At 34.9% G+C, this 65,308-nt stretch overlaps 16 protein-coding genes, 1 long non-coding RNA gene and 1 other non-coding gene across 21 annotated transcripts in view; 7 read left to right on the forward strand and 11 right to left on the reverse strand.

The window, feature by feature from the left end:
* The first annotated feature begins 1,238 nt into the window (after positions 1 to 1,238).
* Positions 1,239 to 1,323, forward strand: TRNAM-CAU. The gene is given in 2 exon segments: positions 1,239 to 1,276; positions 1,288 to 1,323. It is a non-coding gene; the product is annotated as a tRNA-Met (tRNA).
* Positions 1,324 to 1,689: 366 nt separating this feature from the next.
* Positions 1,690 to 3,705, forward strand: LOC18992713 (methyl-CpG-binding domain-containing protein 8). Its single transcript, XM_006416147.2, has 2 exons — positions 1,690 to 2,846; positions 3,170 to 3,705. The coding sequence occupies exons 1-2, from the start codon at positions 1,780 to 1,782 to the stop codon at positions 3,573 to 3,575; spliced, it is 1,473 nt and encodes a 490-aa protein (XP_006416210.2). The 5' UTR covers positions 1,690 to 1,779; the 3' UTR covers positions 3,576 to 3,705.
* A 394-nt stretch (positions 3,706 to 4,099) lies between these two features.
* LOC18992714 (14-3-3-like protein GF14 epsilon) lies at positions 4,100 to 6,700 on the forward strand. Its single transcript, XM_006416148.2, has 7 exons — positions 4,100 to 4,249; positions 4,956 to 5,262; positions 5,512 to 5,599; positions 5,715 to 5,824; positions 5,914 to 6,062; positions 6,236 to 6,270; positions 6,374 to 6,700. The coding sequence occupies exons 1-7, from the start codon at positions 4,183 to 4,185 to the stop codon at positions 6,377 to 6,379; spliced, it is 762 nt and encodes a 253-aa protein (XP_006416211.1). The 5' UTR covers positions 4,100 to 4,182; the 3' UTR covers positions 6,380 to 6,700.
* A 225-nt stretch (positions 6,701 to 6,925) lies between these two features.
* Positions 6,926 to 9,180, reverse strand: LOC18992715 (probable protein phosphatase 2C 9). Its single transcript, XM_006416149.2, has 6 exons — positions 9,057 to 9,180; positions 8,849 to 8,955; positions 8,128 to 8,367; positions 7,760 to 8,036; positions 7,511 to 7,665; positions 6,926 to 7,423 (listed from the first exon to the last, which is right to left on the reverse strand). The coding sequence occupies exons 2-6, from the start codon at positions 8,882 to 8,884 to the stop codon at positions 7,286 to 7,288; spliced, it is 846 nt and encodes a 281-aa protein (XP_006416212.1). The 5' UTR covers positions 8,885 to 8,955; positions 9,057 to 9,180; the 3' UTR covers positions 6,926 to 7,285.
* A 1,709-nt stretch (positions 9,181 to 10,889) lies between these two features.
* Positions 10,890 to 11,551, forward strand: LOC18992716 (multifunctional methyltransferase subunit TRM112 homolog A). The gene has a single exon (XM_006416150.2). The coding sequence runs from the start codon at positions 10,964 to 10,966 to the stop codon at positions 11,339 to 11,341; it is 378 nt and encodes a 125-aa protein (XP_006416213.1). The 5' UTR covers positions 10,890 to 10,963; the 3' UTR covers positions 11,342 to 11,551.
* Positions 11,552 to 12,067: 516 nt separating this feature from the next.
* Positions 12,068 to 14,239, reverse strand: LOC18992717 (receptor-like kinase TMK2). Its single transcript, XM_024152277.1, has 3 exons — positions 14,118 to 14,239; positions 12,601 to 13,946; positions 12,068 to 12,504 (listed from the first exon to the last, which is right to left on the reverse strand). Exons 1-3 carry the CDS (start codon positions 14,237 to 14,239, stop codon positions 12,068 to 12,070), a joined length of 1,905 nt encoding a protein of 634 aa, XP_024008045.1.
* Positions 14,240 to 19,026: 4,787 nt separating this feature from the next.
* Positions 19,027 to 19,557, forward strand: LOC18992718. Its single transcript, XR_002898145.1, has 2 exons — positions 19,027 to 19,164; positions 19,323 to 19,557. It is a non-coding gene; the product is annotated as an uncharacterized LOC18992718 (long non-coding RNA).
* A 3,868-nt stretch (positions 19,558 to 23,425) lies between these two features.
* LOC18992719 lies at positions 23,426 to 24,217 on the reverse strand. The gene is made up of 2 exons (XM_006416153.2): positions 23,938 to 24,217; positions 23,426 to 23,855 (listed from the first exon to the last, which is right to left on the reverse strand). Exons 1-2 carry the CDS (start codon positions 24,148 to 24,150, stop codon positions 23,472 to 23,474), a joined length of 597 nt encoding a protein of 198 aa, XP_006416216.1. The 5' UTR covers positions 24,151 to 24,217; the 3' UTR covers positions 23,426 to 23,471.
* A 3,669-nt stretch (positions 24,218 to 27,886) lies between these two features.
* On the reverse strand, positions 27,887 to 29,940 carry LOC18992720 (putative pumilio homolog 8, chloroplastic). The gene is made up of 6 exons (XM_024153192.1): positions 29,387 to 29,940; positions 28,916 to 29,296; positions 28,664 to 28,826; positions 28,409 to 28,572; positions 28,075 to 28,330; positions 27,887 to 27,991 (listed from the first exon to the last, which is right to left on the reverse strand). Exons 1-6 carry the CDS (start codon positions 29,938 to 29,940, stop codon positions 27,887 to 27,889), a joined length of 1,623 nt encoding a protein of 540 aa, XP_024008960.1.
* Positions 29,941 to 32,391: 2,451 nt separating this feature from the next.
* Positions 32,392 to 33,506, reverse strand: LOC18992721. Its single transcript, XM_006416155.2, has one exon. The coding sequence runs from the start codon at positions 33,438 to 33,440 to the stop codon at positions 32,502 to 32,504; it is 939 nt and encodes a 312-aa protein (XP_006416218.1). The 5' UTR covers positions 33,441 to 33,506; the 3' UTR covers positions 32,392 to 32,501.
* A 2,779-nt stretch (positions 33,507 to 36,285) lies between these two features.
* On the reverse strand, positions 36,286 to 37,424 carry LOC18992722 (F-box protein At1g22220). Its single transcript, XM_006416156.2, has one exon. It carries the CDS (start codon positions 37,378 to 37,380, stop codon positions 36,406 to 36,408), a length of 975 nt encoding a protein of 324 aa, XP_006416219.1. The 5' UTR covers positions 37,381 to 37,424; the 3' UTR covers positions 36,286 to 36,405.
* A 2,296-nt stretch (positions 37,425 to 39,720) lies between these two features.
* Positions 39,721 to 42,925, reverse strand: LOC18992723 (probable trehalose-phosphate phosphatase C). The gene is made up of 11 exons (XM_024152540.1): positions 42,732 to 42,925; positions 42,387 to 42,527; positions 42,196 to 42,267; positions 42,001 to 42,084; positions 41,839 to 41,895; positions 41,632 to 41,733; positions 40,962 to 41,039; positions 40,791 to 40,860; positions 40,600 to 40,670; positions 40,175 to 40,267; positions 39,721 to 39,993 (listed from the first exon to the last, which is right to left on the reverse strand). Exons 1-11 carry the CDS (start codon positions 42,852 to 42,854, stop codon positions 39,913 to 39,915), a joined length of 972 nt encoding a protein of 323 aa, XP_024008308.1. The 5' UTR covers positions 42,855 to 42,925; the 3' UTR covers positions 39,721 to 39,912.
* An 849-nt stretch (positions 42,926 to 43,774) lies between these two features.
* On the forward strand, positions 43,775 to 46,828 carry LOC18992724 (endoplasmic reticulum-Golgi intermediate compartment protein 3). The gene is made up of 13 exons (XM_006416158.2): positions 43,775 to 44,141; positions 44,352 to 44,425; positions 44,524 to 44,607; positions 44,698 to 44,778; positions 44,900 to 44,980; positions 45,153 to 45,245; positions 45,347 to 45,526; positions 45,612 to 45,679; positions 45,779 to 45,830; positions 46,029 to 46,082; positions 46,180 to 46,272; positions 46,362 to 46,428; positions 46,553 to 46,828. Exons 1-13 carry the CDS (start codon positions 44,000 to 44,002, stop codon positions 46,642 to 46,644), a joined length of 1,161 nt encoding a protein of 386 aa, XP_006416221.1. The 5' UTR covers positions 43,775 to 43,999; the 3' UTR covers positions 46,645 to 46,828.
* A 312-nt stretch (positions 46,829 to 47,140) lies between these two features.
* On the reverse strand, positions 47,141 to 48,958 carry LOC18992725 (ethylene-responsive transcription factor RAP2-13). The gene has a single exon (XM_006416159.2). The coding sequence runs from the start codon at positions 48,392 to 48,394 to the stop codon at positions 47,498 to 47,500; it is 897 nt and encodes a 298-aa protein (XP_006416222.1). The 5' UTR covers positions 48,395 to 48,958; the 3' UTR covers positions 47,141 to 47,497.
* Positions 48,959 to 54,025: 5,067 nt separating this feature from the next.
* LOC18992726 (phosphatidylinositol transfer protein 3) lies at positions 54,026 to 56,137 on the forward strand. Of its 4 annotated transcripts, none has more exons than XM_006416161.2 (6): positions 54,026 to 54,226; positions 54,605 to 54,685; positions 54,842 to 55,018; positions 55,103 to 55,201; positions 55,292 to 55,534; positions 55,640 to 56,137. In XM_006416161.2, the coding sequence occupies exons 2-6, from the start codon at positions 54,611 to 54,613 to the stop codon at positions 55,982 to 55,984; spliced, it is 939 nt and encodes a 312-aa protein (XP_006416224.1). In that variant the 5' UTR covers positions 54,026 to 54,226; positions 54,605 to 54,610; the 3' UTR covers positions 55,985 to 56,137. The 4 variants fall into 4 exon arrangements, with proteins under 4 accessions (XP_006416224.1, XP_024008544.1, XP_006416226.1 ...); XM_024152776.1 differs by having other exon boundaries at positions 54,034 to 54,449; XM_006416163.2 differs by having other exon boundaries at positions 54,034 to 54,290.
* A 117-nt stretch (positions 56,138 to 56,254) lies between these two features.
* Positions 56,255 to 58,452, reverse strand: LOC18992728 (2,3-bisphosphoglycerate-dependent phosphoglycerate mutase). The gene is made up of 8 exons (XM_006416160.2): positions 58,318 to 58,452; positions 57,668 to 57,933; positions 57,340 to 57,563; positions 57,124 to 57,242; positions 56,871 to 57,027; positions 56,686 to 56,787; positions 56,477 to 56,596; positions 56,255 to 56,392 (listed from the first exon to the last, which is right to left on the reverse strand). Exons 2-8 carry the CDS (start codon positions 57,930 to 57,932, stop codon positions 56,336 to 56,338), a joined length of 1,044 nt encoding a protein of 347 aa, XP_006416223.1. The 5' UTR covers position 57,933; positions 58,318 to 58,452; the 3' UTR covers positions 56,255 to 56,335.
* A 3,174-nt stretch (positions 58,453 to 61,626) lies between these two features.
* Positions 61,627 to 62,483, reverse strand: LOC18992727. The gene is made up of 2 exons (XM_006416164.2): positions 62,044 to 62,483; positions 61,627 to 61,936 (listed from the first exon to the last, which is right to left on the reverse strand). The coding sequence occupies exons 1-2, from the start codon at positions 62,370 to 62,372 to the stop codon at positions 61,795 to 61,797; spliced, it is 471 nt and encodes a 156-aa protein (XP_006416227.1). The 5' UTR covers positions 62,373 to 62,483; the 3' UTR covers positions 61,627 to 61,794.
* A 1,907-nt stretch (positions 62,484 to 64,390) lies between these two features.
* The window catches only part of LOC18992729 (sulfate transporter 1.3), a 3,341-nt gene continuing 2,423 nt past the window's right edge, over positions 64,391 to 65,308 (reverse strand). The window contains 5 exon segments of the mRNA XM_024152952.1: positions 64,391 to 64,534; positions 64,622 to 64,698; positions 64,810 to 64,895; positions 64,994 to 65,184; positions 65,280 to 65,308. The exon segment at positions 65,280 to 65,308 is cut by the window's right edge and continues 188 nt beyond it. Of these exon segments, the coding sequence (XP_024008720.1) occupies positions 64,391 to 64,534; positions 64,622 to 64,698; positions 64,810 to 64,895; positions 64,994 to 65,184; positions 65,280 to 65,308 (527 nt within the window).

A 65,308-nucleotide genomic window follows, 5' to 3' on the forward strand; every position in this document is an offset into this window, starting at 1 on the left:
GTTCGTGTAAACATACAGTAAAAAGAATTAAATAAGGATTTATATGCATATATATATATATATATATCCGTAGTTGTAAAGGGAAATGAAAGTGGAGAGCAAAAGAATTGAGAAGATCACATGAGATGAACAGAGAAACAGCTTTTACATAGTCCCGCGCACGCATGCACGCACCCAATAACGACCATCCCTCTTTTTTATCCCTTTTTTCTCTTCTTTTCATTATGCAAAATATTATTAAACCCCACTATCTATAATCTATAACAACCCCGTATGTATTTTTAGCAAAATCCGATTATATAATTGTGTAGTTGACCCAACAAAAAAAAAGTATGTCATTTTTTCATTGGTCTAAAGTCTAAACTGGTTTTAATCAAATTAATTATTTCACTGAGTCATTGACATAGAAAATGGCGGATAATTGTAGAAATTACATGAAAATGTTGGTTGATGACAACATTTGTTCGGTCGGCCAATAGAGATATTTGTTTGGTAATAAAAATAGGAATAGAAGGAAAAAAAAGTGGGGCCAGTTTGCCAGCATGGCAAAAGAGGATATAGCTGGAGTTGAGTTTAAAGAAGAAACAGAAGAGAATCCGTGAACTGGCAGATCCATCCACGTGGATCTCCTCCTGTCATTCTTCTCTCTCCTTTATCCCTCAATCTACAATATATTTAGTTGTCCCTCTCTTACGCAAAATAAGATGAAATTAGACTCGTAAAGTGAGTGTTTTTTTTTTTAATTAAAAAGTGAGTGATTTATGCTAGGCTTCTCCTATATGTTGATAAAATATAAACTCGTTGTTGATAAAAAAGTGTATTAGCGTATTGAGAAACTTGTTTTCATTTTAGATGTCCTAGGAGACTTCAAAATACTAGTGTCTAGTGTCGGGCTACGACTTAGGGTTTAGGGGAATTTTTGAAGAAAGAAATAGTGACATCGTCGAAACAAAGATACAATCACGCGACATCAATTATAGCATAAAAAAAAATCTAGGCCCAAAATTATATACCAATCTAATCGAAAAAAAATAATCGCATCTACGAAAAACTTTTTCCTGAATATATTTAGAAAACGAAAAGAAAAAACAAAAGACAAAGACCACAAGAAATGTTTTCAATTCACTGGAGACTTCAGCAGACGTAATAAGTAACACAGAGGAGATGATATAACTCATAGCAAGTACTTGTACAATGATTGCGATTCAATTTAGATATTTAAACGAGTAAAGCAAAATGGGATGGTGGCGCAGTTGGCTAGCGCGTAGGTCTCATAGCTACTGAGTGATCCTGAGGTCGAGAGTTCGAGCCTCTCTCATCCCATATTTTTTTTTCTTTTCAAGACAGCCCATAATAGGCCCAATTTCAATATACTCCCCGGAATTACGTGGAACGGAAAAAATGAAAAATCATTGATGCGTCAGCGTCACAGATCAATAACCTGTGGGAGATTTTGTATATGCCATCACAAAGCGAGAGTAGTTACCCAGACCAAGTCCATATCGTTTGAAACTATATTAACATATGAACCAACGATATGGGCCTCTTCCTGGCCCGTTCACTATTTCTACAATCGGCGACACGGTTCCTATCTTGCGTTTGCAATGGTATAACCGGTTCACTAAACTTTATAAAAACCAAACCGAAATTCGAAGAGCGAGCCTGATAGAGAGACTCGAGAGCATTAAAAGGCAAAAAAAGTTATCGGAATTTGCATCTTTTTTGAAACCGTCTGTTGGTCCGGCGTTTGCGACGGACGTGTTCACGGCGGTGACTTCCATGGACGGCGAAAACCTCGGCAATCATCAGCCCAACTTTGAAGGTGGTTCTGGAGACCGTTTATCAGCCGAATCTTTGCCGTTAATCGATACGCGCCTCCTGTCCCAGTCAGAACTTCGCGCTCTCTCTCCGTCTTCTTCTTCTTCGGCGTCCCTCGCTGCTTCCGCCGGTGTAGACGACGATTTGACGCCAAAGATTGATCGCTCCGTCTTCAATGAGTCCGCTGGCAGTCGGAAACAGACGTTTCTCCGCGTCCGCCTTGCGCGCGATCCTCCACCACCGAGACCTCCGTCGCCGCAACGCCGAAGAGACGATTCCTCCCGTGAAGAGAAATCGCAAGTCGCATCGCTTCTCAGATCTCTGTTCTCTGTCGATTCGTTTCAGAGGAATGCGGAAGAAGACGAAGGAGAGGAAGAGGTCGAAGAAAAGGAAGGTCAGCCGCTGATTTCTTTACCGATCCATAATAATGGAAATGTGTACCGGAATCCGTATTTTGATTCGGTTAAGAACGTTCAGGGAATATCCGAGAATGAAACGAGGAGGAGGCCAGGGCGGCCGAGAAAGATTCGGAACCCTAGCGATGGGGTTTTGGATTCGTATGCGGATGAATCGGAGAGGGAAGGAACTCTGTCTGTAGATAAAACTCGTAGCAATTTAGGAACAGAGAGTGGATATGATGCTTCAGGAATCTCCATGGACTCAAATCCAGGCAAGAGAAAGAGAGGCCGTCCAAGAAAGAGTGGAGATGGCTGCAAAAGCGAAGATAAGGAAGAGATTGTGAGCTTGGAGAACAGAGAAGGTACAATGGTGGATCTCTCTGCCTTGGCTAATAATGAAGAGGATCCATATGGAGAGGAGCTGAGGAGGATCACGGTAGGGTTGGGGACAAAGGAAGAGTTGTTAGCTTTCTTGGAACAGGTGAATGGTGAATGGGTGAATGCTGGGAAGAAGAAGAAAGTTGTGAAAGCTTGTGATTACGGAGGATACTTGCCCAGAGGATGGAAACTTATGCTCTGCATCAAAAAGAAAGGGAGCATTCAGTGGCTGGCTTGTCGCAGATACATAAGGTATAATAAATGTTCATCCTAATCGTTTCTAGATTCTGATTTAGACCTGAGATTAGCTGTGAGATCTTCTTGGTTATAGCAAGGAATAGTAACTAAGCACTAGATTTCCTCTATGGATTCAGAAATCGTACATAGTATGGTGTTTTAGTTTCTGCTGCTAGACTTTTGATTGTCCCTCTTTTTTGTTTTCTATCTCCTTGAACATAAGCACTAGAACATGTCTTCTTAGCCGTTTTATGAATCTAGCTGTTGTTATCACTATTAGTTCATGATTTAAGAATTTTTCCTCTGTCGTTATGGTTATGTATTCACTGTCTATACAGTCCTGATGGGCAGGAGTTTGCAACCTGCAAGGAAGTCTCCACGTATCTGCAGTCTCTTGTTGAATCCCAAAGCAAGAACCGGCTCAATTCCTTTCAATCTGACAACCACACTCTAGGAGAACCAGTGATGGGTAACGAATCTTTAGTAGGTAACTCTGATTCCATGGACTTGCCTGTTTCGAACCCTGAAACGAACCAGAACCGTGGAAGTGAGAGAACCAGCAGCGAGGTGCTTGGTGAAGCAAAAGGCGGAGAAAATGGCGATATAATAGATCCTGTGAAAACCAGTTTGGTGGAGGAAGATGGTAAAATGATCCCTAGAGCAGAATTTCTTAATGGAGACAACGAAGACGATATGAAGAAAAGAGATGATAACATGGAGAATTTGGCGGCTTTATTGAACTAATTGTTTTCTCATTGCAGTTCAGATTTTGCGTTTCATGCAACCAAAGCATGTTTTAGCTGACACAGGAGTATAGAATTTGAAAGGTACATTTGTACAAAACAATTGACAGAAACCAAGTTGAAACAAATATTCAGCCTGATTTTTCATCATAAAAAAAAGAAGTAAAAATCGTCAGAAATTAGTTAAATTGAATTTGTTTTTTTTTTCAGTACCCTCTAAGAGTGAATTTAAATTCTGTTTCGTAATTTGTACTAAACAGAAAAGAACAAATTCTAATGGTCGACAAGAGGACGTGTCTTTCTCCGTTTGTCACGTTAGCGTTTTGCGTTGTTTTAGTTGCCAATCTTCGAACCATATGGGTTCAATTGAACAATATCTTTCTTTTAGGCTTTTTGTGCGTAAAAAATGATGAAAACGTGGAGGTTACTTTTATAATTTCACAACTTTAGTTTTCAGAGTTTGTTGACTAAAAAAAGGTAGATCCAACGGCCAGTATATTACCATCGTCAGAGCATCCTAGGGTTACTACTAATCTCGAAATCAAATCGAGCATCCATTGTTGTTTCAGAATTCACAGAGAGAAAGAGAACAGAGAAAAAAAAAAGGCATGGAGAGTGAGAGGGAAAAGCAGGTTTACTTGGCCAAGCTCTCTGAGCAAACCGAAAGATACGATGGTATTTTTTTCCACTCTCTATGAACGTTTTCGATCTCTGGATCTCTCTTTACTGTTTTGACGCGATAATGATTTGTCAATGCTTCTGAAACTCAGATCTTTTATTTCTCTGATGATATGATGAATGTTTTTGTTCGACTTGATTTGGTTTACATCTCCAAGATTTTGATTTCCACTTGTTTTCTGGGATGTTGATTGGTCTGGATTTAGAGATTTAGACGAGCCCTTGCTTATTGTGTTCGCTTTGACATAGTAATTCCTTGGTTATTGTTTACGCTTTGATCTTTAGTTGCTCTGATCAGTCTTGATCTTTAGTTGCTCTGATCAGTCTTGATCTTATGTACTTGATCGAATCTCATAGCATGTATCCATGCTATTACAAAGGTGGCTAGTATGAAATAGATCTATGTTTTCACTTGCTGTCAGTATAACAGTGATAAATTTTCTGGAATCAGTTTGCTTTGGTGCTGGATATTTGCTTTTAAAAAAAAAATTCTTAGCTACATATTCCATTTGGTTCGAGTCATTGGTTAAGTGAAGATCTGATTCTGCGTAGTAATCTAGATTGCAAACTAGAAAATATTGTAAGTGTATGGCAAACTAAGAAGCGAAACCACAGCTTAGGGTTTTTTTTTTACGTGATTTGAGCTGCTTAGTTATTTTGGTCCATGTTTTGGGTTTTCTTACTTGAATTTTTTTTGTTGCAGAAATGGTTGAGGCGATGAAGAAAGTTGCTCAGCTTGATGTGGAGCTCACGGTAGAGGAGAGGAATCTAGTATCTGTTGGGTACAAGAATGTGATTGGCGCAAGGAGAGCATCGTGGAGAATACTATCCTCCATTGAGCAAAAGGAAGAGTCCAAGGGAAATGAGGAAAATGTCAAGAGGCTTAAGAGTTACCGGAAGAGGGTTGAAGATGAGCTTGCCAAAGTTTGTAATGACATCTTGTCCGTCATCGATAAGCACCTCATTCCATCGTCTAAAGCTGTGGAGTCGACTGTCTTTTTCTACAAAATGTAAGTCATCATATGCCTCTTTATTCGGTGTTCATTTTTGCACCGAAATTTGGTATGACCTTGGGTAATTGTGGTGCTTGAAGGCGCAAAATGTGACTAAGAATATATATGTTTGAGTTCTTACATAGGCTCCACTCTTTCTTATGTTTTGTCCTGAAATGAAGTTGATCCACGGGTCTGAGATTTATGAACATAGTTTCCCTATTTGTTTCACCGTTTTGGCTTTACTTTTCTGTTCGTTCTATGTAGGAAAGGTGATTATTACCGCTATCTGGCAGAGTTCAGTTCTGGTACTGAACGCAAGGAAGCTGCAGATCACTCTCTTGAGGCATACAAGGTACTTCGATCATGTTTCTGTCTTTGTTTTTTGTTTTTATTGTGCCTTCCTTCTTATATGTGAGCTCGGAAAAAAAAACTGAACAATATGCTTATCTTTCGTACTGGCAATGTAGGCTGCTGTTGCTGCTGCAGAGACGGGTTTGGCACCAACACATCCAGTTAGACTTGGCTTAGCATTGAACTTTTCGGTTTTCTACTATGAGATCTTAAACTCTCCTGAAAGGTTTGTTTTGGTTCACTCATTTTTGGAAAGAACATAAAATGGAATCGGTGGTGTCACTCTCTAACACGCTGAAACTATGTGATGTACAGTGCATGCCAATTGGCTAAGCAAGCATTCGATGATGCGATTGCTGAACTTGACAGCCTCAACGAGGAATCATACAAAGACAGCACTCTTATTATGCAGCTACTTAGAGACAATCTCACCTTGTGGACTTCAGACCTCCCAGAGGATGGAGGTAAGACTTAATTTTTATTTCCCTATCTGCCTCTGATGATAGGTAGTTTCCTTAGAATCAAATGAGCCTTTTGAATCTTGTTCTTTCTTGAACTGCTAAGAGCCTCAACTTTGATTAGAAATATTGTTATGTTGATGCTTGGGAACTCAACCTTCTTTTTTTTGTTCTCTCAGAAGAGCGATCCAAAGGTGATGAGCCTCAAGAAGAGGTATAGAACGCTATTTTTCGGTTAAAGTTTAAGCTAGTAAAAAAAATATGTCTGCCTTTGCATTGACAATTAGACACTCATGGAAGTACTGGTTTCATTGCAGAACTAAATCCTGAATCCTCTGTGACAAGAGAAACGACTGTTGATGCATCCTGAGAAGACAGCAAGCGTCGTTGCTCGAAACACTGGAAAATGTGTAATTTTTATTCTATGTCTTTCTTGATCACGTTTTCGAATCTTGGCTTTTTACTAAACAACACTTCGTAGTCGTACCTTCAAAAACTCTCTTATGATGGTTGGATTGTGTAATTTGCTTCTTCGTTGTTGAGTTGAGACACCGCATTTTGGGTTTTGATCACTTTTGACGAATTAAGAACCTTGAGAGGTAAAATGAAATGGTTTCAGGTGAATAAATAGTTTGTTTATGTTGCAAAATTCATGAAAGTCTTGAGTTGTAGAGTATTATTAGCACCAGCACACAAAAAAAAAAAGCGTGTTGCATGTTGGAGATTTCGAATTAATTGCACTTGCACACATGGACATAAAAATTACATAATGTAGTCAAGTAAAGCTCATACACAACAAATATAACATATTCTTTTTCATTTATTAAAGAGGTTTAACAAATTCGAACCTAATCCAAAAGTACTTTCACATATATGAATAACCTAATATTTATATCACGGTAATCAAAATAACAAATCAACCAATAGTAATAACACAATCCCCATCATCACCCACCACAAGTCACCCACATTTCCCTCTCTCCTTTGTTTTTTTTTTTTCATTTTCTTGTCGTCCTTAAAACACACAATTTACAAAACAACGAACGCACATAAGCTATAGCAAGAAGCTGTCATGAATCGAAAATTCAGACCGGTCCAAACCGGACGAAAATCATCAGAGTCGAATCCAGTCAAGCAAGCTTGTGTCCCTGATGAATCTTGATTGAGAATGCGGGTTTATTATAATCTTTAAGAAACCATCTCTCCTGTAAAAATCCTTTCAGAGTTTGTCATCTGAATCGGACTACGACACAAGATATGTCGTCTTTACTCTCTCTTCTCAATGCTTCAGCTGTTAATTCCTTTGCCGCCTTCTGTGGATCTTTCACCCTTTTAGCTATCTCCATTGCCTCTTCATTTGACATCACCTGTTTACATCATTTCAAACAACAAGTTAACAAGAGATTACAAAAGAGTTTCACTCGAGAGCAGAGAGAATAAGATGTCATTTTTACCTTCCAAATGCCATCACTGGCCAGGACTAGAACATCTGTCTGGCTATCTACAGTAGCATCTCGAATGTCAGGTTCTGAACTCAAATGTGTCTTAAGGCCCTTGTCTCCAAAGGCACGAGACACGGCTAATTGACCATTCACCCGAGGAACATCACCTGTTACATCACAACCACGGAATCCTTGTCAGCAATCATTATCTAGATAATGATCAAGAACGATAAAAGCTACTGTATCAGATTAGCTATTTACCTGGTAGATTGGATACAAATCCACCTCTATCCTCAATGCTCGACCTTTCAGTACGGGGCTCATGATCTGTACTCATCTGCATCGTTGTGCCTCCTCGAGAAAGAACTGCTCGTGAATCGCCAACATTAGCTATCCACAGCTTTCTCCCATTGATCAATATAGCGGTCACAGCTGTAGACCCACCACGGCCCAAGTCAGAACTATTCGATAGAATGGCCTGGTCTGTCTTCTCATAAGCTTTTAAAATAGACCTTCGAGGATCCACCCAGAACTCTCCCTGAGATAAAAAAAACTTAAGCATAGGGTAAGCAGCTAAATGATAATCCTCGATTTGGCATACAAAAAATAAGTGAAGTAAAGCCTTTTACCTCCTTTAGGATATTGGAGAAGAGGTGCTTCTGCAAGTAGGCAGGGACAGTATCACCCATATGACCATCATAAATTGCAAATAGCCCCAATTCATGGTCTTGGATGTTGATGAAGTTAGCTACATGATAATCCTCCATGGGATGGTTAGCTTTCCCTTTAACTAGACTAAAGCCATACTTGATCAACCCTTCATCACTTCTTCCTTTACCCGACCGAGATGATGATTGTCCTCCCACAACCTAAACCAGACCCAAGAAAAAAATAATAAAAGAGATCAGATCTTCACTTCAAAAATCGCTCTTCTTTTATTGAAGGCACCTAAAAATATTAAGGTCTATTCTACAATCATAAAAATTTAGATAAAAGAAGATTTTTTCCATACAAACTACATAACACAATCTCTTTCAAGAAGATTCAGACAAGGATCAGAAACACTCTGAACACATCAGTAATAGCAAATGAAGCTTTTGCGAACTTTGTCTTAACAATCTGTTTCTGGAAGATCATTTCTTAACAAGCTATTACACTACAACCTCGGAAGACGCGGTTTCTTACTAATTTCCACTGCCTGATATGTTTCTCCACTCGTTCAGAGAAAAGTGGGGAAAAACAGAGATATGACCGATCCAGGACAAACAATTTTACAAATATAAAAAAATTATATCTGAGACAGCTCAAGGATGGGAAAAAAAAGCAAAGAATTTTAGTGAAAATATTTACCTCGGAAGCGGAAGTGAAGCAACAGAATTTTCCCATTTGAATCGAAGAAAGTCTTCGAGTTATCAACCTAATTCAACTTCGCGGATTTATTCTAATAAACAAACAATCTGCAAAAAAAAAAATCATGAACCAAAATCAAAAGGGGAAAATCATTATTCAGCAGCTCAGAAATGAAAAACGAAGAAGCAAATCGAAAAGGGGATTTTACCTGAAATAAACCCTAATCTGGTTCAATCGGAGGTAGCAACGATAAATCTACAAAAGTCTTCTGCGACGAAGTCTTCGCTCTCTTTCGTTAATGTCTTTTTCCTACGCGAAAATTTTATATATTCATTGAAGGAAACCAAAAAAAAAAAAGATATGTTGAGCTATCTGTATTTTTCTTGACATTGCATTGGCGTGCTTCATAAATCTTAAATCTCTGCTTTACGCCCCATATTATGGAATTGACCTAGACACTTAACACTTTTCTTCTTGGCGTCTAACATTTACAAAAGTTAAAATAAGTGGCTAGAAATACTTTCTTTACATTTAACTGTTTCTTTTTGGCGAGGTAATGAATTTCATAAATATATATATATATATATATGGATTGCCTTCCATTAAACTAAACTAAAATGAGGGTGTAGATATCTACAATAGGACTTCCTGGACAAAAGTAAGAAAAAACAGAAAATATGGGCGAAACTTAAGATAAATGTAAATGAAACTAGATGGGGAGAAAATGGGATATGGAGCAAAAGAGTAGTCTGGTCAAAGACAATTAAAAAGCTGCCATTTAAATCAGTAGCCTTGGCTATTTAGCATGTTGACTTCCTCTTCCTTTTCATTTATGTCATTTCCTTAACCATCTCAGTTCTTTTTTGTATGCGTTTTCACTTTTCACTCTTTGGACATCCAAAATGTTGGAAAAGAAGAAAAAAAACTTTTGTGAGTATAAAGACTAAAGTAAACGTATGTTTTCGTTTTCACTAGTCGTTTCGTAGAAAGACATATAAACATTAACTAGTTTATCCAATTTGGTTTTCATCGCTTAAACGATTGCGTTAAACTTACCTTTTGCTTTTACCGCGCTATGGACCGTAATGAAAATTTTAGAAGTTTATGATAATTATTTTAATTTTGGCCAAGTTTATGATATTTAAAAATCATAAAATATGAGGTCGCTTCTTATTACCAGAATCTCAACGTATCAAGGAATGCGACAAGATAGTTGAAAGGGTCAAAGGTAGGGCTTGTACGCGCTTACTAGCCATCTTTTGTTGGTTCATTTAATGTGATTCGCACACATTTCATGACTTTTGACACTTTAAATTAGGTTTTTTTTTTTTCTAATTAAACACATCACTAGCTAGCTAGTTCCCTGATTTATGCATACATAAATATTTGATTGCTAAACAAGAGATTTGTTGCCGGAAAAAAATATTTTTGGTCGTCTAATCCTCCGTGATGTGTTCCTCTAAACTAGGTGTAGGTATGATTTATTTTCCAATTATGAGCCCAGCCTATTATTTAAGAGAAGTTAGATCAAGCTAAACTAGTAAACTTATTATTTCATTTGGTATTACAAACACAAAATTCGAAATTCTAACTTTTACGTTTTCAGAACAACAACTATTTGTATTTTAAACTTATTATAAAGATGAACAATACAATTTTTTCTAATAATAAAGACATAAGATTAAATGTGTAATAAGTATAACAAAATATGAGTGTGACAAAAAAAAAGTATAACAAAATATGAGAAGAACATGGAATGAGTTGAACCCAATTTCGGACATGAAGAAAGGGTGTCATTGCGAATAGATGAGATTAATAATCTGATTTATCGTCTCTTGACTATGAATTTTGGTCGCTACTTTCGATTAAAGTTCCGTTCGTATATTCTTCGATTTACGGGCCAAATCAGAGCGCAACGGACTTTTGATGGACCGGTCTTTTCGCGGGTAAATTATGGGCCGAGTAAATAAAATCTAAAAAAAGCGTTAAGGGTATTTTCGACATTTCAGAAAACCCTCAGCCGCATAAGCAAGCATCTTCGTCTTCTTCGAGTCTTCCTCTTGCTTCTTTCGTTTCTAGGTTGGCCAGTGAGAGAAAAGAGAGAGAGAGAGAGAGATGAGGCTCATATCGCACAACCTGCTTTCCTGCAACATCAAAGGAGTCAAAAACGGCTTTCCTCTGAAGATCGAAGTCGGAGAAGTGATTCAAAAGGAAGTCGATTTCAACGCTGATTTTCTCAGGCACATGTTCGCGAAGATCGAGTGGAAGGCTCTCGTGGAAGGCGCTCGCTCAATGGGATACACCGAGTTACCGGAAGATTCGCCGGACGCGACGGTCCTTGATTCCGCCGACGATTCCTTCCTGAGGAAACTCCACCACGCGTTGCTCGAGCTTCATCTTGAGGAAGGCGCGCTTGTCTGCCCCGAGACTGGACGGAAGTTCCCGGTGAGCAAGGGAATCCCCAATATGCTTCTCCATGAGGATGAGGTTTAATTATATATTTTTTTTTGGTTCCTATCTGTAATTTACCGTCTATGATGAGTTTTTTTGGGGGTTTTTGTTAGAGTTTCTGGGTTTAATTGCTTAATGTATTTGTGATGTGAACCTTTTTAGTAAGATATAATCCATTCGCATCAGTTTCTGGATGTTGAAATTGCTTTGTCTGCTTGATGGCTTATAGAGAAGATTGTATTGGACAAATCGATGATTGATCCCCGTATTTACTTGTGCATCTAGATTGTGCTTAGGGGTGATCATCTTAAACCCTCTTTTTAACTCAAAATCTTTTGCCATGAAGCTCATAAAGCACCGGCTTTGGTTATCAACTTATTCACAGATCAATCTCACCTAGTTTGAAAAGATGTGGTTTGCTTCATTGCAAGGTCGACTCGATCATGGCTCTTTTACACTATGTCAATGGTCAGCCAGAAAAACAGCTTAAAGGGAACAGAAAGGGAGTCACATTGCTGGCAAAATATATCTAATCCAACGAAAATACAGCTGATTTGAAAACAGAATTTCCTAGTGTATACTAGTTACAAAACCAAGTTTTGGCGAGATAACAGTAACACAAAATCACACAATCAAACTAACACACACTAGAACTACAATTACCGAGTGTTGATATATTGGTTATAAAACCAAGTTTGGCGAGATAACACTATAACGCAAAATCACACAATCAAACTAACACACTCGAACTACAACTACACAATCAAACTACTCTACTACGGTAATGCTACTACTAGATCCCGCCAAGAGCTCCTTCCATGTACTTACAAGTTCCGGAAAAGTTGTGTCGTCCCCATCTTTGTCCTCTTCCAATTCACTGGGTATCCACTTTTGTTCTGTGAGTGAGGTAAGAACAGAGACAATGTGACTCATCTCTGGCCTCTGTTCAGGTTCCTTAGCGCAGCAATGACTGGCCAGTTCAGCCACTTCGTTGATGCTGCCTCGGGTCTCTTCCTTGACCTCGATGGTCATGTCAATGAGCTTTGAGGAAGAGTCTTTATCGACAAGCATTTTCCGGAACCAAATGGAAATGTGGAGATTATCTTCAGATCGCTTCTCGTCTAGAGCTTTCTGGCCCGTTATCAGCTCCATGAGGATGACTCCGAAACTGTAAACATCAGCCTTTCGGGTCACCCGTCCTGTCACTACAATGAGAAATGATTCAGCTGTCACTAATATATATATATATATATATTAGTGATCAGAAGTAAAAATCGATAGACAAAAGGAGAAGACCATACAGGCATATTCCGGTGAAATGTAACCATGCGTTCCGACTGATTTGGTCCTGAATGATTCTTTGCCTTCCTCTGTTAACCGGACCAAACCAAAATCGGATACCTTGGCTCGCATATTGTCTCCCAGCAGAATGTTTGTCGGTTTTAGGTCTCTGTGGATGTAGCTTTGATTTTGCCGAGCCAACGTATGCAGATACTCTAACCCTCTAGCAACATCCAATGCAATGGTAAGCCGTGTAGTCCAGTCGAGTTGTTTCAGACCTTCATCCTCCCAGTCAAAAAGATGTCTACTTAAGGTCCCCTGTCGCATGTAGTGGTATACCAAAAGCCTCTCATTTCCTTGAAGACAATACCCATGGAGACCCACAAGGTTACGATGATTAACCTTAGTTAGCACGCTAACCTCAGCTTCGAACTCATCGATACCTTTTCCGCCAATAGACGATTGATCCATCCTCTTCACCGCAATCTCTATGCCGTCCCGCATTTTACCCTTATAAACCGTTCTGAATCCACCTCTACCAATGATATTATGATCGCCAAAGTCATCCGTGGCATCCCTCAGAATCTGATACGAAATCACATTGTTCTCTGTTTCCATGATCTCAATATCGACACCAGATTGCTGAGTTTCAATCGGCTCTGTCAGCCTGTTAGATTGATTCTTTCTCACAGCCAAATACAGAGCAATACCGATTCCTCCAATGATAACCAAACAAACGACGACAGCCCCAATTAGAAGTCCCTCAACAACTGATATTTTCTTGTTCCTTGTGTTCCAAGAAACATCCATCTGTGGATTCCCTACCGTGTCTATAACGATATTCCAAATCTGTGGCACTTTTCCATGTAGCTGATTATAAGAAACATCAAGAATTTCCAAGTTCTTCAACGTAAACAGCTCCATAGGAATGGTCCCGGTGAGATGATTATGTGAAAGATCAAGCACCTTAAGAGAGGTGAGATCTGCAAACCTCCGAGAGATGTTACCGGTCAGATTCATGGAGATAAATGTGATGGACGTGATGTTACCTTCTAAACAGCTGATCCCATACCAGTTCTGACAAGGGTCATCCCCTTTCCAACTATGCGCAAATACTGGCGGGAAACCGTATTCTCTGGCAATTGATAGCAGAGTGACTCTCGGATCACAAGTACCTCTGGAGAATCTAATAAACCGTAACTGCTGCTCCCTGTACTTAAACGTGCCTCCACATAAACCACGAAACAGAGCAGATAAAACATGAAACCCAATCTTCTCATCCTCGACAAGTGAGAGCGTTGGGGACTTCAAAAGAAGAAGTGTTAGTTTTTCATCATACAAACCATGGCCATTAGGGCAACACAATCTGAAAATAATTTAGAATTGGTTCACTGAAATGAACGAGCCATAATCTAAGCAACTTTAGAGTATAAACAATGTCCCATTGGGATAATTCACACACTGATCATAATGCCTGAAAAATATGTGCATTGGTCGGATCTGAAACCCATTGATAACCAATTTACCATAGAGTCACCTGATCACTGTATTTCCAGTAGAGTTACCAGTTATATTGAACAAGTTACAAGGGAAATCAAAGAACAGAACACCATGAAACTCGAAAGAAAAGAAAAATACGGACCATTTAGAAAGCGACATTGATGAAGAGGAGAACCCGTGCACCGTCCCTTGATCAAGGCAAAGGTCGGCGTCTTTGCCGGAGATATACTAATTCCCGGAGAAAACTTTGCAAGAAACTCTGAAAAGTTTGTAAGGACCTTGAATCCGGAGGATATAAATATGTTTGTACCGATCTATAATGAACTCAGATTTTGTTGTCACTGATTGAAACGCAGGCGACAGTCCAAATTTACCAACGATCGCTTGCTGTGAGTTGGATCTATACTTTACTTTGGATTTTGCTGTTAGTTTAAAACGCAGGCGAAAGTCTAATTAGTTAAAACGAAGATTTTCCATTAACGTCCATTATTTTTTTTTTCGTTCCATAAAAGGTTAAAGCAGTATTTGATCCTTGAAATAGTAAGTTTGTAGGCCATGGCATTGCCAAACAAATTTTTCTAAACTCTCTTTTCAATATCGCGTCCTAAACCACTCTACCAGTCGCCGGCGTGGCGTTAGTCGGCCACCGGAGATATTTTGATAAAATCGGTTAAGGAGGTAAGAATCTCAGAGAAAGAGAGAGTTGCAGAGGTGAGAGTAGGAGAGTCGCTGGTCAAGAAGAAAAAGAGAAATAGGAGGGAAAAAACATATAATATATATATATAATATATATATATATATATATATAACTATTTAAAAAAATGGGAAGCGAACCCCCGCGCTAAATTTATCAAAAAACGGAAAATAACCACCAATCAAACCAGAGACTTCATCAAAATTCCGGTTCACTCTATAACACTTGGATTTTATCCTATATTATTTGATTATACATACTAGCAGTGATATAACAATTGGATTCTGGTTCACTCCATAATAATAGAGACTGTTTCTTTCCTAAAACGAATATTATGTTGCAGGAGCATTCAGTAATTACATTCCGAGACTTATTATTATAAGATTAAAACTAATGTCGGACCCACATCCTGAATATTATTGGCTTCACCAAAAATATTAAATATAACATACGGTATGTGTAAGAAACCATCTAGCTCAACTGGTTGGTGAAACTAAATTGTTCAAGCCCACTGAGTGTCCTACTTTTTGTTTTAATTTTTTTGTAACAAATTCTATTTCATCATCTTCTCACGTTTCCATAAATGTAAAAAAAAAATTCCTTTTTCATAAATAATTTTATTTCCTTACGCGCCAAAAAAAAAACAAGAAAACAATATGTTCCTATTTTTCTTTCAATATTTATATAAAATAGCAATTACAATTATAAGACTGAAATTGTTATGTGCAAATGCAATATACAATTTATGTTAATATCACTACAAATGGGTAAATCACTACAAGATTTATGAAAAAATAGAAGGTGACTAAAAAATAATAGAGAATTATCTTATAAAGTCATTGCGGAAAGAAATATAAAAAAACTTACAGACAAGAACAAAAATAAGAATCATAGACTGTGTCGAATCTCTGAATGTAAGAGAGGATCATTTGGGTTGGAAATAAAAGTTAAGGGAAACACATAAAAACGTTCCTTCTTACAATAGTCCATTTTGAACTCAAGTTATGCCCTAAGAAACCATTTCTACAATATATTTAGAAATTTGGGGTTCAAAAATTTATTTCTTAAATATTTGCGGCATGAGGCTAATTAATAACTCATCTGTAAGATGAAACCTGAATATAAACTTATAAAAGTTAAAAAGTAAGTTGATTTTTGTTGCAACTCTGAATCATAAATATTACTAGTATATATAACATTGATGAAGATGAAATATATTAGATAATTTCTCTAAATATTTTACATTCGTTGAAGCTTTTTTTATTTAGTGGTTGATTAAGAACTTATTAATGTTTTTTTTTCACAAAGTCTGAGGTTTTTTTTTGTTGTAGAAACAAAGTCTGAGGTTTGTTGCAAATTATGCATATATTAATGGAAACAAATTTATAGATAACTCTAGCATGGTGAAATTAAGAATGTAATTGTCTATCATGAGAATTAGGTATAACCGTTTATTGTGGAATTTTGTGATGCATATAGATTTGTCTGAAATTATATGTGGATAGAATATCGTCATATTTTCAAATATATCAAATATCGTCATATTTTCAAATATTACAGAAAGTTAAATTTGCTTGTCTGAGTTAATATCATAATTTATAATATGATTGTAAATTGAATTAGCATCCTGTAAATAATATTTCAGACGACAAATATATATATCTAAATAATATAAAGCACGTAAGGCAGGTTTTGTAGTTTTATCTCATAATTTCGTACATGCAAATCTTATCAATAAAATTTACTGAATATCCTTAGGAAGATATAAACAATTTCTCTCATTTTATTGATTTTCTTCTTCAATCATGTTTTAAATCTATAATCAACAAATTTAAGTGAACGCACTATTCGTCTATTAACACATTTTTTTAACGCTGCATTCATTAAATTTAAAATATCAAGAGTGAAAAGGAACACCAACAAGCATCCAACAAAAGAGATAGCTCCCACGAGTAGGGGAGACACAAATACCTCAGAATATATCAGAGGTTTAACTCCACATAATACGAATTAATGCAAATTAGTTGAAGAAAATTTATCGAAATTTTTTGTGTTGTGTTGTGGAAGTTATTTCTTGTAGTCTCGTATATCAAGGAAGTTATTTAGTCTACCGTAAATGTGGACCATGTGGTACATGTAAAATTATATATTATGGACTCTTATGATACAGAGAATTGTCTGATGTGGAATCATCCGTGGAGGAGCTATTCGTCATGTTTCTAAATGTTGCTAATACTTCGATTCGCGAATCTCGACTAAAATCATCAAAATTATATACCTGATGGCGCAAAAAAAAAAATTATTGAATGATTCAACATTACTATTTCTATTATTTATTGATAGATTTTTTTATCATTGATTACTCCATCTTTACTCATTTTCTTTAGTCAACAGTCGTTATGTGTTTAACAAAAAGAAAACAGTCATTATGTCATATTCTTCTTTGATCGGTTTTGGTAGTTTCATTTTATTTGGTACCAGAGCTACGCGCAAGTTTTCTTTAATGTGATACATTCAATAGTTTTATGTTTTTTTTTTTACCAATATTTGTTGAGTATCTTTGATTTTTTTTTTTGTAATGTGTTAAAGTGGACATTTAGATTTACTAATAAACGATTAACAATTCCCACTTTACTCAGCTTCCGGATGGTCCTCATGTCATCATCCTCCTTGTAATCCTTCTTCAGCTCTTCCTCTGTGTCCACCTGTTTCCACAACAGCCATTACAACTCCAAGCAGACCTCCAATGTTCTTATTTAATACTTCCTTTTGTCGCTCAAATACATCCTCCTAACAATGTGACCCATAATATTATGATTATCAACACCACTAAAAAAAGAAATTGAAGTTTGCAGCGAACATTAGCTGGGTGAGACTTTTAGCTTGTCAAACAATCGGTTTCTCAAAAAATCACTAAACAAGATCTACACAATTGACCACCAGAAAACGGACTTGTTTCTTTTGGATTAGCAAAATAAATCAATGGTAATGTAGTTTGAGAAGTAAGACCTTAACATCCAATACACTCATAGCTCTGCCATTAAATTCAAAAATAAGACCTACGCCCTGAGTCATGATCAAACATAGCTAAGCATTTGATATTACGTCAATATTCATCTATAGTGGATATATAAATAACCCAAAAATCTAATAGCCAAAAAAAATCCTATAGAGAAACATAAACTGATAAAAGTGATGTTATATGGTTGATCCATGTGACCCTGTTAAGAGCACCATCAACTTTTATAAAGACGTCTACATTTGTTACCAATAATATAATGGGTTTAGATATTCAAGAGACATGAAGTGAAGAAAACCTTCACTACGGTTAAAGTTTTCAAATATGATAAACTTACTTACCTTTGATGCTGAGATGTCCAAACGAATCCATTGATGCCTGATTACAAATTTGGTGAATCCTGATAAGAATGAGAATGCGAAACAATTTTTCCTAAAAAGGGAAAGAAAACAATTTTTTTTTATGAATCATACATGTACATATACCTGTGTTCTATCGCGTATGAGATATCGACAAAAACGATAGATGCAAAATCTTCGACATGGAAGAAGCTAGATCCAAAGACTCCATCCCCTTTGTAGAATCTTAATTGACCATTGAATGGTTTTTTGTAGAGAAATCGAAATTAGCTAGCACCTGAAATTTTTTTAAAAAAAATACTGTACACGAAAATATTGTATATAAGAGAAGATGAAGAGAGGGATACGCTCAGTACATTTAGGAGTCCACGTGGCACTCTCGCATATGATGAAGTATCGCAAGCTAGAAAGTGCTCTTCATCTTTTTTATAGTAGATTTTGACTTGATCTTTATCATAAAGGTCATGATAATGTAAAATGCCATTTTCATTTAATAGATTTGAGTGATTCAAACTGTTTTGATGAATTTTCTGATTTTAAAGATTCAAATTTTAAGATTTTGAATGACATTGCATAAAGAAATGATAAAGTTTCCTTAAATCAGCCAAAATCATTAAAATTTTATTAAAACTTAAATGGGGTCAACTATTTGGTTCAATACACCCTCTTTAATTCTTTCAAATTTGGATATTTGTTGCAGAGACTATGGACTATAATTAATGCAAAGGTTTTTTATTTTGCTAAAGATTAATGCAAGATTAACATGAGATATATTAGACACTTTTGCAATCTGAATTTTAAGGTAAGTAGATTCCTTTCTCTTTTCAAGAAATTAAAATAGGAATGGATGTACCGACCTAATCTCTTATATAAAGGGAGATGGTCATGCAATTTGATCTAAAACCAAGAAGGAAAACCAACAATAGAGCTATAGTGACAATGATGTCAGCACAAAAGTTTCAACTTGCATCTCTGCTCTTAGTTATTTCTCTTCTTTTTTCTCAATCAGCTGGTAAATATTTTCTTCCTTTCTTTTATCATTTGAAAACAAAGGGAATGCTACATAGAATGAGCATGTAAAAAGGGAATTCAAATTTCTTGATGTTATGTGTTTTAATTTATTATTATTTATTTTTTTTAAACAAGGGTAATTTTTTTTTTGTTTTTCAGCAAACAGATGTATCTATAAAGGTCCTTCTAAAACTGATGACGACTGCAAGAAGATATGCACTGGCCCTGGGGAAGATCCATCTTTTTTGTTATGCATTACTGGCCCCCCAATGAATGGCAAATGTTGTTGTAAACATCCAAATCAGAAAGATAGTCTTGTTCTACCATGATACATCCATACGTTTGTATCATCACCTATCATAAATTTAAAATCAATAAAAACTAATGTTTGGATCGAATTATTTTTTTCATGTCTAAGTATGCTATATGTCATCATATACAACAAAAATGAAGACAATTATCACACAACAATGCAAGATTATTATAGTTTATAACAAATATTAGATAAAACTTGTTGGTTCCCTCAGTTAAAACGTGTTTAACGACACTGAGATTGTAAACAGTTAATTTCTTGTAAAATTTTGATGAGGTGATTTCATCATGTGTCCGAAGAGGAAATCTGCTGGAGTGAGTGTGTTTTGATCAAGGTGGAGAATATTGTGATATGATCAAAATTATGAGATTCGGTTATTGAGTTTAGGGTTGGTTAAACCGGAAGGATCAATTCCGGTTATCGAGGGTTCGATTCAAATGAGGAGAAACACGCTTAATGAAGTGGATGGTTTGTTTGTGACAAGACTCTGGGCAACAGGAAGGGTTTTCTAGTTACGACTTTCTTGTCGTTATATTATTATATACTCTGCATCGTCTTCTGTTCTCATGTATTCCGATTCCATTTCTCTTGATCTTGAGCTCGATTCTTGTTGTATGAGCGTTGAGAGTAATTGAAGTAATTTTTAATATTTGTATTGTTACGGTCTACTAAGGAATTGATGATGTCTCGGTGATGTGTTTTTGTGATTCTAACTTGATCAGGTTGAAATTTTCACCAAAGACTTGTACACCAAGTATTATAGAGATATGCTCAGATTGCAAAGAAGAATCAAAGGGCCAAATGTTGACCATTCAAGAGTAGCAAACATCCTTCTTTGGTATTGCAAGAAGAATTATAGACCTTCAAAGGAAAAAAGTAAGTGGTTCATAAGATCCATCATAAGATGAATCTCTTAAGGGTTTACATAACGGGGTAACATTGCAAGAAGAGAGGCAAGGAGTTGAAGTGCAGTTACAGTGTAGGACTAGCCTCTTATAAAGGCAAAAGAAACACATGTGTCAAATGTTTTGATTTTTTTTTTTGTTGTTGTGATCTTTCAGTTGTAATAAAAGAGACACACATACTTATGTACATATATGCCCACCCGGTGTATGGCGATTGCCAATTATAATCAAAATCAAATTTCTCTAATTAATTTTGATTTGGCGATTAGCCCAAACCTCACACGTCTTTCTATTTTAGGAGTCGATTATACACAAACAGACTATCACTCTAAATTCTGAACAGCGTGCTGCTCCAGTAGAATTAAGTCAACACAAGGATAATCTGTAACTATATATTAGCAAAACATGATAACTTTCTGTCATTTTTCTTATATTTTACTCATATTTTGCATATGTTTTGCATATTTTTATCAATTTATTTTCTTTCTTCTTATTTCAATTTTTTTCTTTGGATAGTAACAATTGATAGAATTTTAAATAAAAAGTAAACTCATTAAATTCACTAAGAGTAATACCAATTTGATGTTTTGAAAATATTTGATATGTAATTATATTGATTACCTATGGAGACCCACAAGTTTACGATGATCTTAGTTAGCACGCTAACCTCACCTTCAAACTCATCAATACCTTTTCCACCAATAGACAGAGTGATCCATCCTCTTCACCGCAATATCTATGCCGTCCCGAATTTTACCCTTATAAACTGCTCTGAATCCACCTCTCCCAATGATATTATCATTGCCAAAGTCGTCTGTGGCATCCCTTAGAATCTGATATGGAATCATATTGTTCTCGGTTTCCATGATCTCATTGTCGACACCAAATTGCTGAGTATGCATCGTTTCAATCGGTTCTGTCGGCCTGTTAGATTGATTCTTTCTCACAACCAAATAGAGAGCAATACCAACTCCTCCAACGAGAAGCAAACAAACCACAGCCCCAATGAGAAGTCCCTCAACAACTGATATCTTCTTGTTCCTTGTGTGCGAAGAAACATCAATAAAGTTAGTCTCAATCTGCGGATTCCATTCAGTGTCTATAACCATATTCGTAATCTGTGGCACTTTTCCATGTAGCCGATTATAAGAAACATCGAGAATACCCAATTTCTTCAGCTTGATAAGCAGCTCCATAGGGATGGTCCTGGTGAGATGATTATGGGAAAGATCAATCACCGTAAGAGAGGTGATATCTGCAAACCTCCGAGAGATGACACCAGTCAGATTCATGGAGATAAATGTGATGGACGTGATGTTACCTTCTAAACAGCTGATCCCATACCAGTTCTGACAAGGGTTATCCCTTTTCCAACTATGCGCAAATACCGATGGGAAAACCGGTGGGAAACCGTATTCTCCAGCAATTGAAAGCAGAGTGACTCTCAGATCACAAGAAGTACCTCCTGGAGAATCTAAACAGTTGCTGCTGCTTACTGGACTTAAACTGCCTTCACACAAGCCACGAAACAGAGCAGAGAAACTATGAAACCCAAACTTCTCATCCTTGACCAATTGATACAGTAAGAACCTTGGGAACTTAAAAAGAAGAAGAAGGTGTTAGTTTTTCATCATACATACCATGACCATTAGCATTGGTAACAAGTGTCATTATTGAAAGAAACTAAAGTTCGCAATACTTTCTTCTTGTATGCATCGTTTTCAGGGGACATATAGCCTCCAAGAACATGAAACCTTTGAGTGTAATGCATCTCTCGCCAGCTCTAAACACGAAAAAAAAAAGACTCATCAGTTCAAAGGACATTCACAAGCATCAACATCAATAATCAAGAAGCCACTAAGTTTTGCTGTTCTTTCTGATGATATTCTGGTTTCGAAAAATACGATGCTCATAGTCATAGGGCAACACAATCAGATAATTTAGGATTGTTTCACTGAACAAGTAAATAACGGGCCATAATTTTTCCCAACTATATATTAGCAAAACATGATTACTTTCTGTCATTTTTATTTATTTTCTCATATTTTTCATATGTTTTGCATTTTTTTATCAATTTATTTTCTTTCTTCTTATTTCAATTTTTTTAGATAGTAACAATTTATTGATAGAGTCTAATATATAAAAGATGAAGGAGGAGCTCTTCAACAGCAACACCTCGTTATTTATGAGCCTATAAAAATCTAACTTAGAGAATGGAAATCGATGTTTATTGTGATGTTAGCAAAATCGTTATAGAATCGTTGTATCAAGTAAAATTTTTTCAGGTTAATTTGATTGTTAAAGTAATTTATTTTCTAATCAAATCCGAATTACAAGGTTATTATTATCTCTTATTTGTGATATTAGCTTATTTAGGATTTTTGAAATATATAAAAGATGAAGGAGGAGCTCTCAAACGGCGACATCTCACACCTCATCATTTATGAGCGAATAAAAATCTAACTTAGAGAATGAAAATCGATGTTTATTGTGGTGTTAGCAAAATCGTTATAGAATCGTTGCATCAAGTAAAAATTTCTCAGGTAATTTGATAGTTAAAGTAATTTATTTTCTAATTAAATCTGAATTACAATGTTATTATAATCTCTTGTTTGTGATATTAGCTTATTTAGGATTTACGAAAGATTAACGGATTTGTTTAATTGTCTGATGTTTTCCGAAACTTACAGTGAGAAAGTAAAACTGTGCAATTGAAAGTGACTTTCGAATATTACGAATGAGAAGAGGAGAGTTTCTGTCATGAAGAAATATATTTTCTTATATGACGAATGAAAGTGGTTATATATTTTGTTGATCCACCAAAAAATATTGATAGTTCTCCTCATATATGTATCTTGTGGTATCCAACGGTAAAATTCGTGGTTCAGTTACTCGTTCGAAAGATCAATGAGGCCTGAGAAGAAGCACCATGAAGAAAGTGGAAAGCAGACCAATATCATGCTAAAGCCAATTCAATGAAGCATAGAATAAAACTAATAATACCTTGTATATTAACATAACTCATACATATCTAATTTCACATTCTTGGACTCAATAACTCGAACCAACATGTCCTGAAATAAACAAAGCCTAGCATAAAAGCTTAAACAAGCTCAAAGGCTTGAACTGTTTTGTTGAGCTGTGATCATCAGGGTGCATGAACTTGCAGTTGGGACACACAAGAGTTGGTTTAGAGAGCATAACCAGCATGTGACACTTCATGCACACTGTTGTAACCATTTCTTGCTTCTTCTGAGAATCGTCATCATCACCTTCAAACGCTAGCCAAGACGGGGATCGACTTAACCCTATATCACCTGACTTTCCCTTCTTACTTGGGGTCATGATCAAACTTTCTTCTTTTGAACATTCGTCTTTCTTCAAGATTGTTTTTACAGTTGAACTTGATGAGGAAGAAAGGTTCAGCTCAAGGTCCAGGCATGTCCTATGATCTTGAAATGTGTCTGACTCTGCCTGGAAAACAGAATTGTAACATGTTTTAGGTCATGTTTCTATGAACACCCTTACATATATATTTCGATTTACGTATACATACCTTAGTGTCTAGGTGAAGCCGAAAATCAGGCTTTATCAACCTGGCGCTCTCCGACTTTGATATTTGGTAGAACAGAGTAGTGTTCTTCTCAAGTTTGATTTGTGTTTGTTCTCCTTGTTTGCTCCGTTTGAAAGTACCATGAAAAGAATCTTCATAGACTTTCGTCTGATCCCTCTTTTTAGAGCACAGGGTTCCATCATGTAGAGAAAACATTAGACTTTTCACTCTATTTATGCCTAAGAAGCTCACACTTTGTGTTGGTGTTAGAGAACGAATATGATCAGATAGACGAAGAGATTGTGAAAGTCGTATGTTTATAAAAGAAGCCACCCATGGGAGTTATTATCTCCACCGGCTCATGTAGAATAGTAGACAAGAGTAAATGAGTTAGATATACCTAAATAAATATCATAGATAATCGAATAAATTAGGAGGATTCAGTTTGGGATTATTTGACTATTTATTAATTAAGAAATCTTTACTTTATACAAATTAAACGACCCATAACATATTAGTATTGATATCTATTAAAAGATGGTAACTGAAGATTTTAACCCAATGTATTTATACTTTCTACAATATACCCTTAATTTTAAGGGTGTCAAGATTTATCAACTATACTTCTAAAATGTAGATGAAGTCCTACATTGTTTTATATGGATTAATTTGAGTTCCTTTTAAAAGAAAACCGATAAATTAAAATTTAAAAATAAACTAGTACAATATTTCAGAAGATGATATATATGTGAGTTCCAAGTTAGGTGTGTTCAATAAGTGAGGGTATTGCTCCAAGGAGCCTCATTGAAATTTGTAGATTTGTAGTTCTATTGAATTCCTCTTTTTTGGTTTTCTCTTCCACCAACATTATCATCATGACGATATCATCAAACATTATCTGGAGATATGATGATGCATATATGTGCCTACATACGAGTTGAGTGTATTCTTGTTGCTCATGAAGTTGTCTAGATGTATGTCTATGTGCGTATGATGTGGTAATAAGAGATATGCGATTCAAGAGGTCAATAAATAATAAATAGATGGAAACTAAATACAGTTGAAGGGGGAAGGTTCATGACTTCATGAATGCCGATGCAACTTTAATATCACAATAACTCTCACTCCCACTTTTCAATATATAACAGAATAAATACACGAACACACCCACACATATATATATATATTATCATCTTAATATTGAAAATTTTCTATAGTCAGTTCCAAAATTTCAAATAGATTGAAACCTTCTTCAACGGCCTACCATGCCACGACCTTCGCTTGCTCATTAATTTTTATGACTCTTTTGGTCAGCTTCCTCATAAATCGCTTTTCTATATTTCCCATTTATTTAAATTCAACGGCTGCATTTATGCATGGATATCTAATATATTTATTGTATCATATTATATTTTTATATCCATATTGTATATTATAAATGTTTATGTGTAATATGTATTCGTAGATATCATCGAATTTGGGTCCCAAAAATAACTGAGAAACTTTTAAATATTCACTAGATCTTTATTAAAAAAAACTAAAAATGTTTCTAACCAAGTAAAAACTAAAAAACAAAAAAGTTTTGAAACGTAAAATATGGAAATAAAACATAATAACAATATAAAACCCCGCTAGCTAAGAAAATCTAATCACTTTATTTCAATAACCGTTTGTGTTGCTTAGTACTTACTCTCTGATCTTGGGGCCGTTCACCATTATTTTATTGTTTGAAACGTACCACTCCATATATAAGTCGTGTTCGTGTGTAATTGTGTATTTAGAGTCCAGAAAGTAGGCATAAACACAATATAATTCAAATGAATGGGCCACACCATGCCGTATTTGACCTCTAAATAAACGGAGCTTTAGTTATCATTACGAAGATGAAAGAAAACAATTATTCATCCAAAAAAAAAGAAAGAAATCAATTATCTCAAATAGTAACAAATTGAAAAGATCATAAATTGGCAGTATATGGCTGGGAAAAGGTTTTAATAGCCCATAACAGCAGTTACAGTTAAGACTTAAGATTCATGTCTCATCATTCTATTTAAAGCTAACACCATAAACTTATAATTTCGTAAATTAATCAAATATACAAGAAATAGGGAATATATTATCAAAGCTCCAAGTAATTTTTTTGGTCGCGCGTAAAATAGTTGATACGTATCTTGAATTACTTGGTTAAATGGAGAATCATAATTGTGACCCTCAGCTAAAATTATTTTCTGAAATACTAAAATCGTTATAATTTCCTGGTGGAAGAATTAAAGATTCTGTACTTGTCTACCCGTTTCCATTAAATAATTTTGAACAAGTATAAATGCGTAGTAACAGTTAATACACACATTGTGTTTTTGGTTCAACAATAATTTTGTAAAACGAAGATGCAAAGATATGTGTTAACAGAAGACGACTGCATGTTACCATGCATAATATGGATTTCTACAGGATGGTGAAATAAATCAATAATCATGATATCGGTGGACTTTATTTAAGTTTTAAAACGTTTACAAATATCTACATTCACATTTTATAATTGCCATCAATGGAGTACAAGTTTTGATCTAGATAAAAAGTTGAAATAAATTCAAACAATTGTGAACTTGGCAACTAAAGAAAAAAAATAATATATGGACAAATAACATATGATCCTAATATTATGTAAGATTTTCAATAATATATATTCCGTCACCATTTTATTGGACTGTCCTCTCCTCGAGTTAGCTAAACCTACTAACGAATTCATTTAAAATAAGCTCTAACGAGTCTTCACAAGGTGCTGACTAATGTAACCATAATTTTCAACTCAAGAATACAATTTGATATTGCTGCTACGGCTACACAAGAAACAACTAATGTCTTATCATTTAATCACTATTTTGTGTTTATAATTTTCGCTTTATATAACGATTAGTCAATTCTGATCTATTACGTTTTTCTGTGTCATGTGATTTTAGGTTGATATTGTGAATTCCAATATAGTTTTAATTTGGTATATATTTCGCAACATGTTGTTTTATAAACCCTTTAGCAAAAAAATTTCATGTAGTTTCTGTTGGTATATATCAAAACACACAAGTGGAGAATCCAAAAAAATATACAAAATGGAGTTGCTTAACTGTACCTATTTATGGATTTCCAAGGAAAATTGTATAGCTACTGAATTTGTTTTTTTAGACTTTGTATGCAAAAAGAATGAAAACATTGTATAAAGTTTTCTTCCAGTATCCTTCTCTCGAATAGTAGTTGGGCCAAAACCAAGTCTACAAAATCATAAAGACTCTTGTGTAGAACTCACCACAACAGCCAACTGATAATAGTGAGGGTGTCCTTATTCGCTTTCCTATCTAATGTGCAGTAAAATAAATTTTTTAAAATATTCACATTTTGATGCCCTCTCTTATGATCCAATGTGAGATATTTTGCATATACACACATTCTTATCACTCTCTTTGCTTCAGCATGATCACATTTTCAGTGTACGGATGCATGCTTCTGTATGACCCAATTTGAATCTCAAATTGTAACGTACATATAAACCATAATCTTTATATCTTACTATGATTTAAATAATTAATTCGTGTGTTTTCCATTTGTTATTATTTTGTCAATATATTCTTTAATTTCGTCACATATTTATTTTTCTAATTTCTATAACCAAATTAAATATAGTGAGGCAAAGAGACATAATCAATTCATAAGAAGATTCCGGTTTAGAAAAACATGATCGTACCAAACAACATAGAATTTCGTTCCAAGAAACAATCTGATGCGACAAAAACAACAACAACAACAACAAGGGAGCATTGTCTGGAAGTAGTAGACATTGCGTTACAGAGATTAAGTAAGTATGTTTGTGTTTATTCGTAGAAGAAACTTGTGGAAGAAGAAACAACAACAGATTTTGAAGTTACAGACTCACCCACCAGCGACTAGAGCCTCTTGACTTTCAATTCTTCAAGAGGTTTCTCGAGAAAATCCTTTTGCAATAAGGATTGTTACGTAGAATCGAGTGAGGCCTTATGACTTCAACGAGTGCGGCATGAAGTGAACCCTGTTTCATTCCACAAGATCTTGATCACTTCTCCAATATCTAAAATCAAAAGTTAGGGCTAATTAATTGAATTTGCTCTGTACCTTGGTGACAGAAAGAGCAGCTTGGATGACAAAATTGGCATAAGGATCTTGAATTAGGAGATCGAAATGAGGAACAGAGATGAGTTCACGCACGATCTGAAGACGGCTCTCTGGACAATGTGTTAAGCATCGTTCCACCAAATGGCTACTGAATTTCTGCATCGAAAGCTCGACATAATGCCCTTTTAGCTGCGCGAGCACCATGGCAGTCGCAGAAAAATCCCTCAGTTCTATAACGAATTGGACTGCATAGTTCCTGCATTTGATCAAGAAAGAAAGCTGTTAATACTCTCTCAGAGGGTAAATTCTTGTTTCTTGAGATTGTTAAAATTACCCGTAAGGGTCTTGAGCAAGGAAGAGACTGCTTCTAGAGATCCCTGCTATGAGCTTCTCTCGTTGTTGTCCAGTGGAATAAGCAATGCATTTTTGTAACACACAACATCCATGTCTATGTGTCGCGATATCAATGCAGAACCTTGTAGCATCTTCAAAGATGAACTATAAAGAGTGATAAAAATTTGGTTCAGAGTTTCTGATATAAGTTCTCAGCTTAAGAGTGAAAGAAGAACAGGTCTTATGTTTTTTTTACCTCGTTAGCTTCTGTACTAAAGCATTGCAAGCAACGTTGAATCACATGATTCCCATTGAGATCCCTAATAAGATTGAGAAATCCAGGTCTCAAAGCTGACTTCACCAGATATATTTGCTTCTTGGTTTTGATTGACTCCACTAATCTCTGGACAACTCGAGTACTTAAACACACAAACACAAAAGAAACAATCTTAGCTTGACATCAAGTTTGATAATATTGGTGAACATCATTTACACAGAACTCTCTTACCCGTAAGCGTTGAGTGAAATCCGGATAAGCAGTCCAGGTTCTGCAGTGACCATGAGTATGATCTGTGTTCTCTGTTCTTCATTGCAAAACTCCAATAGTTTCTGCATCAAGTAATTCCCAAAAGGATCCATCATAAGCTCGACGACATGAGGAATCACCTCATTGAAAACTATCATAGCATCTAGAGCAGTTCCATCTTCAAAGATCCTCTGCAAGAATCTGCATCCATGCTGATCTTTAGCCATCAAGTAAACATATCCCTGGATCTCAGATATCTTAGGAAGACTCGGATGATTAGTGTTGCCACTGCTACTTCCTTGATGATCAAACAACGTCCCAACACCGCTTCTCCGATGAGAGTTTGATGAAGCATTGTTGAATCTTTTAGCTTCCATTATGAAGCTGTTGTCGAAGATGAATGGCCCGTTCGTAGATGAAGAAACCATGGATCGAGCAGTACTCAAAGGAGACGACATTTCTGCAGATTTGTAACCAAAATTGAAAGGAATCTCTGGATTGAGAGTCTCTCCATAGCTCTGAAAACTAGGGATTTGATTATTCGCTCTAAATCCATTATCATTAGGTTCGTAATTCCCCAAATTTTTCAGTTGATTTCCAGTGAAATGTTGGAGATGTGTCTTATCTTCATCTTCTTCGTCATCTTCTCTGATGTTCAAACGATGGATGCGTTCGCAAATTCCCAAATCATCAGAAACAACACTAGTGTTGTAATGCTTCGTCGTCATCATCCCATCGAACGGAGGAGAAGCGAATTGAGAGGAACCATCCTCAGAAGAACACAATCCGTTCGAGAAGTAGCTCGAAATCGAGTAATCAGACGGCGATCGGAGACAGAACCTGCTCGAGCTAGAAGACGAGTGATCACCTGGAAAGAGATTTTGATTCCGGTAGAGATTCCGAGAGTGATTCCATGGTGTTTGCAGAGGAGAAGAAGGAGAACGTGAGAGAGTCGACGACGACGACGACGACGACGAAGCTTCTCCGAATTCACCACCTCTCATCATAATCTCGAATAGTTTCTTCGTTTGTCTCTGCGAAAATCCAGGAGAAACAGTTTCGGAAATCGGAATTAATTTCAACGGAATCGAAAAGATCCACTAAATTTTTACAGAAGAAAGAAATTGTTTGGTAAAGGCGAAAATGTCTGATCAATCTTCATCAATAAGAATCAGTCGTTCTCTGAGTGGTTTTCATGGAGTCTGATGCACAATGAGCTCAGTGACGAGAGAAATGGAGAAAACGGAGAAGGAAGGGAGTGTAAAGGGTTCTTTTTCAAAAGTTTTTGGCATCAAAATATTTATGATTTATTTAATATAATTTTGTTTTTGTTTTCGAAATCTATTTTTATTTATTTATGCTGTTTTTTTTACTAGTAAGTGATGAAGAAAAGTGTTTTTGTAATTATTTTTTTAAGTAAAACGTAAATTTAAATTCAACAGATAATGCGATTAAATATGCTGGATTTTCTTGTTCTGTTACGATTCTTTTGACCTATATCTGATCCGAATTAGATGGATAAAAATAGGATTCCACAAATCAAAATATTGGCAATCTGCAAAGTTGAATTGACAATTAAACCTCAAAAATCTATGCACAATTTATTTAGGCACAATTTAACTTTATTTAGGAAAATAAACCTCAAAAATCTTAAAATATGGTCTAATAATATTAACAAGGTTTAAGCAAACAAAAAAAAAAGGAGATTAAGCACAAAACAAATCTTTTTACGATCAAAATTTGTTCCCTCATGCAAATTTGAATGAGTTTACGCTCCCAATATAATTTCTTTTTTTTCTCTTGGGAACTCTTTTATTTTTGGAGATAACTTATGTTCTTGAGGTATGAGGTATCACATCTATGTAATATTTGTTATACGCTTTAGTGTTTTGTAATGTGTGGAGAGATGAAGAGTTTAGGAAGATTGTCTATTATGATGTGTGTGCGCCTTTATGGATTTTTTTGTTTTGTACTATTCTTTTGACATATATTTGATCCGAATTAGATAGAAAAAAATAGGATTCCACAAATCAGAATATTGGCAATCTGCAATGTCGGATTGGAAACTAAACCTCTAAAATATATGTACAAGTTTATTTAGGCACAATTTAACCCTATTGAGAAAAATAAACTTCAAAAATCTTAGAATATGGTCTAAAGATATTAAAAATGTTTTTTGGATAAAAAATGAACAAAACAAACCTCTTTACAATCAAAATTTCTCCCCTCATGCAAATGTGAATGAGTTTATCCTCCCAGTATATTTCTTTGTTGCTAAAAAATAAGAACACTACCAACCTTTTCTCTTGTGAACTCCTTACTTTCGGAAATAACTTACGTTCATGAGGAGGTATTACAGTTGTTCTCTATGCAATATTTGTTATGTGATTTAGCGTTTTTTAGTGTGTGGAGAGATGAAGAATGTAGGATGATTGTCTATTTATAGATTCTAAGAATTGGCATCCATGTAAATGGGTTTTATTACATAAATATGATGTGTGCGTGTGCCTTATGGCGTTCTCTTTATCTTTCTTTCTTTAACTTTCTATTTAATTAACCAATTCGACTATAACCATAGATTTACCAAAATTTATGAAAAAATACAATTCATAGGATAAAGCTCAGCCGCTTGAAGTGTATGAAGGTTGGTGAGAAACTAATTATAATTTATCTTTGTAGTGCAGTGATTATTTTTTTTTTAGCTTACATACAGCATAGTTTATAGAAACAAAAACGTAGAAGTAATTAAATTCCATGGGACAAATTATATACGTTCATAATTTGTCCTCATCTTACTGACGCGTTTAATTGATTATTAGTCTCTTGACATTGGTCAATTAGTTTCTATATTCTGTTAGTAAAATCTGAGTCAAGGAATAAGCCTGACTTGGAATATCATTGATTTAGTTTCCAAATTAGGAAAGTCTCCTAAACAATAGCTTCTGACACAAGCTAGTCACTTTTTGACTACCACCAAATCATCTCGCTGATTATGGCTTCCGCGTAGTTTCCTCCCTTCACGTCACCATCCCAAGTATCTTTTCTTTTGCATCCTGCTCAAAGTAAAGCTTGTGTTTGTGTCAATTTGTAGTGTCTCGTTCTTTCGACCAAAAATGTGGATCCTTAGTCGTTCTCACGTAATCAGATTTGGGCTTGAAGCATACGATGAGCCTATCTTTTCCACTAATTGTTTTTTTTTCAGTGGCCCATTAACCAATCGTAGTATATCAGTTAACAACTATCTATGTACCATCAAACTTCTAAAGATTGGATTAAAATTGAATTGTTTGGTTTGTGTTTCAAATTATGTCCTCTGAATTGGGTATTAACGAGGTTCATTATATTAAATCGTTATTAGCACTGCATACTACTATCCATTTAGTTCTATCTCGAGTTTCATTTACAAGAAACTAAAACATTAATATATTCGTCGGAATATCATGAAACCAAATCTCAAATTTATTCACCGGAAGTTTATATATTGTTATGATAAAAACTTACTTTAGATTCACAAGATATAAAAAAAGTATTAATTTTACAAAGGAACTAATGATCAAGAGAGCAGAGATCATTTCTTCCAGCTTCGGCTTCGAAACAGAGGATCTTGAATTCCACTTACAACCCAAGTTTCCTTGGCGATATCTGCAGAGAGTCCGTAACAGTTTGTGTCGTAACTCATCACCACCAAATCCATCTTCTTCTCTTCCTCCATCAATGATCTCAAATCGTTCTTCTTTCTCACTGTCACCTTCTCTTCTTCTCCGCTCTGTTTTTCAGTGTTGTCACATCCTCTGTTACCTTCCTCTGTTTCAATTTCCTTCTCAACCCAATTCTTAACCGGCGCAGACCTGCACCGCATCAGCAACAACGCGTTTGGCGGCGGAACCGCAGTTTCCGCGTCCGAAAACGCTTTCTTCTTATCGTCGACACACTCCTCATTGTTTTGCTTTTCGTGTAGAACCATGAACCATTTCGAGAAGACTGTCCCCGAACTCTCATCATCTTCCTCTTCTTCTTCTTCTTCGTCGGAGATTGCATCGACCGGAGGAAACGCACCAAAACACCGAAAATCAAACTGGAGATTGCGTAGACAAGTCAAGAACCCCGTGACATCCTTCTTGAACCCTAAGAACGTACTCTCCGACTTGCTTCTACGGATCTTCTCAATCTCCGCCATTAACGACTGCCAGCTGTTGCTTTCACCAACATCTCCTCCGCGTTTGCTTGGCCGGACTTTGATCTGACCGGCACACGTGACTTTCGGCGACGTGGGTTCTTCTACCATCTCCCCTCTGCCACCACCACCGCGTTTCTGGTGGACGCCGCCGCTTCCGGAGAGCTTACTGAGGCTGCGGCGATGTTTAGGAGCGTTTTGACGGCGGTTAAGGGAATGAGAAGGGCTACAAATGGATTTAGGAGGTAAACACAAATGGGCTCTTGAAGGAAAACAAACCATCAAATCTGAAGAGTAACCAGAAGAGTTTCCTCCTCCTCCTCCTTTGATCATCTCTTCTTCTTCTTCTTTTTTCCAATATGATTCACTCTTCGTCTTCGCTTGTTTCTTATATGTAGGATCGATTTTTGAAGAGGTTGGTTTAGCTTTTGATGAGTGTTCTTTTTTTCTTTCTTTTGGTTTAAATTTTGCTTTTCTCTTAAATTTAATTTGTTTATTTAGCCTTTTAGCATCTTTGTGTGACAGCTTCGCAAACTTTAGCTTTTGTGGGAAAATACTACTTTCTGCATTTCGCAAATTGTTTTTGGCTTCCTTTATTTATCTTATCAAAACTATTAAAATAAATTGATAATCATTTTTTTGGTTTTGGTTGGTACCATCAACCATGAATAAACTATGAGGGTTGAATGACTATCTCACATGCTTTTACTAACCAAAATGTTTACGTACTCATAATTTTTTAAAAATGGAAGGAATCTTGGGTTGAATCCAAACTAATCCCTAGAGCCTATAAAAGCCAAATTTGTTGGTTATTCAAGGTGTTTAAATTGACCAACCATTGTCGAAATCGTAGGGAAAAGACTCAAAGCTTAATTCGTAAACTAACATGTGAATCAGCCAACTACTAAACCACTATGAGTTAGTTTTTTTTTGGGATGAACCATTATGAGTTACTTATACTCAAATTATATTTAGTACGTTTAGTGTCATATGTTTCTGTTTTTTTTTTATGATTTCTTATTTGCATTCAATATATATATATAAATTACTTCGTTATCATGCAATGTAAACGTTTCAAAAATCAAAATCAATATATTTTTTAGAAAGAGAAAAAGGATATAATGTGACAAATGTGATGGGTTGATGATCAAGTAGCCATGAAATTGGACATTTTAAAGGTTTCACTTTTCCAATTTTGCTATACACATTAAATGAATGATAAAAAGGATGGCAAAGGGATGTCTTTTCTGATTCCAAGTGTGCTGAATTGATGTATAAGCTTCGTATTCAATTCGACTTGAATCTCTCGTTGCAAACTAAACTAAGTTCAGATTTGTATGGATACAAAACAAACTTAAGTTCAACTAAACTCTAACTAAGACGAATACGAGATTGAATAATATCTTCTTACCAAATAGCACAAAAATAACTGACCTTAAATTATTTAACTCAACATGCATAAAAAAAAGAAAATAATTGATCAAAGACAGATATCCGATCCGCTCCGTTATAAATATATATGTATATATAGATAGATAATAATTCATATAAAGTGTATAATTATTATATATAAATGTAATTTTTATGAGTTTTTGTTTATAAATTTGATTATTATAAATATTAAAATTTAATAAGTTAAGAAAAAAATATTTTTTAAAGAAAATATTGTAATTTTTAGCTAAATTTTGAATTTTTAAACTTTTATTTTAAATATATTATTATTTAAATATTTTTATAGGGCGGATCGGATATCCGGCAAATATTTAGATTTTTGGCGGATATCCGGATAATTACGGAGCGGATACAGATCGGAAAAATGATTATCCGGACGGAACGGAGCGGATCACGGATATCCCCAAAAATCCAGGATATCCGCTCCGCGCCCACCCTAACATATATACCAAGAAAATGTTCTGCCTAACACTTCTAATTTAATGTTTTGAATTTAGTCATCATTCGTACCTATGGGCTTTAGTTGAACAGCTTGAGCTAAACTCCGCACTAACAAAGCTTAATTATTAGAGATGTTTTGTTAAATTATATTCGTTTCAAAGAACAAAATCTTATTGGTAATAATGTAACACATTTTTGGGGGGGGTGGGGGAAGAGGAGGGGGGGGGGGTGATTATATTATTGAGTCAGTCGCTAATCACCAACGTCCTTTTGGCCATGATGCCACTTAGTGGCTACAACAATGATTACTAGATTAGATTAGGCGTTTCTAATGATATCAGAATCAATTATAGTTCGTTCTTTATGCCTTAAATAAAAGTAATCTAAGACAAATATTCAGACTCATTCCGGTGGATAAGTTAGAAAAAGCATGTTTTAGAGGTTGAAAAGAACAATAGTTTTTTTCTACTAAAAACGTCATTTATTGATTTCAAATCGAAAATACAAAATATGCGTAACTGGATTGAACAACTCAGTTAAAATGTATTATTGTTCTGTTGGTTGAAAATAGAAATACTTATCTATATAATAAAATGTTTCAACACTTCTCTCTTTGTTAAATAATGGTTGAAAACTCTACTATCTAATGTATAAGTATACGTCATCCTTATTAGAATATATATATACGTAGCAAAATCGTATATAACTGGACATCAGTAACAACATGTCATCAAAAGAAATTAAGGTGATATCCTGTAAAATAGCACATAACACATAATCGGATAAAGTAACATGTTATTTCTTTGAACATGTACAAAATAAAGACCCAACATGCTCACGGTTTTTCCACTAAATCATTTTTCAAATAAATATCCAAGTTTTGTATCTACCAATAATGAAATAATTATAAACACCAGATTCATCATTCTACAGTAAGTGACAAAAATATAGGAAATATAACACATTATGGCACATGTCTCGTATCTCGTTTCAGAGAAGAATAAAAGAAATTGTTGTTAAAGGTTAGAAACGCCGCTACGCCAATGGATTGCAATTTTCAATATTATCAATGACTTTCTTTAAAAGATATATATATCAATTATCAAACAATCAGTAAGGAAAACGTCATTGTACGAATTTCTAAAACTTAATGAAGAAATTGATTGGTTGATGTTTTTTCCTTCTTAGTAAATCTCTTACGTAATTCGGCACCATCCATGCCATATTATTCTTTCATTTTGTCACGATGATCAAAATCCGTATATGCTTCGAAGAAAGTGTGTTAAAGCCAACTTTGTACAGTATATAATATACAAAAAATGCGCACACGGCACACGTGCATGAAAAAAAAAATTTTACAAATGGAAAAACGCAGAAAGGCCCATTACAAGGCCCAATAAAAAGCTTAAAACGAGTTCATCTCTAGAGGGTTCTTTTTCCGCTTCAACAAAGCGACGACCGCTTCACCGTACATACAATCTCCGGCGAAAGCCTCCGTCGCCAGCTCATCATCTCCGACGTCGGAATAATCCTCGTTCGGCCTAACGACCACGAGCGTCGCGGATTCTAAACAGATACCACTCTTAAGCTTAAGCGACGGCGCGTGTCTCATACTCATCCTCACGCTCGGGACCACACTCCTCCGATTTTTAACCACGCGCTTCTCCTCCTCGTCCTCCCCACGCGCCTCCTCCTCCGTCTTTCGAAACTCTCTCAGCCCTTTAGATTCCATCACCACCGTCCCTTCTCCTCCTCCGTCGCGCACCACCAAACTCTCCATCTCCTCGTGCTCCTTGACGACCTCGCTCATGAGGTAATGACGTGTCGACGCGGCCATCAACGCGCTTATCGTCCACACGACGCGTGTCTTCAGTCCAGCCACGAACTCGGCGTCGGACTCGTCGCCGGAGGAAGAAGAAGAAACAGTGGCGGCGGATTGAAACGCGACGACGACGCAGCTCTTGAGAGTTTTTCCGAACTCTGCTTTCCACTTAACGGCGGCGCCTTTCTCGAGTTTGACGTCGCCGGCGGGAAGCTCGACTTCGAGATTCTTGATCCGGTCGAACCGGGAGAGAATCTTGGAAGGGATGTTGGGAGAAAGATTAGTGGTTTGGATCGGTTTAGCCGGTTTAGAGAATAGAGAGATGAGACCGTGAAAGGATTTGAACAAGGATTGGAAAATATTGCCGACGACGACGGGAGAATCGGAGTGTGACTCGGAGGTTTGGTGGTGGAGGCGGAGGAAGAGTGACTCGGACTGAGGAATGAGCGAGTTGAATCGTTTGGAGAGGGAACTGCAACGAAGTAAGGTTCTGACGTCACCGACTTTGTTCAAGATGTCGACGACGATCGGATCAGGGAGTCCATCGAAAACGTCCATCTTTTTATTTTTCTTTCTAAAACCTTCGAAACGAAAGAGAGAGTTTCTTTTCTTCGTCTTCTTTTTTTTTTTTTTTTTTTCTCTCTCTGTGTTTTCTTCTCTTCACTTTGTTTGTATTATTATGCTTAAGAGTTTGGAGGAGAGTGTAAAGCTTAAATAATGAAAAGGACGACGAAGCCAAAAAACAAAGGAACGGTCGTTTTCCGGCATGTAGGACCCATCTGCCGTCTTGTAATGATATTTTAATCTGATAACATAAGAAAAAGATGATGGTGTTTTTGTTTTCCGGTGTTTTGATGTTTTCAAAAGGATAGATCGAACGGTCTATAAGCGTTCTTGATCGACGCTCCACGCTGTTATAAACATTTGTTTACCATTATCTCTCGATTCATTGTCATACTGGAAAAATCCATGAAGAATCCTAAAATAGAATCTTTATATACAGAAGTGGATTCATATCTTTTATGTCTTTTACCATTTATTAACACATAAAATTGACTAAAAGTTTTAAATTTTGGAAGATTCTGAAGGGAAGATAGATGATAAAACTTATTTTCCGTTCTAGAATTGTCAGTTTTGCAAATAAATGACCAATGCATATACTCCTTAGTATTAGTTGATTACCTCTTATTGCATTTTATAAATTCGTTAGCTCTTTTTTTAGAGTATTGGTTACAAATAAGTGATATATATTCTCATTACCCTCTCTTTTTTTGTAACAAAAAAAACTATTTCTTAATTTTCTTAAGTTAGTTATTACAAGCTTTCTTCAATGATCGGTTAAATTTTCTATTAATTTTACTAAAATCTACATCCACTAGATTCCATCATCATCATCATTTACAAATTAAAAAGGTTGCCTTTTTTTTTTGTTCAAAATTAGAAATAAGGTTCCAAAGACTTCTTAACATACTTTTATGTACGATGATGCAAAATTTCAACTTTTTGGCATTCGGAAGGGTCACACACTATATATATAACTAATACTCTAGAATCAATGAGACAATGAGGACATTTCGTTTTTTAATGAGGGAAATTATCAGCATTATAAAAAATGCAATGTTCCGGAGTCATGCTGATAATTTTAAACGACATCTTAAAAAAATGGAATTGTAAGTTAGTATATATCAGTGTGATTTAATTTTGAATTGTAATTTTATGATCACTACTGATGATTAACAATGTCCAAAATTATTACATAACTTTAAAGTTGCAATGTTAAAATAAGCAATGTGACGGTGGTGGTCTAATGACAATATGACACATATTGTAATAAAAAAAAATACAAAATATGTTGACAGTATTTCTTTTTTTACAGGAGAGAATTTAAAAACGAATGATCCGAAATGGTAGTTAAATAAAAAGATTCTTTCGTCGGGAATAATATTCCGCTGGAATATTAAAACCAAAGGGGTTCGTTGAATTCAAGTTTTCTAATTGGTTTTAAACTTTAAACAATGGAATATGCTTTACTAGAAAAGGACTACATTCTTTCGATACTATTTTAATTTTTTATTGAGTTTTATATTCCCTTTGCTATCAGAAAATTAAAAGAAAAACATTTCTTGTAGTTACTTTAGTATAAAACTACAAATTATATTACTAAATAATAACAACCCTAACATTTTAAAACGCCATATCAGTAGTTTATAGAAAGTGGATAGGAAGTATACTAATTTATTTCCGGTACAACTCACGCTTGACAACGACTAAACTATAGATTAAGACGATTTTAATGATTAGCTTATTGAGTATAAATTTATAGAGATTCAATGATTCGCAGTTTGTTTGAAACGCACAGCAAATGTACCTTTTTGAAATAAAAAATTTACCAGGAGACGTTATTCATTTGTGAGTTCAAACTTTTGTAATCATATGGTCTAGAGCTCAAATTTTTTTTACAAGTAATGGGCGGGGCCAAGTAACCCGCAAATCAGTACTCCGGAGTAATATACAAGCGAGTTTTGAAATATCAAATATATTAATTTACCGGATCAAGTATGAAACTATGAAAATATTACATAGATTTTTCTTGTATTCCGTTTCTGTTAATGTAAGTATACTCTATTGATTGCTAGAGGAACCAAAATGTGCAATTGTTATCTTATACAACTATAACTGTTTATCAATATTAACATTTCCATATACTAATGTACAGTTTCATAGTAGACAGTCATTCTTGAAAAAGACTATGGAATACATACGCGAGAGAAAACAAAATTATATATAGGGTAAAAAAAATTCAATTACATTTACAAGTAACATATACTAACGTACTACTAGTTAAAAAGAATGCATAGTAGTCAGTCATTCTTGTAGGACATTAACCATGCAACTCAAACATATAATTCATAGATCATATTATTGTTTAATTTGATAGAAATAGCACAATGAGACTAAAACAGCTAAAACCACGCGTATGCGCGGTTATTCATATAATTAGTAAAGCTAAAGATTGAGATCATCATTTATATTTCACTTGAAAATCTCATATATATCAGAATGACAATGAAAACACGTGCGTAACTCCATCTATCTTATGAATTGATTCTTTTTGCTTTGTCCAAGTGTGTGTTGCTTCCACTTTACCAAACGCTTCAGAAATTCTTGAACCTACATTGCATATTATATCGTTGCAGTTAAATCGTTGTCATCTTTGTACGTAATATCGTCGATTTATAAAAATGAGAATATTTACCAAAAATATGATATTGTTGCAGACTTGCAGTTAGTATAACAAACTAGGGTATAATTAATGCATTTCGTTTTAATGTTTAAATTAACTTTTTTTTACCTCAGATGGGTCTTGAAGCGAGTAAGAGGCGTTGGTTTCCTTCGAGGTTTTCGAGACAACAATCCCTAAACCTTGTCCTCTTTCACGTAAAACCTATAAAGATGATCACGGCGTCAAAAATTATTCATTTCGAGAGAAACTTAGGTGATGGTAAAAACGTTTAATGGCTATAAGCCGGATCGATTTGCTGCAAACCGAACTAGGAAACTGAATTGGGTCTTAATATCGATTGAAATACTTTTATTGTTTCTACAGCCATAAACCAAACCCGATTTCAAATCTAACCAAAAAGAACAAACTAAATTGATATTTAAATTAGTAAAACATAATATTACTGATTTTTTTTCTGGTTCTAACATAATATTATTAATTATAAACTAAATCAAACCCTTAATTCGGCACGGTGTTTATTTGGTTCAACGTACCTTGAATGCATCTTCATCGGTACGGTCGTCCCCAATGTAAACCGGTAAAACATCTTTAGATTCTGCTATTCCTATATTAGTATATAAGACCAAACATATTGTCAAACTAACGAATCTAAATTACATTACCAAAAGTATGAATTACGAAACTCAAATCTTAAGGACAAAAAGAAAAGAAAGAGAATCCATACCTAATGAGTTTAGCAAAAATTCGAGAGCCTTTCCCTTGTCCCATTTGATGGAAGGTCGAAGTTCTAGCACCTGGTTTACCGAATGAATAATCAGTTGAATACAGTAAAAATAATCAATAAAACACCATATTTAAATTTGATTAACAGCTTAACAAGAAGTCAATTTGTTACCTTTCTGCCTTGGGTCAGTCTCAGTTTCGGATAATTAATGAGTACCATTTCCACTAGCTCGGCTAATGCAGCCCATCCCTGACGAGCATAAGCACATTTAAATCAATTTTTCTAAATTGGCAGTATTATTGGATGCCAACAGATTTTTTTTGGACAAAATTATTGAAAACTAGCTAAACAGCTTTAACAAAAAAAAATGTTATGGAAATCAGGAATCCTTGTTTTATAGTATATGATAAATGATCAATATGTCATCATCTATTTGTAAAAATGACGCGATAACAAAATCTTAAATAACTAGAGTGTTATATCTCAAGTGATTTAAATAAATTAATAACATAAAATTAAAGCATATTTTAAACAAAAACTAATAATTATTCGCTATTCTATGTTATATCATACACCATTATGCTTTTTTTTGAAATTACGTGTGAAAATATATTTGATTTATTTTTGATTTTATCACCGTGCCATTTTGTAAATAAATAACCAGCAAATAGTCACTTAGCAAATTCACCATATTTTAAAAGTGAGATTCTTAAGAAGTGCCTTTTTAAAACGGAAATATAAAATAGTAAAATATTTTCTTGCACCATATAATTTCTTTTCTAAAAATGTTCTGTAATATATAAATCTCTTTATTTATGAAGGAAAATAAAAACAATTGAACCTTCTCATCTACTCGGCGGAAATGTACGGTGAGACAAAACTTGTTGTGCTCCACCGCAGCTCCGGGGATCGACTTTGTCTTTTCCTTTAAGATATTAACCACCTGAAATTGTATAGTGAACAAAAAAATTTCTTGTGTATAGTTCATCACAATTTGATATTTCAAGTAAATGAAAAGCTAAAAAGATGACGAAATTACAAAATGCACCTCGTCGATCATCGGCAAATATTCACTTGCAGGTTGGAACATCACTTCTTGGTTAGTCTACAAAGATTTCATTAATCAGAAACTTCCTCTTTTTTGGGAACAAAATCAGAAAATTCCTTAAAAACACAAATCTCTCAGTTTTCTGAGAAAGTACGATAAAACCTTATCGGTATTGGTCGGACCCTTGATGTCCATTCCGTGGCTCCCGGCGTAGTGAATTCCAGTGAGTTTCACAAAACTCTGCACCTGAAAAAAAAAAAAACATATCTCATGAATAATATTGTACACGTTATTAACTTACTATGAGACACATAGCAAATTCAAATACTGCTGAATATAGTAGCTGATGGAATTTACTTTGTCTGTGCTTCTTCCGCTGATGATCGCTGTCTTGAAATATATAGCTACTTCCTTTACAGCTTCTCGCATCTGTATTATATATATAGCTCAAGAACTCAACTCAAACTATTTTCAATTTTTCGCCCACAATATGTAATAAAAAAAAAGAGGATGAAACATAATCAACGTGAAGCAAGATCAAGAAAAACCTCGTCGGTTAGGTAAGCTTTGTCGTGATCTTCAGTGATTAGTGATAGAGTTCCGTCGTAATCAAGAAACATAATAATTTCTTTGCCTTCTGCATCACTCATGATTTTGTCGAACAAATCCAAAGCCGAGGGATGAAGAGCCTAAAACCCAACACATATAACAAAATAGCTATTTTACTAATAATTTTTGAAGCAGCTCCTAATGCTAATAATGTAGAGCTATAAGTTTAACGAAGTTATCTTTGAAAAAATTCGTAGAAAAAGAATAATATATACTCAAACTTTGATAATGAAATTTTGAAAAGCAAGCTAAGCTAGCTACAAAGGGGCATGTTAATAACGTACAATCCAGGAGCTTCTCTCGCCGTCTTTCTCATATACATATTCATCAGCAGAGGAGGATCTGACGCGTGTCGGAGACAAATCCCTCAATGAATCGATCAAAGTCTCGATCTTTCCGGCAACCATAACTTGGCGGTGACAAAAAGAGCTTTCTCGTATACACAGACGCTAAAATGTATTTTCTCTGTGGCTGCACAATTTTTTTGGGGCTCATATATATATGAATATAACTAAAAGCTACCGCAAGCCTAGTTATTTATAGATGGTGGCATGCGTATGGGATCATAATTGTTTTCTGTTAATACAGAAAACCGAATCCAAATTAATTAAGTAAAGAATATCAATTTATATTGTGCTATTTAAAGATCGAGAATAAATTCATATCTTGGAAATATTGATATTGACATCAACTTTATAAACGAGAGTAGGTTTCAAAACCTCTCATATCTTTGAATACAAATAGGATTTTCCCTATGAAAATGGAGTTTCTAAATGTGTTACTTTTAAAATATTCCCAATGAATCCTTCCCTCTTTTTGGTATTATTACGCTTCATTGGGAATAAATCAACGCATTTTACTTATTTACACATATATACATGTTAATTATATTAAATTAACAAAAACTAATCGAGTTCCTAAAAGTACACATTCTTCTAGTATAAACCTTTAAGGAACATGATCAAATGATATATGTCACAAAATCGGCATTTTAGATCGTAGATCCTGAAGGAGAAGCCTGCCTAAACTCACATTCAAAGAAAAAAATAGGATAATCATTATATTTTCCAAGAGTAGTATATTTTTTCTTTTTAGAGAGATTAAATAAAGAAAAAAAGGATTGATATAATGTTAAAACTAATGTGAACAATTTGATTCAACATCAACGTATTGGACAAATTTTGGTGTTTACATGGGCCATAAATGATAATTACGAACGTCAAAAAGGGCTCACAATGTAATCATCAAAAATACAAATACGTACATACCGTAAGTAAAAGCGTAGACGTAGAGTCGGCGTCATCAACAGATACTCTTCCTTAATTTGGAAGTAGAAAAAGAAAAAGAAAAAAAAGTTTGGGGGAAAACCAGAAGAAAAGTCCGAGAAAATAGATACAGGGAGAGATCCTCGTTGACACGCATCTAAAGGTCAGAAGAAGTCACAGGTGATTTTCCCCGTTGAATCATCTCCTTCTCCCGTTGAATCGGTCAAATATTCAACTCAAAAAAAGCGAAACCCTAGTAGCGAGCGCGAGGAGAGAGGAGGAGGGGAATGGTCGGCGTGATGAACAGATTGAGGAATCTGGACGCTTACCCTAAAATCAATGAGGATTTTTATAGGCGTACACTCTCTGGTGGTGTCATCACCCTCGTTTCTTCAATCGTCATGCTAATTCTCTTCTTCTCTGAGCTCCGTAAGTGCATTTGATACCCTGTTCTGTTCTTTGGGGTAGCTTTAAAGGTCGATGATTGTAGGATTGTAGCTCGAAAGTTTTGTTATTTCTTCGTGGGTTTCAATTAATGGTGGAATTAAACATTGTTCGTGATTTGTAGTGAGGAAACAATGCTTCAATTTCGATAATATTTTGAATTTGTTTTCTTCTTTGTGGGCTTTCTGATTTTAGAGCTTTATCTGCACCCGGTTACCGAGACTCAGCTCCGTGTTGATACATCAAGAGGAGAGAAGCTACGCATCAATGTAAAGTTGCTTTTTTTTGGACTACCATTGACTTTGAGCTGCAAAGATTATTACTTTCTGTCAAGATAGGGCTTTTATTTACTATTTACAATTTGCAGTTTGATGTTACATTCCCTGCGCTTCAATGCTCGATTATTAGTATTGATACCATGGATATCAGCGGAGAGCGGCACCTCGATGTGGTATGTGCTGTTGGATTGTCGATCTTTTTTGTCTAGTCGACATCTTTATGCTCTGTCTGATTTTTCGATTCTGCCCGTTCATATTTGTAGCGACATGATATCATTAAACGAAGATTAGACTCTCATGGCAATGTCATCGAGGCAAAACAAGACGGAATTGGTCACACTAAGGTTAGCTTTTTTGCAAAACAAGGCCTTTCATTTTCAGCTGCCATCCTTGATCTCATTGCTAGAATTCTTGAAAAAAAATTAATAAGAGCTGAAATCCTTTTATGTTATCGTTTCTCTCCAGATTGAAAAACCTTTACAAAAACATGGTGGAAGGTTGGAGCACAATGAAACATATTGTGGTTCCTGTTTTGGAGCTGAAATGGTAAGCTTTCCTTAATCAATCGAATAATATGCTCCTACATGCGAGATTGGACTTTCAGTTGCAGTAGAAAGTCGGAATCTTTAGTGTTGATTCAAATTATAAAAATTTTAGTTTCTTCTATGTTGGTGAATCCTCTTTGCATGCTGTGGTTGTCAATTTATAAAATTTACAGACGGATGAAGCTTGTTGTAATTCATGTGAGGAAGTTCGTGAAGCTTACCGAAAGAAAGGTTGGGCCCTCTCAGACCCTGAATCAATCGACCAGGTATACTGACATATCTTTAATAACAACAAAACTTGGTTGATCTTGTGACTTAGCCATCTAGTTGACTTAGTTGTATGATATTCTTACTTATTCCATCTCAGTGTAAAAGAGAAGGCTTTGTGCAAAAGGTCAAAGACGAAGAAGGAGAAGGTTGTAATGTTCACGGTTTCTTGGAAGTAAATAAAGTTGCTGGGAATTTTCATTTTGTTCCCGGGCAGAGCTTTCATCATTCCGGTTTCCAGTTTCATGATTTGATAATGTTCCATCAAGGCAACTACAATGTAAGAGAAAGTTTCATTATTGTTTCAATCTTTCTTTATAAGCTCATATTTCAAATGGGTCTGACTCCATTATATCTCTACACAGATTAGCCACAAGGTCAACAGGTTGGCCTTTGGGGACTTTTTCCCCGGTGTAGTGAACCCTCTAGATGGGTAAACACTTCCTTTTCTCTCTCCCAAGCCATTACTCGCAGCTGTTATCGCTTTTCCAATCATCTTATCTTCTGAAAATGTTCTCTTTGGTTCTCTCAGTGTGCAGTGGAATCAGGAAAAACAGAATGGCGTGTATCAATATTTCATCAAGGTTTGCCCCATATATACATTTTTTCACATAGATGATATTCTCACATGGAACAATATTATGGCATGTTTTAGATAACAGTTTCGAACGGTATCTCAGTTCACTGATAAATAAATCATGAGGGAATTTTGCTTGTCGATATTACAAGTTTTTTGCTCTATTGAGTATAGTGATAATGAAATTGTGGTGTGGAATTTGCAGGTGGTACCAAGTGTATACACTGATGCTCACGAGAATACAATTCAGTCAAACCAGGTGAAACTACATCTCCAAAATCTCTGTTCAAAAACATGTTTTTTTGACCAATTTTTTATTGTAAAATGTAACGATTTCTTTTTATGGTTTTGGAAAGTTCTCTGTGACGGAACATTTCCAGAACGCGGAAGCAGGTCGCATGCAATCCCCGCCTGGTGTTTTCTTCTACTATGATCTGTCGCCAATCAAGGTTTGTTTTGGTTTTGGTATATGTGTTTATCCTAATCGATCTATGTCTCTAAAGAAAAAAAAAAACATTTTAATTTGATTTACGTAAAGGTTATATTTGAGGAGCAGCATGTGGAGTTCTTGCACTTCTTAACAAATGTTTGTGCCATAGTAGGAGGTGATCAATCAAATATATCTATCTTCTTCCTTCAATTTCTCCTTATTTTCTTCATCAACATCCCAAAATCTGATTACGATTCTTATATATATATTGTGCGCAAAAACCTTGTTTTGATTCACAGGTGTCTTCACGGTATCGGGAATAGTAGATTCATTCATATATCATGGACAACGAGCAATTAAGAAGAAAATGGAGATTGGTAAATTCAACTGAGCTGTTTTATAGTCTTCTTGAGCAGTGACTTAGGTTTGAATTAAGGAATTTTCAATACTGTACAATATTTTCCCCAATATTTAAGGATCTGGCAAGATAAAAAAAAGTTAAAAATGATGTTTTGATCTCTGATTCAAACGAAATGTTTTTCCCCATTTATTTTAAAAGCTTGTTTTTATTAAAAGCACATAAATATGATACGACTCTGTTTCAAACACCAAATGAACAAAAGATTTGAGTTCTGTGTGAATGATTTGGGCCCATTTGGTCTCTGTATCAAACTATTTTTTGGTACTATGATGAGAGAATTATTTGATGAATACAGTTACATCCATTTCATAGTTGAAATTAAGACGAAGGAAGCGTATCTTTACAAACTCTGTTTTTCTTCCATAAATTGTGAAATTCTTTATCAGCCAAAAAATAGTGATGTTTATAAAGAAATTATACCAAAATTGTGTTAGTTACTTCCGCATTCACATTGGAGAGCACCTCATTTAAAACAATCGCCAGTAAATCAGATGGAATTAATAACTGAATAATATAACACAATAAGCTAAGTTAACAAAAAAACAAAAAAACTTCGAATTAAGACACAAAGGAAAAAACTACAAAGTACAGTACAAAATACATGAAAAAAATAATCTCGCACGGTCGAGCATGACAAAAAACCCAGCTTGGACCGACGCAGAGACTAATAATTTACATTAAGGTACATCTACTTATTCATATCAACATAAAAGACCCTTAAAGACGTAAACTAACTGTGGGCTCCCTGCAATGACCAAAAACTCCATTGCAGAAACCTCTAGTTTTCCTAAAATACCCCTAAGGCATCCACTAAATTACACAACTAACTTGTAGACAGAATCGACTCCCAATCGATCTCGTACGACGGATACTTCTCCAACGCAAAGTTCTCGTTCCACGGCGGCTGCTCCTCCTCCGTGTCGGCGAACGTCAGATCCGACAACGGCGAAGAATCTCCGGATCCGTAGCTCTCCGTCGACGGCGAAGACCCGGAGCTAGAGTAGTCCTCTGATTTGACTTCCTCCGCCAGCTCTGGACACGAATTCACCTCCGGTTGCTTCGCGGCGGCGGTTGATGAACGTTTCCGGGAAGAAGCCTTCTTCGCCGATTTCCCCTGTTTCTGCGTCTCGGCTAAGTCTTGACAGATCGCTTCGAGCTTAGCGTCGACCGAGGACTGAAGAGGTTGATATTCGCCGCCGATGTTGGATCCGTTGTGACGGAGGTTAGGGAAATTAAGCCGGGCGAAATCGCCGCGCAGCTTATACGCCGCCTTATCATAGGCTAACGCCGCTTCCTCCGCCGTGTCGAATGTGCCGAGCCAGAGACGAGTTCGATTCCTGGGCAAACGGATCTCAGCGACCCATTTTCCCCAGTGACGCTGCCTCACTCCTCTGTACAGCTTCGTCGGTTTCGTCGCGGCACCGGTTTGCTTCATCGGAACCGGTTTAGGGCTAAGGAGGTTGGAGAAAGAGTTGATCTGGGACCCGAGTTGCTGAAGATCCGACCCGTATGAAATCGGTTGGGTCATGCAGACGTCAGGGTAAGATCCGGAGTAGGAAGAGTAAGGAGGAGGAAGAGAGAACGCGGACGCAAACGCAGACGCGGTTGAATCGCAGGAAGGGCTTTTGATAAAAGGTAGAAGCGCTTCCATTAATTCACCACCGAAAGGATCACACTGTTGAAGCGTTTTGCTACTGTAGAAATCCATAGCAGTTGTCATTTTAATTTTTTCTTTTTGTTTCTGAAATAAATAAAAATGAATTTCGAGAATTTTTCCAAGTTCTTATCAAAAGTAAGGAACAGGATTTTTTTTTTCCAAGAAATTCGAGAGGATCAACCAACAAAAAAAAAAGATCGAAGAGGTTTAAAATAAACAACCTCTTTGCGATTCTGAAAGGAGGGAAACAAAAATACCCTCACAAATGATTAAAATCGACAATAGAACAAAAAGATAACAAGAAGATCAATATACAAAAATAAGATTGATCTCTGTTCTGAAAATACTTGGTTTTCAATTAAATCAGCAGATAAAGAAAAAAAATCAAAACCATTCAAACACAAACCTAGAAATCGGTTTTCTTATTTTCTTATTTGGAAAAACAGATTATTTCACAGATAGGAATCGAAGAAGCGGGGGATTAACAGATTAGGGGAAAGGGGGATTTGCACAAAATTAAAATTCAAGAAAACAAACAATAAAAAAATTCTTATCTATCAAACTTTTTGGAGATGGCACTCAAGATTTTATTTAAATTTTTTGTAAGTGAACAACTCTCAGCCTCACCGATACACTTATCTCTCCAGCTTGGCTCGCATTATATAGGAGGCGTGGCGTGTTATCGTACAGTTTTCCAGTGATTTATTACCAGTATTATTATTTTTCTCTTTTCTACTCCTCGTAATTCTCCAATTTATTAATCTGAAATACGTCTGATACATTTTTGTTTTTTTATTTTCATACATCGAATACTTCTTGTTAAAGATATCGATTGAAAAAAAAAAAAGATATCGATTGACAATTTTTTTTTTCCTCGTAACGAAAACTACTTTTTACCGCGTCTTATCTAAAATTATGAAAAAGGTGTATTCAATCATGAATTTAGAATAAATTTTCTATGTTTTATAATCTTCAAGATTTAAAAGTTAATATCAAATGAATCTAATATACACTATATTTTGATTCTAATAATTTATTCATAAAACTCTATTAGAATTGATTTGAAATAACTTAATGTACAAAGATTTTAAAAATTATTTAGTTTTGAATAACATTAGATTTTAATAAAAGATTTGAAATCTTTATTGAATAACACCAAATTTTAAAACCTGTTAAATATGATTTACAATCAAAAGAACTAATAACACTTTATTTTAAAACATTATTTAAAATCATTAGTTGAATAATAAAGAATTGTGGTTGGATTTAAATTCTATTAAAAACCATAATTGACTAACACTTTCGGAGTTAGGTTCACACAGAATTTGTTAATTATCAGAATAGGAAAATTTTACTTAATTCGTTCTAATAATTTACCATAATATTTTGAAATCTTGTGTAATAAAATTAATATTTTAGATAATACTAACTAAAATTAATATTTTAGATAATAATGAATTGTGAACATATTTAAAGGTAACAAAACAATAACACTTCATTTTACAATAATGTAAAAAAATTGTATAAAAGAAAGTAACAGTTAAAATCCCTCTCCCAGTAAATTGACACATTATAGTGATAAAGTACGTGGGATCAATGGGAATATTAGAAAGAATAAAGGGAACAATGCACATCTTCATGCTTCATATATATTAGACTATAGTTATATACTATTTGAGAATGTTATCTAAATAGTAACTAATAGGCAGTAGACAATTGTTGAAAGACGGTGAGGTGGAGACTGGAGACCCATATGTCCAACTGCCGCCACGCAGCATCGTGCCTAGAACCATAGGTTAAAGGCAAAATGTAAGTGCAAATTTTCAATTAAATTAATTTTGATAATAATTATAAAGAAACATGATGAACAAAAACGCAAAATGAAAAATATAGAATGAAGTAATATGATATTTAACAGTTTATAGTACCTCAAATTACATATAATTTGGCTCGATTTGTTGTAAATGAAATAAATTATAATAGAGTTTTTCTTATGTGATAAATATAATATAGTAGAGTGTAAACTAGTACCATTAATTTCCTGAAAATATTTTCGAATTTCATAGTATGAGTATTCGTATTATCTTCATAAAAAAGACAAATTAAAAGTTTGATTAAATTTCATGCGTTATATTAGCTATATATAATGATCGACAGACAAACAGTATTAGCTATAATGATAAAATGTAATTATAATTGCTAATTAAATATTTTGATGACATGTCAGCAAATTTTGTTGTTTTGTTTTGATATGTTAAACTTCAAATATTCATGCAACTATTATAATAGGGATGGGATAACTCCAACTAATAGTATGAATGAGACGCACGTAGACTTGCATGACGATTATTAAGCAATAATTTTGGCTACCATGTAATGATGATCATTTGTAATGGGTCGTTTAGACTTTTGTTTAAATAAATAATACAAAATTCGAAAAGAAGGCTCTAGAAAGTTAGAATGAATGGATGAGGACTACTCAAATGTCATTACCGTATTATATCATCCATTTAATTAGTATTAAACATTTCATCATCTTACGATATTATAGAGTCACGTAACTCGATTCTTGTTTCGAGCACAATGAATACGGTGTCGTGTCAATATGACGCAGATTGCATGATTGAAACTACGTTGCCGTAATTTCGTAAGGAATTTCGAAAAAATGTTATGTATTGACTTAGCCATTCAGAAAACATTATTTGATGGTGTGTTGATTATTCGTCTTAGTATTTACAAGGAATAATAATTCACATTAGAAGGTTTTTTTTTTTAAAAAAAATTGTCAAAAAAGGTTATCATATATAAGACTTAAACTAGTTAACTTATTCTAAATTAGCAAAACAATTTAAGTTTTTCAAAAAAAAAATTTAGAAAGATCAACTATATAAGTACAATCTTATATAGTAGAACAGTTATGAAAATATATTAACTGTTTTATGGTTTGTTGTTTTTTTCATATTTGTGATGGTGATCAAAATATTGAAATAGTATGTCAATCGACCGGAGATACTCAGCCACACCGGAAAAATGTGAGAGATACTCATATTACTGTATGTGTTGAATTGATGGCATATTTCAATAGTTTGTATGAACAACGCAAATAATTCTAACTTCTTCGAAGTATATAGACTATATAATACAGTATATAATGCGATTAAGGAGAAAAATGGTAACAATGAAAATATGATCTGTGATACTGATACCTACTTACCTAGTGATACCCTCTCTTGAACTAAATATGCCCCCTTTTTGTTTCTAAACACTAAAAAATGAATTTATCGTCTGTATGGGTTCGGATTTTCGGAAAGGAAAAAACCGACAACCCCATAGATCTGATTCATATTTTGTCAAGGTATTGAAAATCAACATAGCACAATGAGTTTAACTTAAAAGTAAAAAAAAAAACAATTTATTGTAATTATATACGCATAAAAAAGAAGAAGGAAAAGCAACAAAATCTCCTACGCATAATAAAAAAAAAAAAGAAAAAAAAAACGGGCGTGTCCTGCGGAAAAATGAAATAGTCAACTACGAAATCATTACTCAAGTTTTTAGCGGTCTTTATAACTGGACAGCCTTTTGCCACCTATTTTTCTATTTGTCTCATTTTTGGGTATTTCTTTCTTTTTTTTCTCTTTTGTTCAGATATTTGAAATAAATGTAACTGTACTCTTAAGATCTCTGACATTTTAAAGCCTTTTTTCAGGGGGGTAAATGACTGACATTTTAAATTATTCCTTAACTTGTCTATAAGTAGTCCGTTTGATACTCAGATACATTGCATCTAAATCAAGTAATACATGTCATTGTTTAAGGGATTGAGAAATATTATATTATATTATATATAATATAATATATTAAGTAAAAAAAAAAGAGAGGTAGATCCGATTTGGGAATAATGGGTCGAAAAAGCAAAGCAGGTGGATCCGATTGGATCTTCGCTTTGCAGCATGAACTGCGCGTGTCTCTTCTCTCTCTATCATCTTAACACTTTTTCATTTTAATGCTCTTCACGCGGTTTCCGTCAAAAGGCGTCCGTTTCGTCTGTTGAAGTCAAACGACTGTTAATAATTTGCCAGCTGTTCATGATCAAAGGTCCGTTTCGTGTTGAAGTCAAACGACGGTTGATAGTCTGTCACGTGTCAATGATCGAAGGTCCATGACCATTTTACATGTCTTGGCCTCTTTAAGTTTTTGAAGAGATCTTCATCTTATTGTTATGGGTTTATTAGTTTCTCACCTAACTTAACCTAGAGTACATATTATAAATATTTTTTAACCAAAAAAATAACATTAATAGAGAAATAAGAGTAGACAAGTGGGTAAAATACAAATGCATGTGAAAATGTATGTGGTGAAGTGAAATATGACAACTTAGATTTATGAGGGAAGGTCTTTACTTTACTCTTTATTTTATTTTATTTTAAATCTTTTTGTTCGTATCGAAAAGAAGGTGTCGTCGTTTTTGAGAGCAGTTGCACGTTGTTTATGAGGGAAAGAGGAATTGCATGTGGATTTTAGGTGAATTGTCTCCGTTGATTTTCGCGTATAATATGGTCCACTTGATATTATTTTCTAAGTTTATGGAAATTATTATTCTGGATGATATTAACGTTGAGGTCGTTTTTGTCCCCCCCCCCCCCTCTCTTTCTGGCGAGATGGTTGCAAAAGTTCTCAAGAATTTCTTTCATTCTTGATCAATGAACGTTTTCGCTATTTGCAGATATTTTTTTTGTCCAAATATCGTTTGCTAGCAAATCATGTTGCCAAACAAGTGGTGATTCATCGAATTAAATGTCATCATAAGGGTCGAAATACAAGGACGTGATTTACACATGAAAAAATTGTTCATCTACTTGGTAATTTAGATTTTTATAGTAAGCGTACAGGTAAAATAGATATATTAGATACCCTGATTTTATGAGCTTTGGCATCAAAAGAAGATCAACACTTGTACTTTGTTGCTAACAAAACATTCTTTTATGTTTATATCTTCTATCATTCGCGGTGTTATAAACGGTGAAAGTTACATGGATCTTATATGTATCCAGTATCCCTAAAATATAACTATGTAATGTAACAGAAAATTACGTGAGAGACAAATATAAAGCGGCTAACAAAGAGAGAAAGAAAGCAATAAAAGAAAAATTTGGGATTAGTGGGCTACAAGACTAGACCCATTAATCCCTCCAGGCTCCAACATAAGCTTGTTAATGAACCTAAACGTTAGAGTTAGAGATACAATAGAGAACTCAACAATTAAGTTGACTCTTTTTTATTAGTCGCTAAATACTTTGGAGGCTAAAATGATCAAGAGTCTAGTGCTTTTACACCGTGTTTAGTTTTATATTTGTCGTGATTTATAGAATGATAGAATACAAACTCTTACGATATTGTAAAATCAACAAATTTTTATGCTTAATTAATTCAAAGTTGGTAATTAAAAAAAATACTTAAATAATCCATATGACTTTTTCTACTTAGGGTATAGTGGAGTTGGTGGTATGAATTTTGAGATTATATGGTTGGTCAAATCGGCTGAAAAACGTTCAAGACGGTTGGACCGTCAAATTCACAATTAGCAACCAAGAATTCAAATCAAGAAGTCAAACCGGGTTTCATTCCCTCACTAAGTCAATTTTTTTTTTTTGTTAAATAAAAAAACAGAATCTTCTTTGAACAAAAACAAACAAAAAGAAAGGTGTCTGGTGGTGTCTTCCCTCAATCGCGCGTCACGTGTCTTTGAGCTCTCATCACACTGTCCGTAACGTAGCCAGCCGCCTGAAGAAATCCATCTTCTACTACTTTTCTTATAACTGATGAGTCTTTGATTCTTTTAGACCGAAGCTTAAAAGACTTCTCGGTCTCAATATTACGCTCTTTCATTTCAAGGTTTGAGTTTGACTTGTCGACCTGATCGCTCCAATTCATTTTTCTTTTGTAATTTTTTCCCAAGGTGAGTTTATGTTCTTTAAGATTAAGATCAAGGTCAGATTTGTTAATTACTTGTCTTGATTCTTTTCAAGACCTGCAAATTAAAACATGTTCTTGTGTTTATAATTTGTTAAAGCCAGATTTGTATCTACTTAACATCGTAGTAGCTTAAAAGTCTTTCGTAAGTATGTCTAATAATATCAACTTCCATTTTTATTATTAGGCCTTGATTCTTGTATGCTCCTTTTCCTGGATAAGGAATATCAAATTGCAATATGAATCTCTGTTGTTTTGACTATTTTCCTTATCTCTAAGCAATTTGATTCTGAATTTCAGTAAGATATGAGCTCTGATACCAACAATTCATCTTCAAGTGGATTTGAGAAAAATTTGCCACCAGAGGAGTATTTAAACAAGGTATGGTGATGATAATGATGATGATGATGATAGGAGGAATCATTAGCTGCTTTGTGATGATGATAATAATTTGATGTGAGTCAAATATTGTATGGCCTGTATGATAGAAACATTGCCTCTTTTAACAATTTATAGCCATATAATATATATATATAGATCAATGAAGTGAGGACATTACTAGGGCCATTGGGTGCGAAATCATCTAAGTATTGTTCAGATGCTGCCATTACCCGGTATTTAGCTGCCCGTAACGGTCATGTCAAGAAAGCATCTAAAATGCTTAAAGAAACCTTGAAATGGAGGATTCAGTACAAACCCGACGAGATTCGATGGGTATGTATGTATTCTTGAATCTTTAAATATCATATGAAAACATAAAACGGCTCTAATTTTATTGATTATGTGAAACGGTTATAGGAGGAGATTGCACGAGAAGCTGAGACCGGTAAGATATACCGAGTCAATTGTACCGACAAGTATGGAAGACCAGTTTTGGTTATGAGACCAAGTTGCCAGGTTTTGGCTTCTTATCCCATTTCCTTCAAAAGCTCTGTTTCTCTATACTTTTTCTCTATAGGATTTATATCCGTTTTCGATTTATTTCAGAATACAAAATCTACAAAAGGGCAGATTAGATTCTTGGTGTACTGCATGGAGAACGCAATCTTGAATCTACCGGATAACCAGGAACAAATGGTTTGGCTAATCGATTTTCAAGGTTTCAACATGTCACATATATCCGTGAAAGTGTCTCGAGAAACCGCTCATGTGTTACAAGAACATTACCCTGAACGTTTAGGCTTGGCCATACTATACAATCCGCCTAAGATTTTCGAACCGTTTTGGAAGGTAAATTTCATAAATTCTCTGCCTCTCTCTACCCACATTGCAAATCCTTGTTGGCTTATTGTATCATGAAACTTGTTTGCATAAGAGGAAATTGTAATCCTGCAGATGGTGAAACCTTTTCTTGAGGCAAAGACATGTAACAAGGTGAGATTCGTCTACTCAGATGATAACCTAAGCAAGAAGATTCTCGAGGATCTTTTCGATATGGAGCAACTCGAGGTTGCCTTTGGTGGGAGAAAAAGTGATTCGAGTTTCAATTACGAGAAATATGCTGAGAGAATGAGAGAGGATGATTTGAAATTCTTTGGAAACACAACAACAGTGTCATCAACCTCAGCTCAGTTGACCAACTCGGATTCTGAAGTTTCAGACTCTGAAAACAAGAACTTGGAGGACAATGAAGATGTGAAGATCAAGAACGGAACCCCTTTAGATACAACAAAAACATAAACCTGAGCTTCTGGTTTTAACAAAAAAAGATCCGACTTTTTCTTAACCAGTTTTACTAATAAGCTGGAGCTGCAGTCCTTTTTGTTGTTATGCAACTAAGACCAGTAAAACTTCATATTCTTAAATATTTCACAGCATATATATTACCTATTTGATTAACGAGTTTGGCAACAACAACAAAACAAAATCAACGTGTGAGCTTTTGAACATTGCTCCCTTCAGGTTTCGGTGGATATGGCACATATGAATTGAAAAAACTAGAAAAAAAGAACAAAATCATAACTTATATAAGCGTCTCTACGGTCCTAATGCTTGCAATGTAAATCCAAGAACCAATCTTTCTTGTTTAGTTCAGGAACAAATCACTTCACTGTTCTCATCCAGCTTCTGTCTGTACTGAGCCAATCTCTACAAGCACAAAGAAACATTCAGAACCAATGAGACAGAAATGACAAATCTAAGAAGATGAAGAAGAGAGAAATGATGCCTAACCTTGGTATAAGCATAGACACCTGCTTCTGTTGGACCAACCGGGCTTCCCCGTTTCATGAATTTGCCTTCTTTAAAGATGTACAGAAGAGGTATACCGGTTGATAGTTCTAGACTTATCACCTAAGAACCAAAACCACAGAGAGAACTTCACTTATTTGCCAAAAACCGAATCAAGAATGGAGATTTAATCAGTTTTTCTTTTGTCACACCTCCTGGCAAGTCAATTTGTCAAGATACATTATGATAGACCGCAGCGAGTTCCCGTGAGCAGCTATCATTACGTTCTTTCCAGCTGCAAGCTTTGGTTCTATCTGCAATTTTGGTTATCTTGACATTTAGTAGAGAAACTTATGAAGAAGTTGGTATGAGGCTGAAAAAATAGAATCCTCATTACATTTTCTTCAAAATAAGCCACTGCTCTCTCAGCACACATCTCCAAGCTCTCGCCTTTTGGAGGAGGAATGTCATAACTCCTACGCCATTCGTGAACTTGCTGTTTCCCGTATCTTTCCGCTGTTTCTTGCTTGTTGAGACCTTGCAATTCTCCATACCTATTATCCAAAAAACACCGGAAAAAGCAGATAAGCTTTCTATCGGATTCAAAGCTCGATATGTTGAAAGACAAGGGAAAGCCAAATCTTTTTTACATTCTTTCATTGAGCTGCCACGCGGGTATGACAGGAATGGACTGGCTTTTAGTTTCTTCACTGAAAACTTGACTCCAAGTTTTCGCCTGTTCGCTTTCATTGTGTAAAATGATCGGAACCTAACAGTAGTTTGGTTTTTAATCCAGTTATCAAAAAAAATGTGACAATTTGATTGAGAAAGTGAAGTCAGAAGCTGAGATTGGTTTCTACATGTACCTTCTTACGACGGTGTTGAATCATGGCAAGCATTGCAGTCATCTGAGCACGGATTAGAGACGAAGTGAAGATAACATCGACAGGTATGTTGCTAATCCTCTTCCCTGCTTCAATTGCCTCTTCAACACCTTTCTCTGTCAATGGCACATCAACACAACCCGTGAAAAGATTCTTCGCGTTCCACAACGACTCTCCATGCCTAATCAATATCAGAGCTGCTTCCTCTACAACATCAGAACAAAAAGAGTGAAAAAGGACCAAACTTGTTCAGATAAAAATGATCATTAACCAATGTTTTGTTATGAGAATATTCAAAAGAGCTTATTACTTGGTTTTTTCGGTGAATTGTGAGTGATGTTCTTGGAAGGAGACAATGGAGTGTTGTAAGAAACTGATGGTGTCTTAGACGCAATTGCTTCAATCTTGGAGAAGTTTCTCTTTCTTCTTGAGGTATAACTCAGTGACGAATCGATCTTGAATCCTTTCGTTGCTACTTTCAAAGGCTCTCTTAGAGATTCAGAGATTGTGGAAGACGAAGAAGACCGGTGAGAGACAAGGGAACCGATTGATTGGTGAGACATAGCCGTAGCCATTCTGGAGGAAAACAAAAAATCGAATTTGAGGCTAATTTTAGTTTAACATATTAATCTTCATGATTAAAGACTTATAAACTTGCTAATGAATCAGAGAAATCGGTTCGACCAAAAAAAAAAAAGAATCAGAGAAATCGGTAATGAAAGAACGAAAACCCCTGAGAGAGAGGGAAAGTAACTGATCAAAGCTAACACATTTAGCATTTAAGTAATTTGATTACATTCAGATCCAATTCCGAAAAGACAAAACACGATTAAGTCGATGAAACCTAAAACCTTAAACCTCAAAAACAGAGACCAGTAATTACAAGAAGACGAAAGACCCAGAAACAAATGCAAACAGCTATGCTCATAAAGAGACAAACATGCTCATAAAGAGACAAACCTGGTCTAATCAATGACGATGAGCTCAATGAAACCAAAGATGAATACAAGTTTCACCAAACTAAAATGTTTGTTGCTTCTTCTTTTTTTTTCACGACGACACGCCAAATTCGACGATGACAGAAAACTGAGTTATTAAAAGTTCGATTACAGTAAATACCCAGCCAAAAAAATGACGCTTTGATAAGTATTTTAGAGGCTTTGAAAGGTAAAAATGTTTCCTTTTTTCTTGATTTGGCTTTTAATAAACTCAAAGACCAATTGTAAAATGTGTTTTTTTTTGTTTTAAAAAAAAGTTTAATGTTTAAACGTAAACAAGAAGAGATGAGAAATAAAGTGAAGGGTTCATTGAGTTTCTTATAGAGTTGGCATTTTCAAAAGATCGGCTTCCTCATGTAGTGACAATATTGCCAGGTGAAGACAACAAAGGGAGGAAATTATTTCCGCAATTATACGCAACAAAATACGTTTATTATTTAATTTTATCATACGTATATAAGGGGGAACAATGGTGATGAATAGGTTAAATGGTTAATTAATGGGTAATCGAAAAATTGAATAAATTTGTGGCAAAACAACCTCTCGTGGGGTTGAAGAGACCCATTACTCTCGGTTTATATACCTATCAAGTTTAATTAAATACTCCATGAATGAAGTTACTAAAAATAGACCACGAAAGACAGCAAGTCAAGCAGCTCTTCAAAGCCTTCAATAAGCACCCCAAATCGTTGCATGCCTTTTTCTTGGTCTTAGAGGGTTCCGTTCCTAATGCAGACCCAAAAATAATACACTTCTTTTTATACAATAGTGTATGATATCAGTAATAGTATATTCTAGTTTAAGGGAAGAATCGACAATCCATCGACCATTTTTTAATGGAATGGAATGGAATAAAACTAAATGTTGTTTTGACTTCTTCATTTTTCGCTAATTGGCATATTTTAATTTATTAAATCCACCAAGTTCATTTTCTTTTATCTCATTCACCCCCAAATAAAAAATACTCAACATTCAAGTTTCATTTCCATGTTATTGTTTTTGTTCATATCATTTCTATCTTAAGTTTAATAAACAGAATAACACCCATTGAAAAATTTATATCAGTTTGTGGAATTCGTGAATTTGTATCTTTTAAAAGCTATTTTGAAGCTGTTAGACTTATTTTAATGTATTACTAGAAATAATGTAAGGAAATATAATTTGATCTACAAATCTCGCTTTACGTTTTCTCTTTTATCTGTCAAACGATTACTGACTCAATTTGGCAATTGGCAAAAAAGATGACATATGTCTAATGAACAGATCTGCTAATGAATCAGAGCTACTATAGAAATATAGAATATGCGAGCTGAATATGCTTGCCCAAACACACAAACAACTATATATCACTACTGGAAAACAGCTGACGCATCATTAGTTGGCCACAACGAATATGCCAAACTCCTATGTGATTAACTACGCAACACACAAAAAATGTTCGATATTGTCGATGATCGAGATCCATTATCTTGTGGTTTTATAACAGTAGATAGGCTTTATAGGCCCGTTTGCGCCTATTTACAAACTTAAGAGGATATAGATCCATGGGCATACTCGCCAAGAATCAAACTCAACAACTTTACATTATTGTTCACTAATCAAGTAATTAATTATTTAGTCACACATATGATGTCTTACAAGTTACAACTAATAGAGGAAAACTGAGAAAGAAATAGAGTTTTCTATCGTGATCTGATCATGCAAAAAAAAGTCTTGTAAATATCAAACTCAGACTTTATATGAATTGTTACAAAAATTTCTATGATTCCCCAACACTCGTCACATGAGCTGTTCCCACCATTGTCGTTGCTTTATTTGCATGGGACACAACTCAAACCACACTAAAAAAAGATGGATCAATAACACAAATCAAACTAGAAAATAAATTAAATTAAGTATTGAAGAAGTACAAAAGTTGGGCTGGTATAAAGGGTAAAAATGACCCAAATAATTTGTATGAGACTTCTGATTTCTTTCTTGGCATCTCAATTATTTGATACTTCTGATTATAATATATTACATGATTAGTTTTATTGTTTTGATATAAAGTATAAATATATAAATATGAGCATGACAAAAATAAAGTGTAAAGGCTCATACACAAGATAATCCGAGACTAAGAAAGAAGTATCAAAATTGACCACCATAATTAGAGAGACGAGAGGCATAAAGAAAGAAGTATCTAAACTGATCACCATAATTAAAAATTACCTTATGTAAAAATTAAGTATGTCAAATTAACCATGTGCAAGTGACATCTCTCGTCTCTCCTGATCCATTGGTCCTCTCTGGATATCTATGAAGATTATTAAACGGTGCACGTGTAAAACTCTCTTACCTTTTGTGATTCACACACTTAATAGAGACAAATTAGTTTCCATAAATGGAATGGAACCAAAAAGCGTACGTGCATCTTCTATCAACTCTTGTCTCCTCTCAGAAACCATCATATACATACTTGTACTATCATACTTATCAATTAATTATCCAAATTGGCGTTTACAATTACAGAGGGAGCTAGATTTCGAAAGTATATCATAAGTCAACCATCATATCCTTAACAAAAAAAAAAAAGACAACCATCATATACTTCTGGTACATGTAATCCTTTTTTTTTTGTTTTTTGTGTTCTTTTACTAAAAAGAAGGTTCTTTAGACCATAGTTATGAGTAGCCAGTTGTTTTTTCAAAGAATATTACGCTTAGAACAATACTTAGGGGAATTTAGCCATTTGGGAATCTAGACATGAAAAAGAGGGCAAATGAATCTCTGTAAATGTTACAACGATGACGGAATAGAGGGACCCCGTCAATGCTAGCTGAATAAGTAGATTACTTAGTTGACCAACAAATCATATTTTAAGTAATCATGTTTTTTTCCTATTTGCTTGAATAAGAAAAATGACAAAATTCAAGTGGATATTCATCGATCCTAATGTTGGAATGCAGTAAAAACAGTACGGTTAGTGTTTTTGTTTGGCTGTATTTTGTACATGAAAGTCTACTGTACATACCATAAGGTACAATCATCGTCACCTGTAAGTTGTAATTTAACCTAAGTTGGTAAAAACGCAAAATACGAATTTCTTCTTCTCTATACATTTGACCTATTTGTCCGTTACATACTTTTTTTTTTTTTTGGTCGAACGTCCGTTACATACTAATTGTAGATAGTGTTATATAAAGATAAACTTCCATGTTGTGTGATTATTTCAAATGTCCACACAATATCTCAACATGTAAAGGTAGCTAGTCAGTCAGATAATTAGAAGCTGATTAATCGGTAGAACACAAACCTTATATGCAAAACACCATAGTCTTATAAGTTTAAAAAGCATAGTTTACAAAATGATTAACAAGGTTAATCACAGTCAATGCTCAATGCTTTTAATACATACCCATAACTAATGCAATCATACCGAGATATAAATAAAAGAGACCTACACGGCGGCGGAAACTCTCTTTCCTTTGGCGGGTCCGGCGGCGACTACGACGGTGGACCCAACCGAAGCCTTCTCTTTCCTCTCGTCCACAGTAATCTGCTGTTGCCTGCACTCTAAACTACAAAACGCCCTATCTCCTCTGCTCAACAAAATTACAACCAATTAATAAAATCGTTAAATTCCATATAACTAATAAAACCAAAAAAAAAACCATCAGATTAAAAACATAATTTTTTAAAGAAATACCTATACATATAGATGTCGCGGCCGGGAACAAGATGGCGTTTACAGAGGGAGCAAGATCTCAGAAACTCTCCGGCGTGAGTGGAGTTATCTGCTGAGTGTCTCCTCTGTGCACCTCTCGGTGAGACCATCGCTAAGAGCCGTTGATCTAACGTTACATGATGATGAACATCACCGTGTTCATCAACGGTCATCAACTGTTTCCGGGACGGAGGGTTCTGAATCTGATGATCGGACGGCTCTTGTTCGCTAGGTAAGTTCAAATCGAACTTTATCTCCGACAGACTCGTTGTTCTCTTTATCGGTGGTCTCTGTCTCTTCCCCAACAACATCTTGTTCGTGTTTAGTTTTTTTTTTTTTTTTTTTTTGAGTGAACAGAGCAAAGCGAAAGAGAGAAAGAGGGAAGTGAGAAAAAGAAAAGAGACAGAGAAGATAAAAAGGAAAGCCATAAACTGAGGAGTGAATCTCGACCGTTGGATTTTCTATCTCGGTCTGATTCTATTCCCATTATTATAACGACACGTCATGATTCGGATTCTCAGTGTTTACTCGTTATTATTGCATTTTGTCGTCTATCATCAAATTATTTTGTCTTTCTTTTTTGGGATTTTTTTTTTGGTCAATTATTTTTTCTAATTCGAAGGAAAAAAAAAAAGAAAAGAAAAAAAAATGCAAAAATGTTGTTTTCTAGCTCCTAACGTCTGGGCTACAAGGCCCCACTTTTCGTGACCGATATGTCTCTTTGCAATAGTAAAAGGGCTTAAAACGTTTCACCACTTCCCAAGCCAATTACAATATCAACTGACCTATTTGTATTAACATTTCAAGTTTTGTTTTTTTTCTTCGATGGAATGATTGATGGATTGAAAGTCCTTAGCAAATTAGCATCTCTTGCCCTTTTTTTATTTTTAAGTTTTTGGTTCAAATTTTTGAAAATTATGCACAAAGAACAAGATCTAACAAGCTTGTCTGATTGGTGCATTGGGGACTTGTTTACTGTACAAACAGAGTGGCACATTGTACCAAAATGGTCGGTCTCAACATCCACTTTTCTACTTTATCAATTAATATTTTTTAGAAGACCTTTTGATTTTTTTTTGTTTAATATATTCCTAGAATTATATTGTACGGTGGTTAAATATTTTTAGTTTTTTTTTAAAACACTAGCTAGAGCATGAATTCATCGAATCAAAGGTCTTGAAATTGAGAGGTATAATCATAACAGTTAAAGTTGAGTTTTTACTTGTTTAATACTTAACAGTTATCTGATTTTAAACTGCTAGATGCTAAGTAATACAGTGGATCAATGTTTACTTTGTGTCTAGTTGATGTATGGACGATTTTTAGACGTCAACAAAACAATAAGTAAATGTCGAATAGAACTTGTAAATAATAAACGACCAAATCAAAATTTTAACCAAAATCACATAAAATTGACTACATCTTTTTATCGTTACACGTTTAAATACCAAATTATCAACAAGTTATTTTGTTTAATTCTCGAAAAAATACATTGGTTTGAGAGTTCATAGTTTTTTTTTGCTAAAAATTTATTTGATGTAACTGGATAGATTAAAAACGATTGTCAAGCCTATCTAATTGGTACCTAAACCACCAAATTAGTTCCATCATCTAGGTACATAATACATAAAACAAAATTGATATCATTATTAGTTCCACTAGGTACATAATACATAAAAAAATGATAGATAACGATCGTCTAACTAACGCCTAGATACGTAAACAATTACAAAAAAATCGAGGTCCTAATCCCATATACCAGAAGAAGAGTGTAATGTGGACCCTCTTTTCCTTCACAAGCGGGTATCACTTCTGGTTTTGGTTCACACATATATAATTTTGTAGCAAGTTTTTTTTTATAAAAGATATAACTATTGTTTTGTCAATGTTCGACTCTTGAAAGCAAAAGGGTTTTGTCAATGTTTTCCTACCAATAATCATAGAAATGCAGTCCAGAGTCGTCTCCCATTGCATTACGTTGATTCGATCGATGTTAATGTTTGGGTTCCGATTTCATGTGACTAGATCAACAATATATATATATATATATATATATATTTATCTTATATATGCATGTTCAGATGAGAGTTATTGAAAGTAAATAAACACTGACACGTTATCAAAACATTTATTGATAAAGATCGAAGTTGCAAAAAACGTGGCTACGATTTTTTTTTTAAAAAATTTCTATGTCACAACACTTAGGGGGATAAAAGATAAATCGAAGGCAAAATCCCTGACTACTCACATCAGTCAGTCTGTACAAAATACAACACTTTGTCATTTTTTTTTTGCTTCATCATCAAGATTCTTCGTCGTCTTCTCTGTTTCAGACCTCGTCGGAGAGTTTTGGACAACAACAATCCACGGCTTCAGCCACCGTCAGAAAGATTTTGTCGTGTCCCAACATGTCTGCGAAGTTAGAGACGTATAGCTTGTCTATAACCACCGGTCCTGGATTCGCTAGAACCAGCTGTATTTGCAAAAGACCAAAAAAAGGGTCAATTTTATAACTTTTCCAATATCTTTCCGATATAACTTTTGGTTATGATGTGTATACCTGAATGTCTCTCTTCTGGAGAGACTTGTATAAGTCTTCTAAGGCGTGAATACCGCTAGTATCGATGTCCGTAACAGCTGAAAAAAACGTATAATAAAACATTATTAGCTGTGAATCAATGCTCATCACACGCATCTATATGTAACAAAAAAAAATACATTTTTATAAACAAAAAAGAAGTTCACTACGTGACATTTCGATGATAAGAAACTGGATCCTAGGCAAGCGTGTAGCTTTCACCATCTCTTCTTCATCTGTCAACCATCTTTGAATCCTATAGAGATTTCAAGAATAAAACAATAAGGTTTCTGAAATTGATTTCTTGCAAAACAAGTAACCTTACAAACTTGGTTTCATGATTCGATCTCTCACCGTTCTCTGACGTAATTGGAATTGGAGAAGTAAATCGCAGAGTCAACACGAATTGCCAAAACTCCGGGAACCCTAGTAGCTTCAGGATACTGATCGATATTCCGGTAAACCGAAGTCCTAGGAATCTTTCCAAGAATCGCAGTTCTAGGTCTCGTAACTTGCAGGAGTATCTTAGCAAAAGATATGCCCACCTAAAACATCCACAAACTCAATAATATCAGCCAACAAAACTGCAACTAATTAGATGTCACAATCCACACATGTATTATTTCGGCTTGAGACGTACGGCAATGAGAAGGCCAATCTCAACAGATA

This window comes from Eutrema salsugineum, unplaced genomic scaffold, assembly GCF_000478725.1.
Source record: "Eutrema salsugineum unplaced genomic scaffold, Eutsalg1_0 scaffold_5, whole genome shotgun sequence".
Classification (NCBI taxonomy): Eukaryota; Viridiplantae; Streptophyta; class Magnoliopsida; order Brassicales; family Brassicaceae; genus Eutrema; species Eutrema salsugineum.

What these genes read in the sequence shown, in the direction of transcription:
- LOC18992717 (XM_024152277.1), bottom strand. Translation starts at nt 14,239, where the DNA reads ATGTCGCTTTCTAAATGGTCCGTATTTTTCTTTTCTTTCGAGTTTCAT. An exon ending in ACTGGAAATACAGTGATCAG is followed by an intron (nt 13,947 to 14,117) that starts GTGACTCTATGG and finishes AATTATTTTCAG; the next exon opens with ATTGTGTTGCCCTAATGGCC. An exon ending in CATTTCACCGGAATATGCCT is followed by an intron (nt 12,505 to 12,600) that starts GTATGGTCTTCT and finishes TTCTCATTGTAG; the next exon opens with TGACAGGACGGGTGACCCGA.
- LOC18992725 (XM_006416159.2), bottom strand. Translation starts at nt 48,394, where the DNA reads ATGACAACTGCTATGGATTTCTACAGTAGCAAAACGCTTCAACAGTGT.
- LOC18992714 (XM_006416148.2), top strand. Translation starts at nt 4,183, where the DNA reads ATGGAGAGTGAGAGGGAAAAGCAGGTTTACTTGGCCAAGCTCTCTGAG. An exon ending in GCAAACCGAAAGATACGATG is followed by an intron (nt 4,250 to 4,955) that starts GTATTTTTTTCC and finishes TTTTTGTTGCAG; the next exon opens with AAATGGTTGAGGCGATGAAG. An exon ending in AGACCTCCCAGAGGATGGAG is followed by an intron (nt 6,063 to 6,235) that starts GTAAGACTTAAT and finishes TTGTTCTCTCAG; the next exon opens with AAGAGCGATCCAAAGGTGAT.
- LOC18992722 (XM_006416156.2), bottom strand. Translation starts at nt 37,380, where the DNA reads ATGGACGTTTTCGATGGACTCCCTGATCCGATCGTCGTCGACATCTTG.
- LOC18992719 (XM_006416153.2), bottom strand. Translation starts at nt 24,150, where the DNA reads ATGTTTTCTCTACATGATGGAACCCTGTGCTCTAAAAAGAGGGATCAG. An exon ending in GGCTTCACCTAGACACTAAG is followed by an intron (nt 23,856 to 23,937) that starts GTATGTATACGT and finishes TCTGTTTTCCAG; the next exon opens with GCAGAGTCAGACACATTTCA.
- LOC18992716 (XM_006416150.2), top strand. Translation starts at nt 10,964, where the DNA reads ATGAGGCTCATATCGCACAACCTGCTTTCCTGCAACATCAAAGGAGTC.
- LOC18992720 (XM_024153192.1), bottom strand. Translation starts at nt 29,940, where the DNA reads ATGATGAGAGGTGGTGAATTCGGAGAAGCTTCGTCGTCGTCGTCGTCG. An exon ending in ATTTCACTCAACGCTTACGG is followed by an intron (nt 28,827 to 28,915) that starts GTAAGAGAGTTC and finishes TGTGTGTTTAAG; the next exon opens with TACTCGAGTTGTCCAGAGAT. An exon ending in TTAGTACAGAAGCTAACGAG is followed by an intron (nt 28,573 to 28,663) that starts GTAAAAAAAACA and finishes CACTCTTTATAG; the next exon opens with TTCATCTTTGAAGATGCTAC.
- LOC18992728 (XM_006416160.2), bottom strand. Translation starts at nt 57,932, where the DNA reads ATGGCTACGGCTATGTCTCACCAATCAATCGGTTCCCTTGTCTCTCAC. An exon ending in TGGCAGCTCAATGAAAGAAT is followed by an intron (nt 57,028 to 57,123) that starts GTAAAAAAGATT and finishes TTTGGATAATAG; the next exon opens with GTATGGAGAATTGCAAGGTC. An exon ending in GTGTCTATGCTTATACCAAG is followed by an intron (nt 56,393 to 56,476) that starts GTTAGGCATCAT and finishes TTGTGCTTGTAG; the next exon opens with AGATTGGCTCAGTACAGACA.
- LOC18992715 (XM_006416149.2), bottom strand. Translation starts at nt 8,884, where the DNA reads ATGGGAAAATTCTGTTGCTTCACTTCCGCTTCCGAG. An exon ending in TCTCCAATATCCTAAAGGAG is followed by an intron (nt 8,037 to 8,127) that starts GTAAAAGGCTTT and finishes TTTTTATCTCAG; the next exon opens with GGAGAGTTCTGGGTGGATCC. An exon ending in ATTTGTATCCAATCTACCAG is followed by an intron (nt 7,666 to 7,759) that starts GTAAATAGCTAA and finishes GTGATGTAACAG; the next exon opens with GTGATGTTCCTCGGGTGAAT.
- LOC18992713 (XM_006416147.2), top strand. Translation starts at nt 1,780, where the DNA reads ATGGACGGCGAAAACCTCGGCAATCATCAGCCCAACTTTGAAGGTGGT. An exon ending in GCTTGTCGCAGATACATAAG is followed by an intron (nt 2,847 to 3,169) that starts GTATAATAAATG and finishes CTGTCTATACAG; the next exon opens with TCCTGATGGGCAGGAGTTTG.
- LOC18992724 (XM_006416158.2), top strand. Translation starts at nt 44,000, where the DNA reads ATGGTCGGCGTGATGAACAGATTGAGGAATCTGGACGCTTACCCTAAA. An exon ending in TCTCTTCTTCTCTGAGCTCC is followed by an intron (nt 44,142 to 44,351) that starts GTAAGTGCATTT and finishes TTCTGATTTTAG; the next exon opens with AGCTTTATCTGCACCCGGTT. An exon ending in ATACAATTCAGTCAAACCAG is followed by an intron (nt 46,083 to 46,179) that starts GTGAAACTACAT and finishes GGTTTTGGAAAG; the next exon opens with TTCTCTGTGACGGAACATTT.
- LOC18992723 (XM_024152540.1), bottom strand. Translation starts at nt 42,854, where the DNA reads ATGGTTGCCGGAAAGATCGAGACTTTGATCGATTCATTGAGGGATTTG. An exon ending in ATTTGCCGATGATCGACGAG is followed by an intron (nt 41,734 to 41,838) that starts GTGCATTTTGTA and finishes ATACAATTTCAG; the next exon opens with GTGGTTAATATCTTAAAGGA. An exon ending in GACTGACCCAAGGCAGAAAG is followed by an intron (nt 40,861 to 40,961) that starts GTAACAAATTGA and finishes TCGGTAAACCAG; the next exon opens with GTGCTAGAACTTCGACCTTC.
- LOC18992726 (XM_006416161.2), top strand. Translation starts at nt 54,611, where the DNA reads ATGAGCTCTGATACCAACAATTCATCTTCAAGTGGATTTGAGAAAAAT. An exon ending in CAGAGGAGTATTTAAACAAG is followed by an intron (nt 54,686 to 54,841) that starts GTATGGTGATGA and finishes ATATATATATAG; the next exon opens with ATCAATGAAGTGAGGACATT. An exon ending in AACCCGACGAGATTCGATGG is followed by an intron (nt 55,019 to 55,102) that starts GTATGTATGTAT and finishes AAACGGTTATAG; the next exon opens with GAGGAGATTGCACGAGAAGC.
- LOC18992721 (XM_006416155.2), bottom strand. Translation starts at nt 33,440, where the DNA reads ATGATCAAAGGAGGAGGAGGAGGAAACTCTTCTGGTTACTCTTCAGAT.
- LOC18992727 (XM_006416164.2), bottom strand. Translation starts at nt 62,372, where the DNA reads ATGTTGTTGGGGAAGAGACAGAGACCACCGATAAAGAGAACAACGAGT. An exon ending in CGCGACATCTATATGTATAG is followed by an intron (nt 61,937 to 62,043) that starts GTATTTCTTTAA and finishes TTTGTTGAGCAG; the next exon opens with AGGAGATAGGGCGTTTTGTA.